This window comes from Triticum aestivum, chromosome 2B (genome assembly GCF_018294505.1).
Source record: "Triticum aestivum cultivar Chinese Spring chromosome 2B, IWGSC CS RefSeq v2.1, whole genome shotgun sequence".
Classification (NCBI taxonomy): Eukaryota; Viridiplantae; Streptophyta; class Magnoliopsida; order Poales; family Poaceae; genus Triticum; species Triticum aestivum.
Window position 1 is genome coordinate 775,108,310 of NC_057798.1, and position 72,089 is coordinate 775,180,398.

General features: G+C 43.6%; 1 long non-coding RNA gene and 1 pseudogene across 1 annotated transcript; one reads left to right on the top strand and one right to left on the bottom strand.

The window, feature by feature from the left end:
• Positions 1-22,044: 22,044 nt before the first annotated feature.
• Positions 22,045-26,800, bottom strand: LOC123039623 (WAT1-related protein At5g64700-like; annotated as a pseudogene).
• Positions 26,801-38,134: 11,334 nt separating this feature from the next.
• Positions 38,135-39,011, top strand: LOC123042662 (uncharacterized). The gene is made up of 3 exons (XR_006418861.1): positions 38,135-38,190; positions 38,442-38,600; positions 38,738-39,011. It is a non-coding gene; the product is annotated as an uncharacterized lncRNA (long non-coding RNA).
• The last annotated feature ends 33,078 nt before the right edge of the window (positions 39,012-72,089 follow it).

Consider the following 72,089-nt stretch of genomic DNA (forward strand, 5'->3'; position numbering starts at 1 on the left):
GTTGATGACAAGGATTATGAATTCTCTATCGATCCAAAGTTAATTACATTGGTTGAATACGATCCTTTCCATGGTTATGAAACTGAAACTGTTGTGGCACATCTTACTAAGTTGAACGACATAGCCACTCTTTTTTCTCCTGATGAGAATATTCGCTACTATTATATTCTCAAATTATTTACGTTATCATTAAAGGGTGATGCTAAGACTTGGTATAATACTATTGCTCCTGGTTGTGTACGTAGTCCCCAGGATATGATTTATTACTTCTCTGAAAAAAATCCCGCTCATAAGAAACAAGCTGCCTTACAGGAACTGTTTTCTGAATTTTGCGTGCAATAAAAAAATGACCCAAAAATAGAAGTCTCAGAACGCTCTGAAATTTTAATACATTTTTTCTAAATATTTCTGAACTTTTGATGCAAACATCAGAGGGGGTGCACCAGGTGGGCACAAGCCACCTGGGCGCGCCAGTAGCCCCAGGTGTGCCCTGGTGGGTTGTGGTCCCCCTCACTTATCTATTTAGCCCATGTCACCACCTACCTCCAGAAAAAATAACCATTGCTCTCTCTCTCTCTCTCTCTCTCTCTCTCTCTCTCTCTCTCTCGTGTTCTTGCTCTCAAACCCGTGGATTTCGATCTCTTTGCTCGAAGCTCCATTTTCGAAACTGTCTCGGGGGATTGTTGCTTGGTATGTGACTCCTCCATTGGTCCAATTAGTTTTTGCTTTAGTGGTTTATATTTTGAATAATTTGTTCCTCTTGGTGCTACTGTAGATGAGCTTGCATGTTGAATTGTTAGAGTTCTAAGTAGTTTGAATGCTTGATATGTCCTCTATGCATCCCTATGAGTAGTTAGTATTAATCTTGTGAAGTTTCATTGACAAATTTTTGTGACCCAAATTTTTTCAGAAAATTGTACGCAAATATGATGGATCTCTTTGGAAGGAGTTCTTTGACGAGGAGGTCCTTGGAGGCATCTTCTAGTAGTAGCTCCGTTCGTCGGTCTTATGTTGAACCAAGTGAAAATTTCATATGAGATGCCGCCACCAAATCATGTTTATGGCCATGCAATGATTTTATGGTGCGTGTAGGTATTAAAGAATAATTCGAGCAATATGTTCACAATGCCGAGCTCGGTCCCTACATTGAAGATAAGTGCAACCAACACCTCAACCTCACTGTATCATTTACTAAAGAATTTAAATTCCATCCTCGTGAGTCTAGAGTGTGATTTAAACTATATGACTATCCTCTCACTCCACCCTTAGAGACATTTTCTAACTACTGCAAAATTCTATTTTGTGGTTCGTTGGACGAACCACCAAGATCTGAGTTTGAGATATTCTTGACTAGTCTTTTCTATGGTGAGACTAGACGAGTGAGGCAAGGTAGAATAAAGAGCATTCATTTTCCCTCAATACAATACTTTGCACTATTTAATGTAAAATGCATTGTAGGAAAACAAGATTGTACTACACTTTGTGCTCCAGACTTGAGCCTCGTACGCACTGCTCTCACCGGTGACAAAAGTTATAACATTGGAGCGATTGTTGCACGCAGGTTGCAACACAACACTAGTAGTGAATATTTTTATGGTGGAATTGATGCCACACGCTTAGAAAAAGAGCTGGGTGTTTCACCTTGGCCTTATGACCCCATCCTACCCACGCAGTACTTGGACTTTGATGCTATGAAACGTCATAAGATCCTTAGTGGTGAAGCCCATAATTTTACATATAACATGTTGTTTAATAAAAGGTCCATTGTGGAAACCTTTTTGCCTGCGCCTGCTCTCTTTGATGTTCACATCAAGGGAAGATATTATGTTCTTGAGAGCGTGGCCCGAGCACATAACACAAAGGTTGTGGCTGCGCAGCGGGCTGAGGCGTCTGCACCTAGAGCCACTATGAGCTATCCCTCCGACCACTATGCAGGCTACTGACGGTGATTACCAAGTTAGGTAAAAAGCCTAAGCTTGGGGGAGTACGTATTTCCACCAACATTAGATTCATGTTCACACATTTCATTCCAATTATTGATGTCCACACTTTTTCATTGTATTATACATGCTAGAATTATGTTCTCGCTTTCTTCGTGTGTGTTTGAAAAACTTTGACAAAATTCAAAAATATTTCCTTCTCCTTTTCTGTTTTTCTTTCTAGCATAGTTAGTTGTAGTGTTAAAAACAAAACCCAAAAAGATTTCTTGATTCTTCTTTTGCTTGTTGGGAGCTTTCCCGTGTAAATAGTTTTTCTTGTTTTTTTGTTTTTTCCTTTTAATTTCCTTTCCTCTAGAAAAAACTAAAAACTCTAAAAATATTTCAGTGTGTTTCTATGAATTTCTTTTTTGTTTATTGAGTCATACTGAGGAGAAGACCATGATGAAAGTGTTGACTGGCTCTCATATGCATTATTGTTGATCTAACAAAGAGCCATATTACCTTGTCTTCTCCTCTGAATAAAATGTTTGCAGATTCCAGCTTAGTCCACGACCCTCTTGCACTACTATTATTTTCATATCGTTCAGTCACGCAAGTGAAAGGCAATAATGATGATATTTGATGAACTAGCTGTGGCAGAGAGAAACGAGTATGAACTCAACTTGTTCTGTTTTTGTAAATATGTTTAACCTAGTATCCATAATTCAGCCTATTATGATCAAACATGTTTGCAATGACAATTAGAGATTATAGTTTCTTATGCCATGCTTAAGTAGCTAGGAGTGGATAATGATTAATCTTGGATGTCAACATTGTGTTAAAATGATTTTGATGTAGTATGATGATATGGTATCCTCCACTGAATGTTCGAGTGGCTTGACTGGGCACATGTTCATGCATGTAGTTGAATCAAAACTAACATAGCCTCTATTATATTTATGTTCATGGTGTTCATATCCTACTCATGCTAGTATCCAATCTCTCCCTAATAATAAAGCACAGATTGACTTTGTCGGATTCACCATCACAATATGCTTCTGCCTGTGGTTTTACGCTTCCAGTTTTTTGAATTTAAAACATATTTGAGGTGGTACTAAATTTTCGTCCATTTCGTATTCGTCCGTCGTACGTCAGAATCTATCGATCGATAGCTACGCTATTAGGCCTTATGGGCTGGCAGCCACGTCCTGGTTTGCCAAGGAAAAAAATAGCCAGCTTATAGCAAAATAAAATTCCAATAAAAGCCAAAGTCGAACCCTGCTGGCTCGACCATAACTACGTGCCACAAACCATCTCATCTATCCAATATTCATGTACACTGATATTTTCTATTGTCTACCAACCAGTCGAGCAATGATTCCTCACATTATTAGTCCCACATCGCTCCTTCAAAACAATTTTCATCAATTTTTATACAGTAGAGAGTTGCCCAGAATAGATATATGAGCAAGGCGCCTAAAAAGGACCGGAAATTAAAGGAAAGATGAATTTACAAGGAGTGAATTGTGCATGCTCCAAATTAAGGCAGCTTGATTTCAGGAGGTATTAAATGACGCTAAATTTCAGGAGTAAAAAAGGAATTGAGGCTCTCTTGGCTATTTAAATTAAAGGAAGGGTTGAATTCAGAAGGGATGTGTACGCTACAAATTAAAGGAAACGACATGACACATGGATTTGGAATAAAAAGAAATTGACCCTGCACTACAGCCAGCTATACAAAAGGACTCGCTTCAGCATTGTCGCCATCAAAACAGGGCAAACACCTGAAAATTGATGATGTATTGGACTAGCTATCATCAATTTTGCAAGGAAATTGATGGTGGCGAAATCTATGCGCTTGCCACTATGTTTCTTGGGTTCCTGCATCCAGAAACTGTTGGTCATGTGCTAAACACTGATAATGTTGATTGACATAAGGCAGGAAAGGGATAAGATGACAGATGAATGGATGGTGACGGTGTTCGAGATGCTTAGTTTATCAAAGTCCCTACATGGCATTCTTCTTGTGGGGTCTACATGGCATTGTTCTTTTGATGACAAATCTCTCCTTCTCTACAGAACATTTCTCCTTCTCAATAAGAAGTAATCTCATATTTCTCTTTCTTTGCAGAAAGTAACCTCCCTGTGGTAAGATTTTTTTGCTTTTCCTTGACGAAAAAAATAAAACTATTTGGTAATATCAATTTCTTAGTAAGGTAAACCGTCCGCAACATGCCAAATATGTGGATTTATTTCATGTGAACACTGGATGATTTTATTCCCTTTTTGCTAACTTGACATACGACATCTTCACAAAATCATTTCTGGTAGCTTCAATTGAATAGCAGTGCTGCTATGCACACGATGGTTTCAGAAGATTTGTGCACGATAGTGCATATCCGTTCGTTCATCTGTATCATCAAAGGGTAGCGGACGGCCAGCACTCCCACCGTGAAGCTGTTGTGCATGCCTTTGTCGTCTGCCAAGCAGTTTCGATCGAATAGTTCTCCTAGATTTTTCAGCAATTTCATCTCATCCGGTAGTTTGATAGTTTTTTTAGACTAAAAACAATCTTATGATATTTATTTCTATTCCAAAAAAGTTAATTTGTGTAGCAGACTGAAAACAATTGGATGTTGATGTAATGGTGGTCTGAGATTATTGAGAGTGAGCACATGCACATGCGTATGGGTGCTTTCTACTAGTACTAACTCCGTAATTAAAACAAGATCTCATCTTCATAAAACTAGCAAAGGTGTCGATGGTAGGAAGAAGAGATGACGTGACTTTTTGAAGTTCACCATCCAATCCAAGGATCATAAAAGATAAGCCTTACTACTCAAAAACCTATTAATAATTTTTAGGGGAATTAAATCATTTATCACACACAAAAATAATTGACTAGTTAGCATCTGACCTAATAAAATTGAGCTGGATATTATTTTCAAAATGGGGTGGTGATGAAATAGAGAGGTGCACATTCATGAGGTCTTAAGCAATGCTTGCTAGTGATGTGTGATATTGTTTTTCTCCCGTTGCAACACACGGGCATGTTTTGCTAGTGTTACTTATGCATAATGCATGTTCAAGACCGTTTTCGCTCTCTAGCTGGCCGCTTCTCAACCAAATTGCTAGCCTTTGCCTGTACTAAGCAGAATTACTGCTTGTGCATCAAAATCCTAAAACCCAAGTTATTCCAGATGAGTCCACCATACCTACCTATATGCGGTATTACCCTGCCGTCCTAAGTAAATTTGCATGTGTCACCTCTAAAAACTTCAAATAAATATCTTTTTTCTATGACTGGATTGTTCATAGAGCGACAAGTGTAGTCAGTATCTTCCATGGTAAGCAGGTTATTCTTATGATGAGTGTTTATTCACTCGTCCTTGCATGAGAGGGGCAGTAATAGGGATTCATTGTCCCGAATTCAAATTGCAAATAATGAAGCAAAACTCCCCAGGGACTGTTGTTGGTATGGACGGTACCCGTGGATTCGGATCAACCATGGAGTGTGTTGGTTGGTGGAGGGGGAGTAAACCTTTACTTTTATCGCTTGGAAACCGCCACTAATGTGTTTAGCATGGAAGATACCGATAACGAATGGTCACGAAATAAATAAGAAGGGTGCATTTCTAAAATTTTCATTTACCTCTGTTTTAAAAACTTGAGTTATGGCACCACTACAAATCACCGCTTCCCTCTATGAAGGAACTATCTATTTACTTTTATGTTGTGTCATCACCTTCTCAAATAAGCACCAGAATCTGAGAGCACTATTGTCATCCTCATGCATTGTGTGTAGCTAATGTTGGGTGCATCATGACTGGATCTTTTCTACCATGAATTAGGCTAACAAGATACCACTATTGTCATATTATATCATAGTTGTTTTGACAAAGTGTTGCTGTTTGAGATATTTTATTATTGCTTGCTAGTTGATTATGTCATAGATATGAGTTAATATAATTTTTAAGAATTATTGTCAACATGGTTAGTCATGATCTTAGCTGAAAACCTGGGTGCTACTTAAGCTTATTTATGTAAACAAGAAAAAAATAGTTCGTAAAAAATTTATTTTTCACTTTTCAGTTTATCAACTGATTTGCTTGAGGACAAGCAAAGTTTCAAGCTTGAGGGAGTTGATACGTCTCCGTCGTATCTACTTTTCATAACACCTTTCCTCTTCTTTTGTACTCTAATTTTCATGATTTGGATGAAACTAACTCGGACTAACGATGTTTTCAGCGGAACTACCATGGTGTTGTTTTTGTGCAGAAATGAAAGTTCTCGGATTGGAATGAAACTTTGTGAGGATTTTTTTATACAATGAAAGAGAATTTTTGGAGTCAAGAACCACCGGACTGGGGCACCTGGGTGAGCACAACCCACCAGGGCGCGTGATGAGGCTTGAACTACGTCGGTATTTCCCCAAAGAGGAAGGGATGTAGCACAACTACAGTAGGTATTTCCCTCAGTGATGAGACCAAAGTTATCGAACCAGTAGGAGAACCACGCAACACCACGTAAAAAGCTCCTGCACACAAAGAACAGATACATGCAACCCAACATAAGAGAGGGGTTGTCAATCCCTCACGGGTAAAAAGATGGGTAAAATTGTAGTAGATTGGATAAACAGATCTCGCGGGAACACGAGATAAAATAAATAATAATAAATTGCAGCAAGATATTTTTGTATTTTTTTGAATTAATAGATCTGAAAATAAAAGCAAATAAAAATATATCGCGAAGGCAAATATAATAGAGAAGAGATCCGGGGGCCGTATATTTCACTAGTGGCTTCTCTCGAGAAAAATAGCATACGGTGGGTCGACAAATTATTGTTGGGCAATTGATAGAACTTCAAATAATCATGACGATATCCAGGCAAATGATCATTTTATAGGCATCACGTCCAAGATTAGTAGACTGTCTCCTGCTTGCATCTACTACTATTACTCCACACATCGACCACTATCCAGCATGCATCTAGTGTATTAAGTTCATGGAGAAACAGAGTAATGCAATAAGAACGATGAAATGATGTAGGCAAAATCTATTTATGTAGAAATAGACCCCATCTTTTTTATCCTTAAAGCAACGATACAGATATGTCGGTTCCCCTTCCTGCACTTGGATCAAGCACCATAAGACCGAACCCATCACAAAGCACCTCTTCCCATGGCAAGAAAAATCAATCTAGTTGGCCTAACTAAACCAAATATCCGAAGAAGAACTACGAGGCTTTAAGTAATCATGCATATAAGAGATAAAAAGACTCAAATAACTTTCGTGGATAAAAACATAGATCTGATCATAAACTCAAAGTTTATGGGATCCCAACAAACACACCGCAAAAGAGTTACATCAAATAGATCTCCAAGAGACCATTGTATTGAGAATCAAAAGAGAGAGAGGAAGCCATCTAGCTAATAACTACGGACCCATAGGTCTACGATGAACTACTCACGCATCATCGGAGAGGCACCAATGAGGATGATGAACCCCTCTGTGATGGTGTCTTGATTGGATCTGGTGTTTCTGGAACTAGCGGCAGCTGGAATTGATTTTCATCGTCTCCCCTAGTGTTTCTGGAATATTTGGGTATTTATAGAGCAAAGAGGCGGTGCAGGAGGCCATCGAGGTGGGGAAAACCCACCTGGGCATGCTTCTTTGGCCCACTAGATGTCTTCCGGTCCAATGAAAAATTATAGATACGTTGGAGATGTATCAGCATATCCAAGCTTAATTACTGCTCGTCCTTGAGTAGGTAAATGATAAAAACAGAATTTTTGATGTGGAATGATGCCTAACATGCAATCACATATTCTTTTCTTTTTAGCATGGACATATGGACTTTTATATGATTCAAAGCAATAGTATAGTGTTGACATGAAGATTTTAATACTCAAGCATATCAACAAGCAACCATGTCTTTCAAAATATCAACACTAAATCAAGTTATCCCTAGCCCATTATGCTCAATCATTGATCCATTCATGAAACACACTCGCATATTAGCTATACCAAATGTTCAAGTACGATCATAGTGCCCCCTTAGTTGATGCTTTATAAGAGAAGATCGAGACTCAAATAAAAATAAAAATTGCATAAAGTAAATTGAAAGGCCCTTCGCGGAGGGAAGTAGGGATTTGTAGAGGTGCCAGAGCTCAAATCAAAAAAGATAGAGATAAAAACATTTTGGGTGGCATGCTTTTCCTCAACGAAAATGATCGAATAGTTCCCAATACTTTCCATGCTAGATATATCATAAGCGGTTCCCAAACAGAAAATAAAGTTTATTGCTTTTTCCACCATACTTCCACTTTGCATGGCTAACCGTATCCACGGGTGCCTTCCATACTAACACTTTCCAAGGAAATTATTATTTGACAACATAAAGTAAATATATTTTTCATTTCGGGAATGGGCATCCCTAATACCTTTGTCGTACTCTCGTGTAATAACAAGTGAATAAACACTCATCTTGAGAATAACACATCTAGCATGGAAATATATCAGCCACTGGTACCCCCTACCATTTCATGAGCAGTACAAGCACACAAAAGAGAAATTTATTTTGAAAATGAGAGATGGCACATACAATTTGCTTAGAACGACAAAAGAATACCGCATATAGGTAGGTATAGTGGACTCATATGGCAAAACTGGTTTAAGGATTTTGGATGCACAAGTAGTGATCATATTTAGTGCAAATGAAGGCTAGAAAAAGATTGAGAAGCATCCAACCAAGAAACGAAAAAATCTCATAAGAGAGCATTAAGCATAACAAACACCAAATAATGCACCACAAGTAGGATGCCATTTCACTGCATCACTATTGACTTTCATGCTTGCATAGGGAATCACAAACCTTAACACCAATATTCTTACTAAAGCATAACTACTCATCAACATGACTCACATATTATATCACCATATCACAAAACTATTACAAGGAATCAAGTTTATTTTGTCCAATGATTTAGTGAAAGTTTTTTTATTATATCCCTCTTGAATATCTATCACTTTGGGACTAATTTTGTATGTTGCTTTTGATATCTCAAACAAATCTAAGTGAAGAACATGAGCATAAAAATTTTCTTCTCTCAAAATAATTTAAGTGAAGCAAGAGAGTATTTCTTAAAAATTTCAAATAAATTAAGTGAAACACAAGATCATTTCTTCAAAAATACTAAAGCACACCATGCTCAAAAAGATATAAATGAAGCACTAGAGCAATTCCATAGCTCATACAAATTTAAGTGAAGCATAGAGAGTAATTCTAACAAGTCATAGCATAATTTTTGCTCTCTCAAATAGGTGTGTCCATCAAGGATTCATGACACAAAATAAAAAACAAAACAAGCAAATACTCAAAACATACAAGACGCTGATGTCTACTACACAACCTTCTTCTTGTAGACATTGTTGGGCCTCCAAGTGCAGAGGTTTGTAGGACAGTAGCAAATTTCCCTCAAGTGAATGACCTAAGGTTTATCAATCCGTGGGAGGTGTAGGATGAATATGGTCTCTCTCAAACAACCCTGCAACCAAATAACAAAGAGTCTCTTGTGTCCCCAACACACCCAATACAATGGTAAATTGTATAGGTGCACTAGTTCGGCAAAGAGATGGTGATACAAGTGCAATATGGATGGTAGATATAGGTTTGTGTAATCTGACAATATAAAAACAGCAAGGTAGCAAGTGGTGAAAGTGAGCATAAATGGTATTGCAATGCTAGGAAACAAGGACTAAGGTTCATACTTTCACTAGTGCAAGTTCTCTCAACAATAATAACATAACTGTATCATATAACTATCTTCAACATGCAACAAAGAGTCACTCCAAAGTCACTAATAGCGGAGAACAAAGGAAGAGATTATTGTAGGGTACGAAACCACCTCAAAGTTATCCTTTCTGATCGATCTATTCAAGAGTCCTTAGTAAAATAACACGAAGCTATTCTTTCCATTCGATCTATCATAGAGTTCGTACTAGAATAACACCTTAATACACAAATCAACCAAAAACCTAATGTCACCTAGATACTCCAATGTCACCTCAAGTATCCATGGGCATGATTATACGATATGTATGATACAATCTCAGATTCATCTATTCAACCAACAAAAAGAACTTCAAAGAGTGCCCCAAAGTTTCTACCGAAGAGTGAAGACGAAAACGTGTGACAACCCCTATGCATAAGTTCACAAGGTCATTGAACCCGCAAGTTGATCACCAAAACGTACATCAAGTAGATCAATTGAATATCCCATTGTCACCACAGATAAGCACATGCAAGACATACATCAAGTGTTCTCAAATCCTTAAAGACTCAATCCGGTAAGATAACTTCAAAGGGAAAAATCAGTCCATTAAAAGAGAGTAGAGGGGGAGAAACATCATAAGATCCAGCTATAATAGCAAAGCTCGCGATACATCAAGATCATGCCAAATCAAGAACACGAGAGAGAGAGAGAGAGAGAGATCAAACACATAGCTACTGGTACATACCCTCAGCCCCGAGGGTGAACTACTCCCTCGTCGTCATGGAGAGCGCCGAGATGATGAAGATGGCCACCGGTGAGGGATCCCCCCTCCGGCAGGGTGCCGAAACAGGGTCCCGATTGGTTTTTGGTGGCTACAGAGGCTTGCGGTGGCGGAACTCCTGATCTATGGTGCTCCTGGATGTTTTGGGGGTATATGGGTATATATAGGAGGAAGAAGTAGGTCGGTGCAGGTGCAAGGGGCCCACAAGGGTGGGGGGTGCGCCTAGGGGGGCGGGTGCGCCTCCCTTCCTCGTGGCCTCCTTTCTTCTTTCTTGATGTCCACTGCAAGTCATCTGGATCACGTTTGTTCCAAAAATCACTCTCCCAAAGGTTTCATTCCGTTTGGATTCCGTTTGATATTCCTTTTCTGCGAAACACTGAAATAGGCAAAGAAACAACAATTTGCACTGGGCCTTCGGTTAATAGGTTAGTCCCAAAAATAATATAGAAGTGTATAATAAATCCCATTAAACATCCAAAACAAATAATATAATAGCATGGAACAATCAAAAATTATAGATACGTTGGAGACGTATCAAGCATCCCCAAGCTTAATTCCTGCTCGTCCTCGAGTAGGTAAATGATAAAAATAGAATTTTTGATGTGGAATGCTACCTAACATATTTATCAATGTAATCTTCTTTATTGTGGCAAGAATATTCAGATCCATAAGATTCAAAACAAAAGTTTAATATTGACATAAATATAGTTATACTTCAAGCATGCTAACCAAGCAGTCTATGTCTTATCAAAATAACATAGCCAAAGAAAGCTTATCCCTACAAAATCATATAGTTTGGCCATGATTCATTTTCGTCACACAAAATGCTCCCATCATGCACAACCCCGGTTTCAGCCAAGCAATTGGTTCATACTTTTTAACGCGCTTCAGCCTTTTCAACCCTCACACAATACATGAGCGTAAGCCATGGACATAGCACTATGGGTGGAGTAGAGTATGATGATAGGAATTATGTGAGAAAACAAAAAAGGAGAAAGTCTCACATTGACGTGGCTAATCAACGGGCTATGGAGATGCCCATCAATTGATGTCAATATGAGGAGTAGGGATTGCCATGTAATGGATGCATTAGAGCTATAAATGTATGAAAGCTCAAAAAAAGAAACTAAGTGGGTGTGCATCCAACTTGCCTGCTCATGAAGACCTAGGGCATTTTGAGGGAGCCCATCATTGGCGTATACAAGCCAAGTTCTATAATGAAAAATTCCCACTAGTATAAGAAAGTGACAAAATAAGAAACTCTCTATCATGAAGATCATGGTGCTATTTTGAAGCACAAGTGTGGAAAAAGGATAGTAACATTGTCCCTTCTCTCTTTTTCTCTCATTTTTTATTTGGTCTTCTTTGGCCTCTTTTTTTCTCTTTTTTTATTTGGGTTTCTTTGGCCTCTTTTTTTCTCTCTTTTTTTATTTCGTCCGGAGTCTCATCCCGACTTGTGGGGGAATCATAGTCTCCATCATCCTTTCCTCACATTTGACAATGCTCTAATAATGGAAATCATCACACTTCTATTTATTTACAACTCAAGAATTACAACTCAATACTTAGGACAAAACATGACTCTATATGAATGCCTCCGGCAGTGTACCAGGACATGCAATGAATCAAGAGTGACATGTATGAAATAATTATAAAGGTGGCTTTGCCACAAATACGATGTCAACTACATGATCATGCAAAGCAACATGACAATGATGGAGCGTCTCATGATAAACGGAATGATGGAAAGTTGCATGACAATATTATCTTGGAATGGCTATGGAAATGCAGTAATAGGTAGGTATGGTGGATGTTTTGAGGAAGATATAAGGAGGTTTATGTGTGATAGAGCGTATCGTATCACGGGGTTTGGATGCACCGGCGAAGTTTGCACCAACTCTCAAGGTGAGAAAGGGCAATGCACGGTACCGTAGAGGCTAGCAAATTGCGGAAGGGTAAGAGTGCGTATAATCCATGGACTCACATTAGTCATAAAGAACTCATATACTTATTGCAAAATTTTATTAGCCCTCGAAGCAAAGTACTACTATGAATGCTCCTAGGGGAAGGGTTGGTAGGAGTTAACCATCGCGCGATCCCGACCTCCACTCATAAGGAAGGCAATCAAAGAACACCCCATGCTTCAAATTTGTCACACGACTTCACCATACGTGCATGCTACGTGACTTGTCAACTTTAACAAAAGTATTTATCAATTTCATAATTACCTAACTAGCATGACTCTAACATTACCACCTTTATATCTCAAAACAATTATCAAGTATCAAATTTATCATAGTATTCAATTCACTTTATATGAAAGCTTTTATTATATCCCTCTTGGATGCCTATCATATTAGGATTGAATTCATAACCATAGCAAATTACTATGTTGTTCTAAAGACTCTCAAAATAATATAAGTGAAGCATGAGAGTTCATATAATTCTTCAAAATAAAACCACCGCCGTGCTCTAAAAGATATAAGTGAAGCACTAGAGCAAACGACAAACTACTCCGAAAGATATAAGTGAAGATCAATGAGTAGTTGAATAATTATGCAACTATGTGAATACTCTCTAACATTTAATAATTTCAGATCTTGGTATGTTATTCAAACAGCAAGCAAAGAAAATAAAACAAAATGACGCTCCAAGCAAAACACATATCATGTGGTGAATAAAAATATAGCTCCAAGTAAAGTTACCGATGAACGAAGACGAAAGAGGGGATGCCATCTGGGGCATCCCCAAGCTTAGGCTCTTGGTTTTCCTTGAATATTACCTTGGGGTGCCTTGGGAATCCCAATCTTAGGCTCTTTCCACTCCTTATTCCATAGTCCATCGAATCTTTACCCAAAACTTGAAAACTTAACAACACAAAACTCAACAGAAAACTCGTAAGCTCCCTTAGTATAAGAAAAATAAATCACCACTTAGGTACTGTTGTGAACTCATGCTAAATTCATATTGGTGTAATATCTACTGTATTCCAACTTCTCTATGGTTCGTACCCTCCGACACTACTCATAGATTCATCAAAATAAGCAAACAACACATAGAAAACAGAATCTGTGGAAAGCAGAACAGTCTGCAGTAATCTGTATCATTAGAATACTTATGTAACTCCAAAAATTCTGAAATAACTTTGTGGACCTGAGGAATTTTTCTATTAATCATATGCAAAAATAATCAACCTAAAAGCACTCTCCAGTAAAACATGGCAGCTAATCTCGTGAGCGCAAAAGTTTCTGTTTTTTACAGCAAGATCACATAGACTTCATCCAAGTCTTCCCAAAGGTTCTACTTGGCGCAAACACTAATTAAAACATAAAACCACATCTAAAAAGAGGCTAGATGAATTATTTATTACTAAACAGTAGCAAAAAGCCAAGAACAAAAATAAAATTGGGTTGCCTCCCAACAAGCGCTAAAGTTTAACGCCCCTAGCTAGGCATGATGATTTCAATGATGCTCACATAAAAGATAAGAATTGAAACATAAATAGAGCATCATGAAGAATATGACTAGCACATTCAAGTCTAACCCATTTCCTATGCATAGGGATTTTGTGATCAAACAATTTATGGGAAGAAAATAATCAAGTAGCATAGGAAGGCTAAACAAGCATAACTTCAAGACTTTAAGCACATAGAGAGGAAACTTGATATTATTGCAATTCCTACAAGCATATATTCCTCCCTCATAATAATTTTCAGTAGCATCATGAATGAATTCAACAATATAACCATCACATAAGGCATTCTTTTCATTATCTACAAGCATAGAAAATTTACTACTCTCCACATAAGCAAATTTCTTCTCATGAATAGTAGTGGGAGCAAACTCAAGAAAATAATTATCATGTGAGGCATAATCCAATTGAAAACTAAAATCATGATGACAAGTTTCATAGTTATCATTATTCTTAATAGCATACAAGTCATCAGAATAATCATCATGGATAGCAACTTTGTTATAATCAATTGGAACCTCTTCCGAAATAGTGGATTCATCACTAAATAAAGTCATGACCTCTCCAAATCCACTTTCATAATTATCACAATAATATTCAACATCCTACAAAATAGTGGGATCATTACTTCCTAAAATTGACACTCTTGCAAACCCACTTTCATCAATATAATCATCATAAATAGGAGGCATGCTTTCATCATAATAAATAAATATTCTCATCAAAACTTGGGGGACTAAACATATCATCTTCATCAAACATAGCATCCCCAAGCTTGTGGCTTTGCATATCATTAGCATCCTGGGTATTCAAAGAATTCATACTAACAACATTACAATCATGCTCATCATTCACATATTTTATGCCAAGCATAGTATGTAATTCTTCTTCTAGTACTTGAGCACAATTTTCCTTCCCGTCATTTTCAGGAAACACATTAAAAAGATGAAGCATCTGAGGCAACCTTAATTCCATTTTTGTAGTTTTATTTTATAAACTAAACTAGTGATAAAATAACAAACTAAAAGATTCGGTTGCAAGATCTAAAGATATACCTTCAAGCACTCACCTCCCCGGCAACGGCGCCAGAAAAGTGCTTGATGTCTACTACACAACCTTCTTCTTATAGACGTTGTTGGGCCTCCAAGTGCAGAGGTTTGTAGGACAGTAGCAAATTTCCCTCAAGTGAATGACCTAAGGTTTATCATTCCGTGGGAGGCGTAGGATGAAGATGGTCTCTCTCAAACAACCCTGCAACCAAATAACAATGAGTCTCTTGTGTCCCCAACACACCCAATACAATGGTAAATTGTATAGGTGCACTAGTTCGGCGAACAGATGGTGATACAAGTGCAATATGGATGGTAGATATAGGTTTTGGTAATCTAAAAATATAAAAACAGCAAGGTAGAAAGTGGTGAACGTGAGCGTAAATGGTATTGCAATGCTAGGAAATAAGGCCTAAGGTTAACACTTTCACTAGTGCAAGTTCTCTCAACAATAATAACATAACTGGATCATATAACTATCCCTCAACATGCAACAAAGAGTCACTCCAAAGTCACTAATATCGGAGAACAAAAGAAGAGATTATTGAAGGGTACGAAACCACCTCAAAGTTATCCTTTTTGATCGATCTATTCAAGAGTCTGTATTAAAATAACACGAAGCTATTCTTTCCATTCGATTTGTACTAGAATAACACCTTAAGACACAAATCAACCAAAACCCTAATGTCACCTAGATACTCCAATGTCACCTCAAGTATCCATGGGCATGATTATATGATATGCATCACACAATCTCAGATTCATCTATTCAACCAACACAAAGTACTGCAAAGAGTGCCCCAAAGTTTCTACCAAAGAGTCAAGACGAAAACGTGTTCCAACCCCTATGCATAAGTTCACAAGGTCACTGAACCCGCAAGTTGATCACCAAAACATACATCAAGTAGATCACGTGAATATCCCATTGTCACCATAGATAAGCACATGCAAGACATACATCAAGTGTTCTCAAATCCTTAAAGAGTCAATCTGATAAGATAAGTTCGAAGGGAAAACTCAACCCATTATTAGATAGTAGAGGGGGAGAAACATCATAAGATCCAACTATAATAGCAAAGCTCGCGATACATCAAGATCGTGCCAAATCAAGAACATGAGAGAGAGAGAGAGAGAGAGATCAAACACATAGCTATTGGTACATACCCTCAGCCCGGAGGGTGAACTACTCCCTCCGCGTCATGGAGAGCGCCAAGATGATGAAGATGGCCACCGGTGAGGGATCCCCCCTCCGGCAGGGTACCGAGACAGGGTCCCGATTGGTTTTTGGTGCCTACAGAGTCTTGCGGAGGCGGAACTCCCGATCTATGGTGATCCTGGATGTTTTCGGGGTATATGGGTATATATAGGAGGAAGAAGTAGGTCAATGGAGCTGCGAGGGGCCCACAAGGGTGTGGGCCGTGCCCAGGGGGCAGGCGCGCCTCCCTGCCTCGTGGCCTCCTTGCTTCTTTCTTGACGTCCACTCCAAGTCATCTGGATCACGTTTGTTCCAAAAATCACTCTCCCGAAGGTTTCATTCCGTTTGGATTCTGTTTGATATTCCTTTTCTGCAAAACACTGAAATAGGCAAAGAAACAACAATTTGCACTGGGCCTTCGGTTAATAGGTTAGTCCCTAAAATAATATAAAAGTGTATAATAAAGCCTATTAAACATCCAAAACACATAATATAATAGCATGGAACAATCAAAAATTATAAATACGTTGGAGGCTTATCAGACGGTCCAAGCAAAACTCATGATATGTGACGAAAAAATATAGCTCCAATTAAAATACCGATGGTCTTTAGAAGAAAGAGGGGATGCCACTCGGGCATCCCCAAGCTTAGCTTCTTGCTTCTCTTTAGATAATAGCTTGGGATGCCATGGTAATCCCCAACCTTAGGCTCTTCTTACTCCTTATTCCTACATCCATCATAATCTCACACAAAACTTGAAAAATTTCAATCACACAAAACTCAACAAAACCTTCGTGAGATCCCTTAATATAAGAAAGCAAATCACTCTATAAGTACTATTGCAGACCCATTCATATTTTATTTTTTGCATTATATCTATTGTATTCCAACTTTGCTATGGCTCAAACCCCTCAAAAGAGTCCATAGATCAATCAAAATAAACCCACAACGTAAAGAAAACATAATCTGTAAAAAATAGAATAGTCTGTAGCAATCTGAATATTTTCAATACTTATGTAACTCCAAAAGTTCTGAAAAATTAGGACAATGTGGCAATTTGTATATACATCTTCTGCAAAACGAATTAGTATTTTATCATGCTTCTGTTAAAATTGAGAATTATTTTCGTAAGCGCAAAAGTTTCTGTTTTTCAGCAAGATCAAATCAACTATCAACCAACATGGTCCCAAAGGCTTTGCTTGGCACAAACACTAATTAATACACAGAAAAAACACAATAATAATAGTAGCATAATTTTTCAAACACTTAAGAACAGAAAGAAAAAGACAAAAATAAATTATATGCATTGGGTTGCCTCCCAACAAGCTCTTTCTTTATAGCCATTAAGATAGGCTTGAGATTTCAATGATGCTCACATGAAAGATAATAACTGAAACACAAAGAGAGCATGATGAAACATGTCACAAACACATTTAAGTCTAGTTCTCTTCCTATGCATAGGCATTTTATAAGATAACAGATTATAAAGACAAGAAGAACCTAGCATATGCAAGGAAGGAGAAGGAAATGGTAGCAATCTCAACATGAAGAGAGGTAATTTAGTAACATGAAAATTACATGTAGGATCATAATAATTGAAACACAACGACCATATTTTCCTCTCTCATAATAATTACATGTAGGATCATAATCAAATTCAACAATATAACTATCACATAAAATATTCTCTTCATAATCCACATGCATGCAAAGTTGACACTCTTCCAAAATAGTGGGATTATCATCAAATAAAGGCATGACCTCTCCAAGCCCACTTTTATCAAAAATTTCATAAGACTGAACACTCTCCAAATATGTGGGATTATTTTTACCTAAAGTTGACGCTCTTCCAAACTCACTATTATTGCAAACATTATTATCAATATCATATTCATCATGAGGCTGAAATAAATTTTCAAGATCATAAGAAGCATTATCACCCCAATCATGATCATTGCAATAAGTTGTAAACATATCAAAATTAGCATTCCCAAGCTTGGGTTTTGCATATTATTAGCACAATTGACATTGATAGAATTTATAATAACATTGCAATCATGCTTTTGACTCAAGGAACTATCGTGAATCACTTCATAAATTTCTTCTTTTAGCACGTCATCACAATTTTCAGATTCATAAATCTCAAGCAAAACTTCATAAAGATAATCTAGTGAACTCAATTCACTATTGGTTGGTTCCTCATAATTGGATCTTTTAAAAATATTAGCCAGTGGATGAGGATCCATATGAAGAAATTTTTAGCAAGCGAAGATGCAAGCAAATAGAAGACACATGGCACACGAGCAAAGAAGAGACCTGACAAGAAAACGGCGAACAAAAAACAGGGCGAATAAAACGAAATTTTTTTGTGAAGTGGGGGAGATGAAAACGAGAGGCAAATGGAAAATAATGTAAATTGCAAGGAGATGAGATTTGTGATTAGGAACTTGGTAGATGTTGATGATGTCTCCCTGACAACGGCGCCAGAAATTCCTTTTGATTGTGGCTTGAACTACGTCGGTATTTCCCCAAAGAGGGAGGGATGATGCCGCACAGCTACGGTAGGTATCTCCCTCAGTTATGAGATCAAGGTTATCCAACCAGTAGGAGAACCATGCAACACCACGTAAATAGCTCTTGCACACAAAGAACAAATACTTGCAACCTGATGTAAGAGAGGGGTTGCCAATCCCTCACGGCTAAAAAGATGGGTAAAATTGTAGTACAATGGATAAATAGATCTCACGGGAACATGAGATAAAATAAATAATATTAAATTGCAGCAAGGTATTTTTTGTATTTTTGGATTAATAGATCTGAAAATAAAAGAAAATAAAAATATAACGCGAAGGCAATTATAATAAAGAACAGACCCGGGGGCCTTAGATTTCACTAGTGGCTTCTCTCGAGAAAAATAGCATACGGTGGGTAACAAATTACTATTGGGCAATTGATAGAACTTCAAATAATCATGACGATATCCAGGCAATGATCATTATATAGGCATCACGTCCAAGATTAGTAAACCGACTCCTGCCTGCATCTACTACTATTACTCCAAACATTGACCGCTATCCAGCATGCATCTAGTTTATTAAGTTCATGGAGAAACGGAGTAATGCAATAAGAACGATGACATGATGTAGACAATATCTATTTATGTAGAAATAGACCCCATCTTGTTATCCTTAATAGCAACAATACATACGTGTCGGTTCCCCTTCTGTTACTGGGATCAAGCACCATAAGATCGAACCCATCACAAAGCACCTCTTCCCATGGCAAGAAACATCGATCTAGTTGGACTAACTAAACCAAAGATTCAAAGAAAAAATACGAGGCTATAAGTAATCATGCATATAAATCAAAAGATTCAAATAAGTTTCATGGATAAAAACATAGATCTGATCATAAACTCAAAGTTCATCAGATCCCAACAAACACACCACAAAAAGAGTCACATCAAATAGATCTCCAAGAGACCATTGTATTGAGAATCAAAAGAGAGATAGGAAGCCATCTAGCTACTAACTACAGACCTGTAGGTCTATAATGAACTACTCACGCATCATCGAAGAGGCACCAATGAGGATGATGAACCCCTCTATGATGGTGTCTAGATTGGATCTGTGGTTTCTGGAACTTGCAGCGACTGGAATTGATTTTTGTCGACTCCCCTGGGTTTTCTAGAATATTTGGGTATTTATAGAGCAAAGCAGCGGTGCAGGAGGCCACCGAGGTGGGCACAACCCACCTGGGCACGCCTGGGCCTCCAGGCGCGCCCTGGTGGGTTGTGCTCCCCTCGGAGCCACCCTCTGGTGCTTCTTTGGCCCAAAATGTGTCGTTTGGTCTAGAAAAAATCTCCAATAAGTTTTTCTGCAGTTGGACTCGTTTGGTATTGATTTTCTGCGAAGTAAAAACAAGCGAAAAATAGCAACTGGCACTGGGCACTCTGTCAATAGGTTAGTCCCAAAAAATGATATAAAGTTGCTATAAAATGATTGTCAAACATCCAAGAATGATAATATAATAGCATGGAACAATAAAAAAATTATAGATATGTTGGAGAGGTATCAGCGCGCCCTCCTCCAGGCGCGCCCTGGTGGGTTGTCCCCACCTGGTGGCCCCGCAGACCTCAACCCTGATACTATAAAATCACATTTTCGGAGAAAAAATTAGGGAGAAAGAATTATCATGTTTCACGAGACGGAGCCGCCGCCACCTCCTGTTATTCATCGGGAGGACAGATCTGGGGTCTGTTTGGGTCTCCGGAGAGGGGGATCTTCGATCTTCGTCGTCACCAACCCTTCTCCATCGCCAATTCCATGATGCTCCCCACCAGGACTGAGTAATTCCTTCGTAGGCTCGCTGGTCGCTGAGGAGTTGGATGAGATTCATCATGTAATTGAGTTAGTTTTGTTAGGGCTTGAGCCCTAGTATCCATTATGTTCTGAGATAGATGTTGCTATGACTTTGCCATGCTTAATGCCTATCACTTTGGGACCGGGTGCCATGATTTTAGATCTGAACCGTTTATGATATCACCATTATATCTATGTTCTAGATCTGATCTTGCAAGTTATAGTCACCTACTACGTGTTATGATCCGCAAACCCTGGAGTGACAGAAGTCGGGATACTTTCTGGTGATGACCGTGGTTTGAGGAGTTCATGTATTCACTATGTGTTAATGCTTTGTTCCATTCTCTTTAAAAAGGAGGCCTTAATATCCCTTCCAATAGGACCTCGTTGTCACGGGAGGGTAGGACAAAAGATGTCATGCAAGTTCTTTCCATAAGCACGTATGACTATTTACGGAATACATGCCTACATTATATTTATGAACCGGAGCTAGTGCCACATCGCCCTAGGTTATGACTGTTATATAATGAATAACATCCAACAAATTCACCGATCCAATGCCTATGAATTTCTCTTATATTATTACTACTAAGTTACTATTGCTACTGTTACTATTGCACTTGCTACAAAATCATTGCCATCACTGTTACCGTTACTATTGCTGTTGCTACTACTATCAAAACTATCATACTACTTTGATACTGATCACTTTGTTGCAGATAATTAATCTCCAGGTGTGGTTGAATTGACAACTTAGCTGCTAATACTTACAAATATTCTTTGGCTGCCCTTGTGTCAAATCAATAATTTGGGTTGAATACTCTACCCTCGAAAACTGTTGTGATCCCCTACTTGTGGGTTATCAGTCGGCGTTGGACATGCCCTTAGACACTCTTTTTAGAAGCAAAACAAATGAACTTGAAAGTTTTGACTCTCGACCCCTTATTGGGTTGAGCTTTCCATCTAATGTAATAAATGAAGAAAACACAATAACAAACGCAGCTTGCTGCAACAACATGACAAACAAGAATGCATCACAGAGAGATACAAATTTTACCAATAATGTCATTGTATCACAACATACAAAGTATTAGCTTAACAAAACACTAACACCTTGCTCATCGGTGGGTCCTACTAATACAGTGAGCCAACGTTTCATGATGTAGACACATAAGACCAAAATCACCAATTTGTGTGCATGTATTGTGAAGTTGAAGATATTGTCCTATATGGTATCACAATTGTACAATCCAATAAGAAAGATACCCTGCTAGTGGCTTACCTCACTTGAAAATACTAATGCACCATCACACATCTTAGGATTGGTCAAATCGTTTTGTTTTACTACCTCACATGTTAACCATAAGTGGTATCAACTGTTAATATAAAGCTCACTCGAGACTAGCATCCCAAAAAATCAAGGACCAAATCTTGGAACCTCAAACTTTGAGTCATGGGTAGGTTGCGCCTGAAGCTTTTCATTGCTTGACCCTCATGTCGTCTCTGCACGGAGTTCTCTGGCCTTTCCATATAGGTACATATACAAACCACTGAAAACCAATGTGCTACCTAACAAGCTGCCATATAATAGCAAAAATATATTACTTATGGAACAAAAAAGTATATAAGTGTAAATGTTAAAACAAGAAATGGTCAAGCTATTATATTTGATGTATTTCTAATGAAAATGTTAAACTAAGGGCCAGTTCATTTGGGTGGCTTAAAAAATAAGTTGCCTCTTCCGAGCTTAAAAAATAGTCACCTCCGAAATTTGTTGAGACTTATAATTAGTTATTCCATAATTAGTTTAAAAGACCCAATAAATAAGAGAGATGGCTTATGGTAAAAGTTGGGAAGCAGGTGGCTTATTTTTTAAGCTGCCAAAAGAACTGACCCCAAATCACAACATTCGTTAAGGTACATTTTTTACTCCTTCTATTCCAAACCACTAGATGGCTATAGGGTTGCTACATTTACACAACTCATCAATTATACATAGGGACAGAGCGTGGGAGCATGCTAGGGCCATGCTCCCTTAGCTTTTTTCTCAAACAACCTCCTATTTATTATCTCAAAATAATCTAAATTCTTGTATTTGCCCCCTACAAAATTTTATATCTTCCCATTGCCACCCCCTTTGTATCACATTCCTAGCTTCGTCCTGATTATGCATTCACTAATCATATTGATCACAAGACACGCTTACATGTATGTGCATACATCATGATAAGGACAAATGTATTTAAGCACCATTTTCTTGTAATTTAATAAAATGCACTTTTATATTTGTCACAAGAATGAGCTCACCCTAGGCTATTGTGTCTTCAAGTCAAACTTAATAATTTTGTATAACTTTTTTAGATAATGGTAAGTACATTTAGAACACACACACCCCAGGGTAGGAACATTATGTCCAATTACAATACATGCATAACTACATATAAGAAAAAGCAAAACCTTTGAATATGAGGTTAGTATTAGAACAAAATACACGTACCTCCCAACCGTGATGCTTTCTCCTAGTAATAATGCCCCAAGAACCATGGTGAAGACAATCGATAATGTGTTGAACATTGGTGGAAAAACAGGGCCGCGCTTTTCCACGGCGTATAGATTCAACCAATAATTGGCGGCTGTGCCAAGTGCAGCCTACGTTCCAAATCAAGTATGGACACATTATTTTCTGTTGTTTCTAACTATAAAGTTAAGACAAAATATAGAAACAAATGCTTTTTAATATCCAACATCATGAAGTAGTTGGATCTCAAACCATATAGGAAGTCCTTGTAAGCAAGTTTTACAACTTTGAACCGAGTTAAATTTTAACAACGATATGCCCATTGGGCTCCTGGGATTCAAAGGATTTTCATAGGAAATTTGGAGGATTAGAATCCTTAGTAAGTTTTCCTATGTTGGTTATTTATTCATAGGATTGAATCCTATATCTGAATTATTTCTTTGCACTACTTCCCATATGATTTCTAGCATCCACTCAAACCTCTTTGAAATAATACTTTCTTTTTCTACAATGTAATAAAACCAAAATCCTATAGGACTTAGATGGTCTTGACATTCCAAATCTATGTCTTTCCTATTCCCATGTTCTTACAATCCCGTGAATCAAACATTCCTTGATTCTGGTAGCTAGAGTAAAGGTTGAATACACCACAACACCAACCAATCTTGTCCTTAAAAGTTCTCCTATGACTACAATCAGAACCTATCTTGCTTGTGTTGCTTGATTTTTGCTTGGTAAACTAAGATTAGCTTCTACGTATACTGGAGTTATCAGTTAGATTGAACAAAAGTAATGAAAATTCAGGAAATAGCAAGGGATTTTCTAAAATTGAACGTATTCTGGAAAAGACTTACCGAGTAGACAATTGTTAATAGTTGAATGTTCCATCCTACTTGCCAAGCAAGTTTGTCCCTCCTTAAAAATATTCCTATGACACATGTTTGCAAACCACCTAGAACACAAGTCAACATTGATGACCAATGTTTCCATGGGTACACCTTTAAAACCTTCACCTGCATTATTAGAAATTCTTCATTGTTACCGGTCAAGAACAAGGGTAAACAAACTCAAATCATGTTATGCCTATTATGGGAAATCATAGATACAAGCCTTAGTATGAAAACACCATATCATAAATTGAAATACCTGTATGGGATACCAAAATGCATAACATATGCAATCACCAAACAAAAGCAAGGTTCCCCTCACATGATGTTGTCCTCCAGCTACTCCATTAGAACTCTTAGTGATGCCTTTATAACCGGGGTAAAGAGATGCAGTTCCTTTCCATTGTACAGGCTAATCAGCAAAGCCCCACCAAAACATAACAATGCACCAACCACCTTCGCACTACCCTCGTTGGATTTGAGGCGCAAGCTCTCCATACTGCAAAATATATCTTGAGAGTTGCATTTTTAATATCCAGTAATTAAGGTAAGTAACTAAGTTATTTATACACAGGGATGAAGTTACCAGTAACTATAACTAATTAGTAGACTAGAGCTGGATTTTTTGGCACCTAGCTCTAGTAGATTGGAGGAAAGGAGTTGGAGTATGCTATTGTATGGTGGAGGAAAGGGTTGTTTATTACCCAAGAAATATTGACAGGACAACCGTGAAGAGCGGAGTCAAACTTGAGAAGATCACACCGTAGGAGGCGCTTGTGTCATGTAGCCCATAGTAATACATTGCCATAGGCAACGAGTATCTGTACAATGTAAGGATATCACTATAAATATCAATATAGCTTATTCCTTAATCACATACTCAAACAAAAAGTAACCAAATCACATTTAACATTTGGTCTATATAATTGACTATGAAATTTTAAACATAAGTTTTGGATCAGCCTGTTAATATTTTATTGTGGTTACGGAGAAATAAAAAAGGCATAAGATATTGGAATAATATGGCACACAATTTTTCCATTTGTTTCGAGGAGCATTTGAGAAGACTTTAAGCATATGGGGGTTGTAGACCAGTCGGGTTCAGTTTAATTTTTGGCATGGAGCCAAAGAGTTGACTAAGTTAGTTGGCTAATGTATGCTTGGTCATCTTCAGACCAACGTATAACCAATTCGCTTGATTGATTTTGATGGGAACATATGATAAGATACACTATATGAGCATTGAACAAAATATAGAGTACCGGATAAAAACAAAATAATTATTTTATTTTAGTGCAAATGTATATAGGATATTTCATCGAGCGTATATACCCGACAAAAGCATTGATGGAGAGCCACACAAGAGCCTTTGTATCCAATTCTTTCCACTTCCCTCTGCAAATTTATCATACACAATCTTGAGTTAATGGTTAAAAGTTATAGTAGCTTCCCATGATAATAATTTGTATTGTTAACAAAATTATCGAGAAACAAAATTCTTGACCTTTCGAGGAGTAGGGCAAATGGCAAGATGAAAACGACACCTAGAATGCTTCTATAACAGAGCAATGAGAATACAAACATGCCGCCATCAACTACTACCTTGCCTAATAGTATAGTTCCTGTGTTGATGAGCTCCCCAAGTACCACACAGACAGTTGGTTTCCACCTGCTTCCTGTGCAGCAGTTTCAGTCACAATATTAGATGTAGCGCACATTCCCCGCAAGCAAAAAAAAGCATTTCATCCCAGTTAAAAAAGTAGAACATCGTCAACATTCATACATAAATCTCCATATAGTTGCATCTAGTGGATAAATAGTCTGTTGTGATGCACAGACACAGAAAAGATTTCCATATCCCATGAAGAACGTGTCCGTTACATGGATCTAAGTATCCATTTTTTCATTGAAATAGCATTCACATAATTAGCCATAAACATTTGCAAATATGAGCACATCAGGAACTAGGACAAAGAGGATATCTACAAGATTGAAAAAAATCGAGCCTTTCCCCCTCCCGCGATGCTCCCGCGATCGTCGAGGGGGAAACCCTAGCCGCCGGCCCAGGGCCCTCCTTCCCCTCCTCCTCTCCTCGCCGCCGCCTCGGCGAGCTGACGGGCAAAGCCCGGCCAGCATCGGCGGCGGCGGGGCGTTCTCCTTCCCCTGCTCGGTTCCTGGTGGCGCGGGCCGTCGGAGTCGGGCGGCGGCGTGGCGCGGGCATGGGGCGTGGCAGCGCGGTGGCAGCAGCTGGCGGCGGAGGCGCGGACTACTAGCGGCCGTGCGAAGGGGCTGTGGGCGTTGGGGGCGGCGCGCGGTTCCTCCTCTCGGTCGGGGTGGTTCGGATCTGGCGCGCGGGCTCGCGGCTCTGCTTCCGGCGGCGGCTGGGCAGGGCCCTGGCACGCGTGGAGGCGGGGTCTGGGCCTTCTCTGCCTGGCCCCCCTGGTGGTGGCGCCCCTGCGGTCCTCCGGTCAGGTCCGGCCAGCCCTAGTCTGGTCTTGACGCCAGCAGGGGCGCGGGCTGCGGCGGCAAGGGCCTGCCGGCAGCTCGCAGGGGTTGTTGCGCTTGTCGTCGTCGGCGGCATGGTGGTGGTGGTGGTGCGTGCCGGCCGGATTTTGCCTTTTTTTTCCGGTCGGCGGCGCGGGTTTGGGGCCCCAGCCCGGCGTGGCTGCGGTCCCGGCGATGGGCGGCGGCGAGGAGGTGGCTTCGCCGTGCCGGCTCCATGGCAGCTCGGCGGATTGACTGCAGCGACGGCTGGCTTTCCGGCGTCGGCTTGTCTGTCGGCGGCCCGTTTCGACCTTCGACCCTCGTCGTCTGGTTGCTACCTTCGTCGAAGGTTCGCCCATCCCTCGACTATGATCCATCGCTCGTCTCGCGCTCGGCAGTAGGACTGAGTTCGTCTCACGCCCGGCAGCAGGACTGACCTTGTCTCACGCCCGGCAGCAGGACCGACCTCGTCTCGCGCCCGGCAGCAGGATCATGCTCGTCTCGCGCCCGGCACTAGGACCGTGCTCATCTCGCACCCGGCAGCAGGACGTGTCGATGGAGGCCAATTTTGGCCGGCCTCTGGGTGCAGCCCAGGGGTGCGAAAGGCGGTTTCTTTCCGCTCGTATCTTCGGTTGGGGTAGCGGCGGGTCACGGGTGAGGTGGTGTCGAGGTCTTGGATGCTGGGGCGGCGGCCCTGGTGGTGGTGGTTGCGCGGTGCTCTTGGACAAAGCCTGTGCCTTGGTGCTGCCCGGTCACCATGGTTGTGTGGGCGGCGTGGTTGCTGGGGTGTGGCGTTCGGTGGCGGTGATTGTGGGCCGAGGTGAAAACCTGCTCTATCTTCGGACGGACCGGCGGCGGCGAAGATCGTTCCCTTCTTGAAGGCGTCGTCGCGGCTCTCATTGCCCGTCATGCGGCTCCGGGGGAAACTCTGATCCTTGGATCGGGCGGTGGCGGCGCTCCAGCGTCGTATCCTTCCTGAAGGCGCCATCTTGGAGCGCATGGTTCGTCATATGTAGCTTCATTTCTTCGGGGCGGTAGTGCTAGGAGTAGTGTTGCTGCGCTCAGCGTCTATGTATCCTGTCTTGGGTGTGTGCATGTGTTGCGGTGGCGTGGCGTGTGGTTGTATTGGATGCTTGTGGTTTCGTGCTTTATATATAAAGCGGGGCGAAAGCCTTTTTCGGTAATATGAGCACAGAAAAGCAATGAACTTTCCACTGTATATTTTGTTGAGCTTGCAGAAATTCAAATGAAATTTCCCACTTTATTTAGGTGATCGAGCTGAGCTTGTGAGAATGGATGATATTTCCAAATGTGAGAATTAACTTCTCAAAGGCTGAAATCCAGCTGCTTTCAAGCAAACAAAAAAAAAACTCTGCATCAAACAGAATATGCCTATTACTGATATTGAGCGTGGATTTGGTGAACATGTTGGTTCCACGGAACCCCTTATGAATAGTAAATTGAAAAAAAGGGAAAATAAAAAAGCTGATTTTATTTTCTAACATATCTGGCCGACTGGTATACTCGTGCATGAAGTTTCATGAAGAAATGACATACATGGCATTCTGAGCAAAAATACTAATATATTTGGAAACACTATTTGAATAAAAAGCAAGGTCGGATTGCATTTTTCTTCACTATGGAATACCTCAGAGGTGGCATTCCTTCAAAAAACTTCACACATGAATATGATGGTCAATAAAGTTTGATACCCTAATTTTTCAGCGTTTTATTTTCTAGTATCTTTTTCAGTTTACTATTGAAGTGGGTGCATGTTGAATAAGAGTATCTACAACCGCACATACCTAATACGAGTTGCCAAACGCCCGCGGCGGCGTTCGAGCGCGTCCGCGGATGGCTACCAGGCATACCCCAAATTTCATCACAAACAACCACAATAGACATATTGGATTATCATTTTCATACAAACTCATGCAACGGCATATGATCTACGCCTACTGCTATCAACTACTAAACTACTAGTCCCCATCATCGGAGATGTTGATGGTGTTGGTGCCGGAGCCGCCGGCCTCGTGGTCATTGCTGGCCGGGCGCACGGCCGGGTCTTCCTCCTCAAGCTCGGTGAAGAGCTCAGCGATTCGCCTCACCTCGTGCTCCTACTCGAAGGACTCGAGGAGGGCCGTTGCTCCGCCATCTTCTCCATCTGGGACCCCTCAAACTCCTCCATGTCATAGGCCACGTCGAAGAGGCAGAAACCGGATCCGCCTCCGACGACACCTATGGTTCCTCAAACGCATCATCCTCCGTCGGCTCCGGTTCCTCCTTCTCCATGGCAGTGCCGTCCTCATACGGCTCCGCTGCCTCCTCCTCGAACGCATCCTCCTCCGCCGGCTCTTGTTCCTCCTCCTTCATGGCAGTGTCGTCCTCATCCAGCTCCGCCTCCTCCTCCTTCTCCGTTGGCTCCGGCGAATCCGATGAAGGCCGACAGTGATACGAGCAACACGCCAGGATCTGATCTCCTTCGGCAACTACAAGGTGTGCTCTGGCGTCAATATGGTGTATGTGGTGATCCTCTGGCCGGCCATGTCTAGCGGCTACGACGAGCAAATGAAAGTTGGTGGCGTGGGTGGGAGGGAGATGAAAGGAATGGGACGGGCTAGGGTTGGGTTGCCGCTGTCCGAGTTAAATAGTCAGACTTGCTCCCTCGGGCGGCATTGCTGTAGCGGCGCCACGCGGCATGGAAGGGAAGCAGGCGGCCGTCAGACCAACGGTCTCAGTGTGTCACCAGGTGGGCCCCTGCGGTCAGTCCTACGTGTCGCCCACGTTCGGACGCGTCTGAGCATCCCCATATCTGCCCCAGATATGTGCTAGATACGAGGAGTGCCTGTCAGTCCGGGTATTTGTGCCGGATTTGCTAGACGCGGCTGCGTGGCACTTTCTCGTCCGTCCGGGAAGCCCGCCCGAGTGTTTGGGGCGGGTATGAGGCAGGGACGATTTAAGGGGGGGGGGGGGTCTCCCCCCCTATCGATCACGTTGCCCCTTGATAGCGATTAGGTATAGCAGCTTTTTTTGCATACGCAGACGATTTGTGGTTTGTCTCGCCCCCCTGTGGCTCCCATAATCAAAGGCTCAAAGCCCATGAACGACTTGTATTATGCAATTAGTAGTAATCTGTGGGAGAGAATGCCCAAATATGAATAAATAAAAAGCCCGAAATGGAAGAGAAGGACCCAGGCTCAAGACACACGTACTCACGGTAGTTCCATCTCTTCTAATCGCTTCGTTTTCGATCTGCTAGTTCTTGCGATCCGGAACACATGCTCGCTGCAGCCGGCCGCCTTGTAGATCGGCTACCGTCGAGAAGGGAATGCGACAGGGAAGCGCTGCCGCACTGATTCACAGGTGCATTGGCCGGCCGCTCGGATGAGGAAAAAAGGTTAGTTTATTTCAGGATTTGATTAGTTTGTGTCTTAGAGATGTAGAGCGATAGGCATTGAAAACTAACTAGAATTTTCTAGATTGTCTAATTGTGTTTGTGTAGACTTGAAGAGAAAGATAGCTCAATCAATTCATAGAATTTCCAAGCCAATTGGTTCATGGCTTGATGCTCTCAGCTATGTGAACATGACGTCTTCTACCACCTCTCTCATCAACTTCAACTTCAAATCTCTCAAACAAATTGTCTAACATGAATGATCCTTGGTTGATGCACATGAAAATTGGATTAGAATCAATATAGGTACTACTGTGTACCTAATTTTGCTATATTAAATTAAAAAAACTGATCTGCCTTGTCAAAGATGGACAATTTGGTAGTCTTCTTCTAGTATTTACATCAATGAAAACATGATTTCAGTGTAAGCCTTTTTCACGGTTTTATGCCTGGATCGATGCTCATTAGTCTGTAAAAATTCAAGTGTGGAACTCGCCCCCCACCCCCCCATATCAAATTCCTGGCTCCGTCCATGAGGGGCTGGTTGTAGATGCTCTAACAACTTTTAAATGAAGTGTAATAACTGTTACATACACAGTACACTTTATACACATCCAAAGGGACTCTTACCGTGGTCATGGATGGTGGTGTCCTGGCCGTCGACAGCAGTAGCGCACGACACGGTCGTGCCGCGGCCAACGCTGTTTGATGAAATCCAGCTCAAGCCCGTGTCAGCTCCAGTCGTCGGCGGCGGGCGAAGGGCCGGGGAACGCAGCTGGCCGGGCGAGCGTGAGGCAGCGAGGGCGAGGGAAGAGACGGGCAAGGTGGGGGTGAGCTTGGATGCTGCCATGGCAACGGTACGGTGCGTGTGCGTGAGGGGAAGATGGCTCGAAACGATGGATCTGGCGGGGTATATATACGTACATATCAAGTGACACAGTAAATACACTAGCCAGTAGATACATGGGTCGAATTAACAGTCGTGGGTCGAACGTGACAGGTTGAATTAGTGGAGTAGTTCATGCATTTTGGGTACGTTTTCGTCCAGAAACTGAACCCCGAGCGCGGGCAAGTGGTAGGTTACAGTGCCCCGTACTTGATTGACACCAAGTTGTTGATCATAGCAGGCGCGCTCATTGTCTGCAGGCACTTGTTACTGTCAAATAGTCCATCACAGTACGTACCTAGCACACGTTGGCGATGGCGGAGGGCGGGGGAGAAGATTCGGCGACCGATCGCAGGGGCGGCTAGTGCATAGCCGCCACCCGCGAATGGTGGCAATTACAGTGACAGATAGTCTGAGCCAGCACGTCGACCAGCCTAGTAATGGTTAACTTGGATCATTCGAGAACAAATTATGAATTTGGCGTTAACCGTTAACGTGGTTTTTCCAACAAGTACAAACGTAGATGTCCACCACACGCACATGTATTCTCCCATGGGGAGTGCTTCGATACAACCCCCTAAAACGTATAATGGATAGTACGGTCATTTCACATTAGGTATAGGAATACCCACCCGACAACGTACGTCTGCGCGCTACGTCGTGCGCCCGCCGCGTATGCCGCACCCGTCGTTGTACGTACGCCCGCCCGCATACCAGCACCCGTCGCCGTACGTCGCCGCCGTACGCCCGCACGTCTCCACGTTGGCGTCGACAGTTATTGGAGAAAAAAAAAAGACACGGTAGCCGCCGACACCCGCCGTCGAAACCCTGAACCCTAACGCACCCACGCCGCATCCACGTCGGCCCGACTGCACGAAGTCGCCGTCCCCCGGGTCGCCTCCCAAACAGGCCGCCGTGCGTGCCCCGGCGCCGTTTCCGCTGCCGCCGCGCGTGCCCCGACGCCGTTGCCGCTGCCGCCGCGTTCCATTCCCGTCACCCAGATGGCCGTCCACCCGTGATCTACGTCGCCGCCTCCCTTCGCGCACTATGCCTGCTACGACCAGCCATCGTCCTCACGCCGTCGACACCTGCCTCCGCCGGCCAGCAACGTCATGCCGTCATCACGTTCGTCATCGGAGAAAATGGATCCGGCTGAAATCCTCGCCGCCGTGCAAGAGGTTGGTTTGAGACATCGTTGTGCTTGATGAAATAATTGTTTTAGGGATGATGTTACACGGTGTTTGATTGACCTTAGAATTTTTTTTAACATATATAGTTAGAGGAGGAGGGCGATTATGATGGTGATGATTATGGCGAGGACAACGAAACCTCGTCATTGAATATGGATGAACCTGCTGAGGAGAACTACATGAGTTTGGATGAATCTTATAGTGGCAATGTAAGTGTGATCAATGTTGATAAAATAAATAAATATGATAAACCGCACGGACAATTACATGTTTTTTTGCATCATGCAACGACATGGCGATGATGATGATGATATGGATATAGATGATTCATTTGCTGAAAGTGCACTCCGGATATGTTTTTAAAAAAATCAGAGAAGAAATGACATAATAACCATATGAGCGCTTACATGTATTTTTTTGCAATATGCGCAGATGGACGAGGACGGGGACTTTTTGAGGAATATTGTGGACGATGAAAGTGACAGGTCCTGAGGGAACTAAGCGCTTGAGAAAGTATCTATGTGCGAGATCTGGGAAATGACAGGCAAAACTTTGTACAATGGAAGGCAGGACCCGCACGCTGAGAGGGGAGACTCGTTGCTTCTGCGATGCGCATATAACTTTGAAACTTGATAAAGAGCGTGACATTTGGTATGTCAGCAGTTTCAGTGATGATCACAGTCATGTTCTAGCTAGACCGGATGAAGTCACGTTTCTTCGGTCTCATAATCAGATAAAAGAATATCAGAAAGCTAAGATCTTAACCATGGCAGGTGCTGGAATCAGGAAACATATGATTTATGATAATCTCGTCAGTAGGTACGGGTCATATGCAAAGGCTGGTTTTGGGAGGAAGAAGCTTTATAACATGTGTTATAGAGAAAAAGTGAAGTTGCTTGCACAAGGTGATGCAGACACTGCCATTGGGATCATGATGACCAGAAAAGAGAGAGATCCAGATTTCTTCTTTGAGCACACCGTCAATGATGAAGGAAGGCTGAAAAACATATTCTGGTGTTATTCTCAATCTCGCCGAGACTATGTTGACTACGGTGATGTGACAGTCTTCGACGGCACATACATGATGAATAGGTATGGCATGCCATTTATACCTTTTGTCGGTCTGAACAACCACCGCTGCACCACGGTATTCGGTTGTGCTCTTGTGTCTGACGAGACGGAAGATACATATGTCTGGCTGCTTCAGACCTTTTTGAGGGCTCACTGTCAAAAGAGGCTCAGGTCAGTAATTACTGATGGAGATGCAACTTTGATTAAGGCCATCAGAAAGGTACTTTGGGAGGTTTGGCATTGTCTTTGCTCGTGGCATATTGAGAAGAACATGCAGAAACACCTTCATCACAAGTCTCTAAAGGAGTTCAGGTCTCTACTTTATTATGTCACTTCAAAAAAAGTATTTGAGGAGAGATGGGCAGCGTTTACCGCCAAATGGCAGTTGGAGAAAACAAAGACATGGTTACGTAGGATAAACAAGAAGAAAAGGCTTTGGGCTGCATCATATCTGTCTGGTGTGTTTTTCTTAGGTATGCGAAGTAACCAGCGAAGTGAGAGTCTGAATTCATGCCTTCACTTGCATCTAGACTCCGGTATGACTATTGTTGATATGACTGTGCACTATGAGAAATGCATAGTTCGTCTCCGTGAGAACGAGGCGCATGACGATTACACAAACTCACAGACAATCCCAGTACCAGTATTGGACGAGTGTAAAGATATTGAGAAATCAGCTGCCCGTGAGTTCATTGCGACAAACTTTTATATCTTACAGGAAGATATGAAGAAGGCACGGGAGCTTGAGGTCCTTGAGAGATTGAGAGGAGCAGACACTCACAGATTCATACTGACATGGAAGGAAAATAGGGATATCAGATCCACTGTGGAAAACACCCCAGGTAACTCTGAAGAAACCGTGAAGTGCAGTTGCAGAAGCATGTATCGCAAAGGACTTCCTTGCAAACATATTCTTCACGTTCTGATTCAGCTACGCCTACGTGAGATACCTAAGTGTTTAGTACTGCGGAGGTTGAGCCAAGCTGCAAGGGGTGGACTTCCCGTGAAGCGCACTAGCGATCTATTTGCGTGGGGATGGGCAGGTGTAGGGTATAGAGCTAGGTACAGCGAGTTGACTATCTTATCTGCTAAAGCAACTCATAAAACATGCCATAAACCATTTTTATTCGACAAGTTGAAGGCGGCTCTGAGGGACATAATAGATAATGATTACACTGAGGAGGATGAGCCTGGTGCGGAGGTAAAGTTTGTGAACAACGATGCATTTGAGACTAATCAAGATCATGGTCGTGTTCGTGATCCCGCAAAAGTTAACACCAAAGGCGCACCAAAACAGAATGTTAAACGCCACGGTAAGGATGGTCCTGATGTCACTAAAAATGGGCGACCTAAAACTTTTGATAAGAAAAGCAAACGTCAATGTGGACAGTGTGGTCTTACGGGTAATTATAAGTCCATGTGCCCTCAAAATCCTAAGTATTATTTTTTGTATGTTATTGTAAATCTTATTGTTCAAACCAAATTTATTTGTTTATTGTGAATTAACACATATCTTACTGTTTTGATATGTAGGAACTTTGCTTGAATTCTGGAGTATGGAAGATTGCTTCACCCTTTGAATGAAGACATTTTTTTGATGGATTGCTATGGAAGATTGCTTCACCCTTTGATTGAAGACAGTTTTTTGATGGATTGCTTCTATCTATGTGATCTTCTATAACTGTTAAATTATGTTATATGAGACTTATTTTACTTTGTTGATGTCAGACTATTTGCTATGATACCGACATAAGTATTTGTTTGATGACAGACTATGTAATGCAAGAAGTATTTTTACTATGTTAATTTTGATGCCCTCATTATGCATTGTAGTGCCATCGCTGTTTACTGTTTATTTTCTGCATTGTACGGTCGTCGTCGCTTACAACCCCACCGTTTGTTTTAAAAGCCCGACAAGTGCGCCGGCGGCACTGTCCCACAGGGTAGCGTTGGACGGCGGCAGCAGAGCGAGTTAATCAGAGGAGTTCGACTGCCTATGTGCCGCCGGGTATATAAGCCGGTCGTCGCGCGCTCCGTCGTGCCAGGTGGGACTAAACATTTCCCGTCGCCCCGCGTGGTACTTGGGCCGTCATCGCTCCGCGGGCTGTGCAGTGTTATAGGGCCGGCCTACGCGGTCACACGCGTCGCTGCAGGCACGGCGGCTGCGATAGGAAAGGTTTAGTCCCACCTCGCCCGACGGAGCGCGCGACGACCTGCTTATATACCCGGCGGCGCATATGCAGTCGAACGCCTCTGATTAAATCGCTACGTTACCTGTCGTTTGACGGTGCGCTGTTGGATAGTGCCGCCGGTGCATTTGTCGGGCTATTTTTTTAACAAGAAAAACTAAGAACGTCAGTGTTATAAGCGACGGCGACAGTGTTTTAAAAAGAAAAACTAAGAACGTCAGTGTTACAAGCGACAGCGACAGTGCAGAAAAACAACAGTAAACAACGACGGCCCTACAGTGCATAATGAATACATAGGCATTTTTTTAACATTTACCAGTACAGGAAAACATGGACTGTTATATCCAAACAATTTGATGACCGCGGAACTATGAATATGAATAATTCAAATTTAAAGACAACGGCATGAAGAAAAAATAATAATCCAAATGTCATTCTCGACTTAAATATTCAAAATAGTAGTGTCTTCTTCGTCACAAGATATCAAAGTCGAAATAAATGTAAACATTATTTGAGCCTACAAAATTTTCTAGTACATAAATTTTGCCATATTTATTTCTTCTTTGCAAGTCGGGTAACTTTGTCCTTCACATCGTTGAGCGTATTTCTCTCCGAAAAAATAAGTTGCACAATCATTAAGTCCCTCGATTTATCAATTGACCCATGTTAGAACTTCATATTAGTATAATCCAAATAGTATTACATAATGAATTCAATTCAATATAAGCATTTCAAATAAAACCAGACCTGGGAAAAATGGCTTGTCCATTTTTCACCGTTCCAATATTGAAAGCATCAAAGAACAAATATTCCACATGAATTGCTGGTACATACAAACAAGGGTTCATCAGTTCGCATTTCAAGTAAGATATTAAAATAATATAAAAGTATTTACTCACTCGTCTTCTTGTTGTGGCATCTTATACGTTTTGATAGGCCAGGTAGACACATCCGGATAATTCACAGCACCGCTCGCATTCGCATCACGTATGTCATATCCAAGTTGTTTTCTCTGTTCATATATATAATATCACGGAAAGAATTTAACAAAGTTCAGTTACTAAATGATAGTTTCAATATGCTCATGAAAATTTATGCCATACCAGCTCCTCAACTTTGTCTCTAATTTTTCACTATCAAGTTCGGGTCCATCAAAGAATCAAGAACCTGGAACTCTTCCTTCGGGCGATGCATGACGACCGAAACCCAGTGGGTATTTCCCTTATTAAGAGGAATATAAATTTGCATCACAACGAAAATATGATGTAATCAACACATACTCTCTTATTATTTATATCCCATATATGCATACATTAAGGCAGTTGAACTTACCCTATCTTTTTTAAAATACTCATCGGTGCATCTATTCACGGGTTCATTCTTCTTCGCCACAACTTCGTTGTCATTTTTTCCTGGCTCGGTGTCCGGTCTAAATTCAAGTAACCAATTGACCAGCCAGGTCGGCATTATATGACGATCGTCACCAACAACTCCCAACAGATACGACGAATAAGCATTGATAACCTGAAAATAATTTGAATGATGTATAACAATTCCTATTTGCATTGAAAACACAACAATAACTTACATCACCGGTTAGCCATTGATGGTCAAGAATCTTACAAGCCCTCTCTGCACTGAGACCTTCGCGCATGCCATTATTGAATATTTTCTTCTTTCTATGTTTTGCTGACTGCTCATAAGCACGAACAAACTTAACACTAGTTTTAATCACATCGTATTCATCTTGAAAGACTTCTTTCTCGAATAGTTCTGCAATACATGACGGTAATATATTAATAAGTCAATGATAAGTAGTAAGTTCAGCTCGAAAACAATATGATAAAACTCACTTGCTTTTGTTAAACGTTTTGCATGCTTTGTCGGTATAACTGGCACATAAGGAGACTTTGTAAGGTTTGATACCTTCCGCTTCCGTTTCCCTACAACCTCCTCCTGTACCTCATCTTCTCCAATAGAATCTACAGATCCACGTGATGCGATTTCATCTGTTCCTAAAGATGTAACGGATTTCTCATCAGATACCTCAGGAACTTCGATAGGATCTTCTTTATCACCCTTGAAACTATCCCAATATTCAGGTGTGCAATAATAAGGTCCCTTCTCTTCAGAATCATTAATATCATCTTCATCATCCTCTTGCACATTCTTTTTTCTTGGTGTTTTGAAATTGTGCATGTCAGCATTATATACAAATTCTTTACGAGGTTTTCCATCATAGTTTCTAGTTTCACTATTTTCACCATACTCATTCTCTTCTTCTTTTTCAATATCACCGGCTTTGTAGAATACAGCGCTTTTGTTCAATTTCTCTATGACCCTATGTGATTACAAATTAGTTGTAATTAATTATGTGACACATCAAAAAACAAAGTGAACGGCAAAATAAGAAAACTTGTACCTGTGCGCATAGCTCCGGCATATGAAGCATGTCCTTACGAATGTGCTTCAGCTCAGTCAAAATCCGATCCATAATAGGGTTCTGGGTAGCTGAAGCCTCAGATGTGCTCACACTTGTTCTCCTTCCACTGATGTTAGACTTTCTCGTACTGGATTTCTTGTTCTTTTCAGCTTGTTCCATTCTAATTTTGTTTAATCGGTACTCTTCAGTAATGGTGTCATCGATCTACAACATAAAGAATCATACAATTATATTTAATTAATAATTAATTGAAGACTTTAAATGAAAAAACATATTAAAGACAGTAAAATCAAACCTAAAGCGAGCTCTCCCAAGCCCCCAACGATTCCGGCCGTCAGATCTTAAGTCTTAGTCGTTTCTGGCCATTGATGATTGCCTGTCCCGATTTTTCTCGCTAAGTGGGCCTACTGTCCGAGAGGCAGCTACTCTGGTGGAAATTTCAGAGCACTGTGGTTAATCGGGCCTAACTATTGCAAAAAGCCCACTAAGAAAAATAGACGCTCCTCGGTGAAGCCGATGCGTCTACTCGGGAGAAAAGCGACGCGATCGATGCAGGTTCCTCTCGATAAAGCTTAGGTACGTCACCGCCGCCGCTACGGCCTCCTCCGTCGCACTGCTCCGTCGTTCTTCTATTCCCTTTGGGTCTCTGGTTCTCTAGGATCCTTGGTTTCTTCTCATCCCGCCCCTCTCGCCCTTTCTTATCTCGCTCCGCCCAATTGCTGTTGTGTGTGCGAGGCCGCCGCTGCCGCCGTCATTCCCGCCCCGTCGACCGCCGCATGGATCAAGTTCTCACTACCATCGCTGTTCTGTCTAACACTGTTTCTTAGGGAGGAAGAAGATGGAGGATGTGAAGGCTACTAGAAAGCACGGGAGCCCACCACTTCCGTTGTTCCGCAACTCGCCCTCCGGCAGCGACGCCTTTGATCTTTCTCCGAGCCAAGCTCCTCATGTGTGACTGCTCCGGTGACCGAGCTTCATGGGAACAGGTATATGCTAAGCGGATGACTCTTTTTTCTCCCCACTTCTCCCCAACCCTTCTCCCAAAACTCACTTTCAGTAGTGGTTAAGTTTTGATCTGTAGTCAATATATATCAAAGATCATTTGCTTCTTATAATTGTGCAGGTTTGTGAATGAAAATAAAAGAAAAGGAATAAGCTGCAGTAAAATTATGGTGAAGAACGTTTTTTCATAGCTCTGAACATGTTGGCACTTAGATTTTGATTTTTGATGATTTGTAGTTCAGGCATCCCTTTTGTATTCGATAACTCACATACTACTTGATGTTGCATGGTCTACAGTCAAATCACCACTCGAAGAAGAAGAGGTGAATCATGAATTCCATCTTAAAGAAGTCCAAGTGAGGTGCTTATTTGATTTTATGTTTTTTTGGGGTAAACATGAATTCCATCTTATGATTTGCACTAATAAAAGATGCACCACCATAGATTTTATCCATCTACAGAACTAATAAAGTAAAGATAGCCTATTGTTGGACAGAAATGTTAACACATGGATTCCTATAGCATGATAGAGAGCAGGTGTGGCTCCTAAAGCCATGTTTTTTTAACAAAATCCCAAAGCCATGTCGTTGTTGCAGGGTTTTTTTTCAGTTCTTAGAACAGCAAGGTCACTGTACACAACTGTCTTTAATTTTACTCCCTCTGTAAACTAATATAAGAGTGTTTAGATCACTAAAGTAGTAATCCAAATGCTCTTATATTAGTTTACGGAGGGAGTACATCAATGGGAAGAAAAATCTGAACTTACATCTCCTGCCAAGACTGATATGGTGTTCTTGCCCAGTTTATAGGTCTTGGTCAGTAGTTTCATACTTTCTCTAAGATTGCAAAGGAGCAACTCCGAACCTTGCTTCATACTATTGTCAATGCAAGCAGCGGGTTGTAGTTTATCTAGAACAGTGAGTTCCTTAACAAAAACTTGTGTCATCTGCCCAGCTGTTGTGGCACACTGCGCAGCCCGTGGCGTACTCATCATCGTTTAATTAGGGAACTAACGATTCATGTGTGTTGCTACTTGCTACCCACAAGATATATCTACTTTTGAAAAATGTGATATTGCAGTTCTGTAATCTAGCATCTTCCTTTGGATTTGCAGAGTGAATTGCAAAAAACCACCACATTTTAAGTTCTGTTTCGGAATTGCCACCACATTTCTTGGCCGCCCGAAAATCTACCGTTTTACTTGCTAAAATTCTCAATAAACACTAATGACCAGTTTGAAGTGATTAATCTGATTTCTGACATGTCGGGCCAGTAGGTCAGGTCCACGTGGCACACATGTTAACACTGTTTTCTGTTGACTGTGAAAACAATGCCCTGCAACCACGCCCCACCTTCTCTCGCGCAATGCTGGCGGCCGCCCCACCACCTCTTTTTCCAGCGCCACCCCACCTCCCTGCTCTCCTACCGAGCACTCCACCTCCCTCCATCTGTTCACCCTCCCAGCGCCGGCGAGATCCCCCGCCGCGCGTCCCGCCCTACACGGCTACACCGCCCCACGCTGGATTCGGTGGCTCCCGTGACGCGGCCGCTCGCCCTGCCCTGTCCCGATGAGCTCTGTCCCAGTCGGATGTTCACTAGCCCACGCCACTTCCTACTCCTATGCCCTCGTCCGGAGCAGCTCAATGCGTGGGGCGGCATGGGACGGGCTGCTAGATCAGCGCTCGCAAGCTCCCGGACGAGGACAACCAATTGTCGTCGTGCAGAAGCTGTCGGCGGCGACTCTGCCTGCCGTCGGGCGGCAGCCTCCCGTGCGACTGCTCGGGACGACCTACACGGAGGCGGCGGTCGTGCAGCTTCAGAATGGCGCCCTCCTCGGTGCGGCGGTCGTTGGCCGGCCATGCAGCGGCACGAGCTTGAGGGCGGCGGTAGCGATGCACCAAAGGTGTTTGATGGAAAGCCTCCAAAGAGAAGGAGAAGGTTTGGGAGAGATAAGGGTGCTGATGGGTGGGTCCTCCGTCTTACTTCACAGGTCAACAAATGATGTTGACAAAATTTTGTGCCATGTCAGCACTTACAGCGGGCCCGACTTGTCAGAAATCAGACTAATCACGTAAAATCGTTCATTAGTGTTTATTGAGAATTTTAGCAAGGAAAACGGTAGATTTTTGGAGCGGCCAAGAAATGTGGTGGCAATTCCGGAACATAACTTCAAATGTGGTGGTTTTTTGCAATCCACTCGGATTTGCATGATGTAGTAGTACCCTTTATTCTCTTATCTCGAAATATATTCAACCGTTTATTCACAACATTGTTTATTTTTTGCATGTGTTTATTTTCTTTTATATAATGATTCAAGTTTTTCAACATTGTTAAGTTGCATGACATCTGTACATCAGGCTTGAGATCAAAACTAAGCTGATTTTGTCTGTCCAATCCGCCTCTTGGTTACCATGAGACTTGAAATGTTGTTGAATTCCATCTATTTTGGATTTTAGATTTTAGATTTTCCTGGAATGCCTGATGACTTATTCTTCTAGGATGAATATAAATTAAACCTACATATTTCATGCCTATATATATATGTATGTGCCGTGCGTGGAAATTACTATCATTCAATCAAAAAATTAGACGGGCGCGGCAACGCACGCCACCAATGATCTAGTATTTAACGTATTACCATTCCAACACCACGACCATATTGAAAGTCGTACTTGTCTCTTTTCTCCGCTGCCGCTTCTGTCCAATTCCTCATCAAGGGGCTCAACAGCGCTAAAGGATCATACTGCGGACTGGTTCTTGGTTGCACCTTCTCCCAATATAGATACTGCAAAACAAAAAAACTACCATTTAACATCTGTTACACTAATATTACATAATACAAATATTCAACTTAAAAAATAAATCGTACATGCAGAAGTGCTAGGTTGCAACGTGGCCATTACCTAACACGGCCGGGCTGCAAGACCATACCAAGCTCCGACAAACAAAACAGCAAAGTGAATGAGTTCCAGCTCAACTTTTTTATCTGCCTGACATCTTGCACTAGTGCATAATAATTCTTCGGAATGTACTCATTAGACACTAGTGCAATTATAGTCCCTAACAGGACGAGAAACGCCATCCGAACAAATTCATCGTCCGCGTTTTTATTTCTCTAAATCTTCTCAATAAGATCATCAATCAATATTTTACCATTCTTCTTGTTAACAAAACTAGCTGGATTTTTTTTATTGCTTTGCCTTGGTACATACTCAAAAACCTAAAAACATCCACTCCTTCATTCTTCAAACCAAATATAGCAAACACATCATCAGGCCTCAGTGAAATCAACCCTTTTTTCCGGCTGCCTCTTGGACCATGAATTTTTTACTACTAGGATTGTGACATTAAATCATAAGCGCAAGCAAATTATCACGCATCTTGATCGAAGGTATTCGTAACATGCCTTCCATCTCTGTTTCGTAAAATGTAAATCGCTGACTTGGTGTTAACTTAGTAATAAGACTAACCCACTTTTCTACCGAACATGCAATCACATCATCGATGTCCATACTGCATATAATAATATCTATGTGATGTTGCATGCAGCTAATGTGATATATTATGATGAAAATATTAAAAGAAATACCTACCCGACGGCGACTAGTGCGGGCGACGGCGACCACAGCGGATGACGGCGGGCGCTGACGGCGACTAGTGCGGGATGACGACGGGCGTTGGCGGCGGGGCGATGCTGTCGGGCGGGGAACGACAGTGTGGGCGGCGGCGGCCAATGCGGATCAGATCGGGCGCGTCGTCGGCACGTACGAGGCAAAAGTGCATGCGCAACGTGATTGGGCAACATGCGCAATTATGGGGAATATTTCCTCAGCTAGCGATGGCTCGTGCATATATTTGTGGCGTCGGGCCCGCGACGATTATTAAGTGGGCGACGTCCCAATGATTTTAATAAGCATATGTCTACAGTATCAGTGTGGGCGACGGCTAGTTTAGTCCCACCTCGGCCGCCGAACGATGCCCCGACCAGCTTAAATAGCCGCGTCAGTTAACCCATACATGGTCATATTTAATATTGTAATATGGCTCTACATAACTACCCGGCAGTACAACTGTCCGGGTTGTACTGCCCGGGCAGTTAGGTAAAGTCACATCGCACTATTAAATATATATTTATTTATTTATATAATTTTATCATTTTGTGTATTTTTTTAACTTTACACGAAAAACAAACATGTTTCTAACATTTTTTTACTCCGTCAAACGTCACGAAACTTTTTTCACACGTTGGCATCACCATCCATAGCACCCACGCCAATTTACATATTTTTACGACGCTCTATGGATTTTCTATGATTTTCCGGGCCAAAAACCCCCAAAACACTGCCCAAACGTGACGCAATGTGCGTTCGTAGCCGGATTTCGTTCACCTCTGGCGTGCGGTACCCGGACGGGTCCCCACACGCGTTGGCAAAAGTTGGGTGCATTCCGGCAAACCGCCCAGGCACTTGCTGTGGAAGTCGGTGGTTTCGGTATGGGTGAAGGGGACCCTCGGTCGTACGTCTCTTCATCGCATCCACCAAACTTGCTCATTTTTTTCCATGGGCCACAGTGACCATGCAGGACACGCACACCAAAAAATTTCGCGTTTCGACGCTCTACGGATTTTCTATGATTTTCCGGGCCAAAAACCCCCAAAACACTCCCCGGACGTGATGCAACGTGTGTTCGTAGTCAAATTTCGTTCATCTCTGGCGTGCGGTACCCGGGCGGGTCCCCACATGCGCTGGCAAAAGTTGGGTGCATTCCGGCAAACCGCCCAGGCACTTTCTGTGGTTGCCGGTGGTTTCGGTATGGGTGGAGGGGACCCTCGGTCATACGTCTCTCCGTCGCATCCGCCAAACTCGCTCATTCTTTTTCCACGGGCCACAGTGACCATGCAGGGCACGCACGCCACAATTTGTCGCATTTCGACGCTCTACGGATTTTTTATGTTTTTCCGGGCCGAAAACCCCCAAAACACTCCCCGGACGTGACGCAACGTGCGTTCGTAGTCGAATTTCGTTCATCTCTGGCGTGCGGTACCCGGGCGGGTCCCCACATGCACTGGCAAAAGTTGGGTGCATTCCGGCAAACCGCCCAGGCACTTTCTATGGTAGCCGGTGGTTTCAGTATGGGTGGAGGGGACTCTCGGTCATACATCTCTCCGTCGCATCCGCCAAACTCGTTCATTTTTTTTTCCACGGGCCACCGTGACCATGCAGGGCACGCACGCCAAAATTTGTCGCATTTCGACGCTCTGCAGATTTTTTATGATTTTTTCTGGGCCGAAAACCCCAAAAACACTCCCCGGACATGACGCAACGTGCGTTTGTAGTCGGATTTTATTCATCTCTAGCGTGCGGTACCCGGGTGGGTCCTCACATGCGCTGGCAAAAGTTGGGTGCATTCCGGCAAACCGCCCAGGCACTTGCGGTGGAAGGCGGTGGTTTCGATATGGGTGGAGGGGACCCTCGGTCGTACGTCTCTCTATTGCATCCGCCAAACTCGCTCTTTTTTTCCACGGACCACAGTGACCATGCAGGACACGCACGCCAAAATTTGTCGCGTTTCGACGCTCTACAGATTTTCTATGATTTTCCGGGCCGAAAACCCCAAAAACACTCCCCGGACGTGACGCAACGTGCGTTTTTACAAGGATTTCGTTCATCTCTGGCGTGCGGTACCTGGACGGGTCCCCTCACGTGCTGGCAAAAGTTGGGTGCATTCCGGCAAACCGCCCAGGCACTTGCTGTGGAAGACGGTGGTTTCGATATGGGTGGAGGGGACCCTCGGTCGTACGTCACTCCATCGCATCCGCCAAACTCGCTCATTTTATTTCCATGGGCCACAGTGACCATGCAGGACACGCACGCCAAAATTTGTCGCGTTTCGATCCTCTACGGGTTTTCTATTATTTTCCGGGCCGAAACCCCCCAAAACACTCCCCGGACGTGATGCAACGTGCGTTCGTAGTCGGATTTTGTTCATCTCTGGTGTGTGGTACCCGGCCGTGTCCCCACACGCGCTGGCAAAAGTTGGGTGCATTCCGGCAAACCGCCCAGGCACTTGCTGTGGAAGGCGGTGGTTTCGGTATGGGTGGAGGGGACCCTCGGTCGTACATCTCTCCGTCGCATCCGCCAAACTCACTCATTTTTTTTCCACGGGCCACAGTGACCATGCAGGGCACGCATGCCAGAATTTGTCGTGTTTCGACGCTCTATGGATTTTCTATGATTTTCCGGGCCGAAAACCCCAGAAACACTCCCTGGAGGTGACGCAACATGCGTTCGTAGTCGGAATTCATTCATCTCTAGCGTGCGGTACCCAGGTGGGTCCCCACACGCGCTGGCAAAAGTTGGGTGCATTCCGACAAACCGCCCAGGCACTTGCAGTGGAAGCCGGTGGTTTTGGTATGGGTGGAGGGGACCCTCGGTCGTACGTCTCTCCGTCGCATCCGCCAAACTCACTCAATTTTTTTCCACGGGCCACAGTGATCATGCAGGGCACGCACGCCAAAATTTGTCGCACTTCGACGCTCTACGGATTTTCTATGATTTTCGTGGCCGAAAACCCCAAAAATACTCCCCGGACATGACACAACGTGCGTTTGTAGTCGAATTTCATTCATCTCTGGCGTGCGGCACCAGGGCGGGTCCTCACACGCACTGGCAAAAGTTGGGTGCATTCCGGCAAACCACCCAGGCACTTGATGTGGAAGGCGGTGGTTTTCAGTATGGGTGGAGGGGACCCTCGGTCGTACGTCTCTCCGTTGCCTCCGCCAAACTCGCTCATTTTTTTACCATGGGCCACAGAGACCATGCAGGGCACGCATGCCAATATTTGTCGTGTTTCGACGCTCTACGGATTTTCTATGATTTTTCGGGCCGAAAACCCCAAAACACTCCCCGGACGTGACGCAACGTGCGTTCGGAGTCGGATTTCGTTCATCTCTGGCGTGCGGTACCCGGGTGGATCCCCACACGCGCTGGCAAAAGTTGGGTGCATTCCGGCAAACCGCCCAGGCACTTGCTGTGGAAGCCGGTGGTTTCGGTATGGGTGGAGGGGACCCTCGGTCGTACGTCTCTCCGTCGCATCCGCCAAACTCACTCATTTTATTTCAATGGGCCACAGTGACCATGCAAGACACACACGCCAAAATTTGTCGGGTTTCGGTGCTCTACGGTTTTTCTATGATTTTCCGGGCCGAAACCCCCAAAAACACACCCCGGACGTGATGCAACGTGCGTTCGTTGTCGGATTTCGTTCATCTTTGGCGTGCGGTACCCGGGCGGGTCCCCACACGCGCTGGCAAAAGTTGGGTGCATGCCGGCAAAAAGCCCAGGCACTTGCTGTGGAAGGCGGTGGTTTCGGTATGGGTGGAGGGGACCCTCGTCGTACATCTCTCCGTTGCATCTGCCAAACTCGCTCATTTTTTTCCACGGGCCACAGTGACCATGCAGGGCACGCACACCAGAATTTGTCGCGTTTCGATGCTCTATGGATTTTCTCTGATTTTCCAGGTCGAAAACCCCAAAACACTCCCCGGACGTGACGCAACGTGCGTTCGTAGTCGGATTTCGTTCATCTCTGGCGCGGGCTACCCGGGCGGGTCCCCACACGCGCTGGCCAAAGTTGGGTGCATTCCCGCACAGGCACTAGCTGTGGAAGTCGGTGGTTTCGGTATGGGTGGAGGGGACCCTCGGTCGTACGTCTCTCCGTCGCATTGGCCAAACTCGGTCATTTTTTCTCATGGGCCACAGTGACCATGCAGGACACGCATGCCAAAATTTGTCGCGTTTCGACGCTCTATGGATTTTCTATGATTTTCTGGGCCGAAAACCCCAAAAACACTCCTCGGACATGACGCAACGTGCGTTCGTAGTCGGATTTCATTCTTCTCTGGCGTGCGGTACCCGGGCGGGTCCCCACACGCGTTGGCAAAAGTTGGGTGCATTCCGGCAAACCGCCCAGGCACTTGCTGTGGAAGCCGGTGGTTTCGGTATGGGTGGAGGGGACCCTCGGTCGTACGTCTCTCCGTCGCATCCACCAAACTCGCTCATACTTTTTCCATGGGCCATAGTGACCATGCAGGACACGCACGCCAAAATTTGTCGCATTTCGACGCTCTACGGATTTTCTATGATTTTCCGGGCCGAAAACCCCAAAAACTCTCCCTGGATGTGACGCAACGTGCGTTCGTATTTGTATTTCGTTCATCTCTGGCGTGCGGTACCCGGGCGGGTCCCCACATGCACTGGCAAAAGTTGGGTGCATTCCGGCAAACCGCACAGGCACTTGCTGTCGAAGGCGGTGGTTTCGGTATGGGTGGAGGGGACCCACGGTCGTACGTCTCTCCATCGCATCCGCCAACCTCGCTCATTTTTTTCTATGGGCCACAGTGACCATGCAGGGCACGCACGCCAAAATTTGTCGCGTTTCGACGCTCTATGAATTTTCTATGATTTTCCGGGCCGAAAACCCCAAAAACACTCCCCGGACGTAACCCAACTTGTGTTCGTAGTCGAATTTCGTTCATTTTTGGCGTGCGGTACCGGGGCGGGTCCCCACACGCGCTGGCAAAAGTTGGGTGCATTCCGATAAACCGCTCAGGCACTTGCTGTGGAAGCCGATGGTTTCGGTGTGAAAAGTTGTGTACGGAACACCTTTTTTTCTCTAACCTTCAAACATGCCCAAATTTTTATATTGCATTGTATCTACATGAGAATCATGCGTGCCAGTTTTCTATGCATTTTGGGTCTGTTTGCATTTTCTACGGTTTTTAACGTCGACAGTCCAAAAGCACTGTTATTAATCAAAATTATTTCATACTAAATTTTTTTAAAAAAATACGAATTCCTTTTTCTAATTTCGTTTTTTCCTTTTCCTTTCTTCCTCTCTTCATCTTTTCTTTTATATAATTTTTATTATTCTTTTAATATTACCGGTAAACTATTTAATTTTAATTTCTTTCGGGTCACTTTTATTTTATAAAATTATTCACTTTTTTTATAATATTTCATAATAATTTTCATTCCAACATAACGATAGTTCATTCAGCATTACGATGGTTCATTTTACATTAGAACATAAAAAACTTAGTTAAACAGGACTTAACCAAAATTAATTAAACATGAGGACCTAATCTAAACCTAGTCTACTCGTCGTCGTCGGAGGCGGCGAGGTCGACGATCTCGCCCGCACCGTCGTCACCGTCGCCGTGGTCGCTGCTCTTGCCGCCGCCGTCCCCGTAGTCACCTCCGCCGTCGTCCTCCTCCGGAGCCACCCGCGGCTGCACCGCTTCGATGGCCTTCGCCTCATCCAGTGCGGCCTGCAGCTCGGCGGCCTCTACTGCCGCCGCCATAGCCGCCGCGGTGTCGAGTGCGGCCTGCATCTCGGCGGCCTCTCTCGCCTCCGCGGCCGCCGCTTCTGCCTGCGATGCCCGTAGTGCGATGAGGTAGCCGGGGCAATCGTCGGGGTCGCCGTCCTCGCGCAGTGCCACCTGCTCCGGCGGGATCTCGATGACGGGAGGGAAGGCAGGCCGGGCGAGGGCGGGAACCGGACGACGGGACGGTGCGGCCGCCGGAGGGGGACGGCGGGGCAGGCGCGGGGCGGAAGACGAGCCGCCCGGGCCAGACGACGAGCCGCCGGTCCGCAACTCCCGACGAGCCTGCGCGACGACGGCCCAGTAGTCATTGCCCTTCCAAAACCTAGCGCGGCCGACGATGTTCCACTAGCCGCCCTCGTGCCGGAGGAGCTCATCCGGCGACGCGCCGGGCCCCCTCGTCGGGTACCCATCGGCAGTGATGTGGAACACGTGCGGCAGACGGCAGCCCGGCAGCACCATCATCCCGAGACGGATGAGCTTGTCGGTCTCCAGCGTGCTCAGGCTCGTCGGCCACGAGCCGCCGCTGCCGTCGGACGCCATGGGGGGCCGCCGGGAAGGGAGCTCGTTGGCGGTGGAGCGTGTCTGTGGGTGGGGTGAGCGGGGCAAGCGAGGCGCGTCGAGTGGAGTGGGGGAAGGCAGACGGGTCGGGCAGGCGGCCGCCTCGGGAACCGCCCTTGACCGACGCCTAGACGGCACGCAACCACCCGTCCTACACGTCGTGTCGTGTTTTTTTTTTCTTTTTTTTCATCTAGCCGACGCCACGTCGCCACGAGTACGTCCCTCGACAGGTCGCGTCGTCTTTTTTTTCTTTGATCGTTGTACATACGCGGACGGCCGCGTGTACGGGGAGTCGACGTACAGCCCCGTCGCGTGGGTACAGCCCCGTCGCGCGGGCGGGTACAACCCCGTCGCGCGAGTATGACACATGTCCACTACACGCACAATTATGTATTTAGGAGGGTTGTACCGAAGAAGTGTTCTCCCATATGAACGCACATGTCCACCACACGCACAATTATGAATTCCTGTCACAGTGCTTCAGCAATGGTGGCGCAAGAAAAATGATGCCATGATCGAGCAAGTGTATATTCGCTGGTCTAATGCCTCAGCCCTGGAAGACACCTGGGAGGACCGAGTAGCGTTGCAAGCCCGTTTTCCAGCAGCAGAGGCTTGGGGGCAAGCCTCGTCGCAAGGAGGAGGGGATGTCAGCGCCCCTACTGCTACTGACCCGGACCCAATCACCGACAGGCAGGACCCCGGTGGCAGCGACTCCATCACTGCCTCTCGACCCACCAGGCTCAGGCGGCCCAACCCATCCAACAGCGGGCCGCAGTGGACTCGGTGAGCCCATCGGCCACCCGGCTACATAAGGCGCCTACCGCGAAGATTAAGGCATCCAGTGGATCAACGAACCGGCGGCGGCATAGTTCCTCTAGTCCCCGATCCCCTTCTTCCGTTCTTGTACCTCGGCCTGTAATCTAAGACACAAATTCGACAGTGAGTGCAATAGATCGTGAGCTACACCAGTGTGATCCTAACAGTGATGGACTAGGCGAGTCGTCGACAGCACGCGTGGACTACAAGTGCCGGGAGACGGAGAGCGCGGCTGCTATAATCAACGGTTTCGTGTCAATTAAGCACGGGGCACTGTTAGCCTACGCTCAGGGCTCGGTTTCTGGACGAAAAACGTGCCCATGCATGAACACGCGGTTCACAAAATGACCTCTTCTACCTGATTTTATTGACCATGCTCAGCAGGCTTTTATTGAGGGTAGAAGGATTAGTGATAATATTATTATTGCTCAGGAAATCACTCATTCTTTTGCTCTTAAATCCTGGAATCAACTTGCTTTCATGCTTAAAATTGATCTTGCAAAAGCTTTTGATCGTTTAGAATGGAGCTTCATAGTTTCAGCTCTTGCTCGTAAAGGTCTGCATGGTCATTTTATAAATTTAATCTATGAGTGCATTTCCACACCCACTTTCTTTGTGGTCATTAATGGTCAACCTTCTCATAAATTTAAAAGTGCTAGGGGTATTCGCCAAGGTTGTCCTATGTCCCCTTATTTGTTTGTTTTGGCCATAAATGAATTGTCTCTTGCCCTTAATGATGCTCTGGCTGCTAATCATATTCAGGGTATTTCTCTTGGACCAGATTGCCCTCCTATTCATTCTCTCTTGTTTGCAGATGATTTGTTAGTTTGTGGGCAAGCTTCGGTTCGAGAGGCAAATGCTATGGCCCAAATTATCCATCACTTCTGTACTATTTCCGGACAAACTCCTAATTGGGCAAAATCTGCCATTATCTTCAGCTCTCATGTTAGTCAGGCTGTAGCTCATGATATTAAGCAATTTTTTCCTGTTTCTAACATGGATGCTCATTTTTCCCATCTGGGCCACCCTCTTATTCTTCCTGCTAAGAATAGATCTGCTGTCTATAATTTTATTTTAGATAAATTTCTGAATAAGCTACCGGCTTACAAGGCTAACATGCTTTCTCATGCAGCTAGACTTGAGTTGATCAAATCTGTTTTCTCTGCTATTCCTGTTTACTATATGGCTAACATTTTGTTCTCTAAATTTTTTTTAGCCAAACTCACTACCATTATTAGGAACTTTTGGTGGACAGGTATTAGGGAAAATAATTCCATCAGGGGTTTGTGTTTTCGCGCTTGGAAAGATATTTGCCATTCAAAGCAGAAAGGTGGGCTTGGTATTAGGAATTTGCAAGCGGTTAATGAAGGGTTGATTCTTGTAGCGGCTTGGCGTCTGGCTAGCGATCCTTCCTCTCATCTTCATTTGATCCTTAAATCTAAATACTTCTATGATACTTCCATCTGGCTGGCTAGCTCGTCCACTCCAAAATCTGCTTTTTGTCTGCCATCCTTAAAATGCTTCCAAAACTCAAAGCTCATTCTTTCTATCAACTCACTCAAGGTAATGTTTCTATTTGGAGCACTCCCTGGTGCTCTCTTTGGACTACTGTTTATGATCAGCTTATTTTTCAGCCTCTAGGTTATGTTTACCCTTCTCTTGTTAAAGATCTTTGGGTTCCTGGAACCAAAATTTGGGATAATAATCTGATTTCTTCTCTTTTCGAACAGCATCTTGCTACTGATATTGTTCAAGAGGACTGTCTGGATATACTTTGCTGGGATCTAACTCCTAATGGCAATTGTACTTCCAAATCCACTTACAAATTGTGCTTGCAGGACATTCATGCTAATCCTAGATCTGCTCCTTCTCAAGTTTCTTTGCAGACTAAAAATCTTCTCAAGCTGATTTGGAAGCAAAAGCCGATAATTCCCGGAGTCAAGACTTTTGCTTGGAGACTTCTCCGGGAGGCCCTTCCCACAGGTTTGAGAGTGGCCGCTTTTCTGTTCAGATCTCTCAATTTTGTTGCAGATGTGGACAGACAGAGGATGAGATGCATTTGTTTTTTCTTTGCAACTTTGCTAGAGCTGCTTGGTTCTCTTCTCCTTGGTGCATTAGAACGGATGCTCTAATTCAAGCCAATCCTACTATTCACAGTGTTTTACATGCTTTAATTAACATGAACCATTCCCATGCATCCGTTCCTAACATTCTCAATTTTTTGTGGTGCCTCTGGAAAGCTCGGAATGACCATCTTTTCAATAGGAAGAGAGCTCTTCCCTATCAAGTTCATATTGCTGCTAAAGCTCTTAATATTGAATTGAATGATAATATGCATGTTCCTCTCCAAAATAACATTGTTTGTGTTGTGCCTACTGTCAACCAGTTACCTGTGCAGGGAAAAACAGTTAAGTCTGATCTCCTGGTAACAGGACTAAGAGTTTACTCTGATGCAGCTTTCAGGTGCAAAAAAATCCCTGGTTAAACTCAAGGAATGGTGGCTACTGGCATCGGAGTCTACCTTTGTTTGCCACAAGACCCGACGGAAATCAATGTTCAGATTCAAGCGTCTTCTGCGGATATAGATTCCTTTTTGAAAGCGGAAGCTTTGGCTCTTCTCTTGGCGGCTCAAGTGGCTAAATGCCTTAACATTTCTCAGCCTACTTTTCTCACCGACTGTCTCTCCTTGGCATCGTTTGCTGCTTCTTCTAAGGCTTCTGATGTTGCCATCCCTTGGGCTATCAGGAAAATTCTAGCTGAATTTTTCTTCTTCTTCTCTGATCTTCATGCTCAGGTGTTTCACATTTCTAGGGAGATCAATGGGATTGCCCATAATATGGCTCAACAGGTTCTTAGGCCTAATCTAGGACCTGACATATGTTGTTTTGCTTCAGCTCATCGAAATGGATCTTGCTTTGTAGTTTCTCTTCTTTCCAATTTTCAGTTTCAGGGGTTTGTAATCCATGATGTACACTGTTATTGAGCTGAATAGTATAGTTTGGCGCTTTGTGCGCCTTCTGCTGTTCAAAAAAAAAACCTGAACTACTTCACTTTAATTCATCCTCTCACGTTCGACCCACGACTGTTAATTCGACCCATATATGCACTGACTAGTGTAGTCACTGTGCCACGGTCTTGAGCTGGGCTTTATCAAAGGGCGTTGGGCGCGGCTCCACCGTGGCGTGCGCTGCTGCTGTCCACGGCCAGGACACCACCAATCCACCATCCATGTCCACAGTATATTCCCTTTGGGTGTGTATAAAGTGTACTGTGCACTGTGTACGTAGCCGTTATTGCAGTTAATTCAAAAGTTGTTATTCTACGCACATCCACTTCAATAGTAAATTCCAAAAAAAATTACTAAAGAAATATTCTGAAACTTTTAGGTGTCAAACTTGACCGGTCATTCTCTTCACATGTGAAGTTTTCTGAATGGATGCCACCTGACGTATTCCATATAGAGAAGAAAACGTAATCCGACCTTGCTATTCGTCAGATAGTGTTTTCGAACATAGTGGTATTTTTTAAACGTAATCCGACCTTGCTATTCCATATAGTAAATTCCAAAAAAAATACCACGTATGTCATTTCTTCGTTAAACTTCATACACGAGCATACCAGTCAACAGGGGCGCAGTTTCCTTGGGGCCAAACCGGGGCATGGCCCGCCTAGGATTTCTGTTGTTTTTCTATACTTATGATGCACTTCCTGGCCCAGTCAACCACATCGAGTATATACAGGATACTGATAGATCCTCTGAATCGGTGTAGGCTAGTGATTCCGACGAACCTACCTTCTCCTGGTGCTGACGAGCTCGAGCCGGAGGCCATCATGGTGTTGTGGCGCATGGTGATGGCGGAGAGTGGGCGACGTGGTGGCGGCGGCGATGTGTGGGCAGTGACGGCGGCGGAGCTTCCCGTCACTGTCAGCGCAAGACCTAGATCGGGTCGGGTGTTTTGGTGGGGAGCCTGGCAACACGGTGAATCTCGTACTGCGTGCCACTGGCCCCCACCTCTTTATGTAGCGCTGCGTGACAAGGGCCCGTCAACCATACTGTGGCTGGGCGCCCCCGATTAGGGCGTGGATCAGGGGTCCGATGGGCCATTGGGCCCACACGGGAGAGATCAACCTAACATTCTCCCCCTTGATCTTAACTTTTACTTTTAACCTTATACTTTCTAGTTTATTTGTTTCATCACATATTGGTACATAGAGCATGTTTCATCGTCACAATTTAATTACCGATAGAATCATATAGCTACAACATATGTTTTGTTTAGAAACAAATTCTGTTCCTTTTGGGCCTCTCATGATCAAGGAATCATAGGCTTTCCCTTAAACCCATGCCGACTAAGTGTTCCATGAACACACCGGATAGTAAGCCTTTTGTTAGCGGATCCGCAAGCTATTCTTTTCTCCTTATATGCTCGAGACTTATAGTTTGATCTTGGATTTTATCTTTCACAACATAATATCTTATTTTTATTGTTTTCACAGCATTACTCAACTTGTTGTTATGAGCGTAAAATACTGCGGGTTGGTTGTCACAGTACATCTTTAGTGGTTTGTGAATACAATTTACCACTTTCAAGTCGGGTAATACAAATTTCTTTAGCCATATCGCCTGCCCCGTGGCCTCGAAGCATTGCTATAAATTCTACATACATCATGATTGATGCAGATATCGACTGCTTGGAGCTTTTCCACGAAATAGCTCCCCCAGCGAGGGTGAATACGTATCCTGGCGTGGATTTTCTATCATCTCTGTCCCCCGCAAAATCTGCGTCTGAATATCCTTTTATCTCTAGGGAATCACTTCTCATGTATATTAGCATGTAGTCCTTCATGCCTTCCGCATAACGCAATGCTTTCTTTACCATCTTCCAGTGCTCTATGCCTGGATTCTCTTGATATCTACCAAGTACCCCGATGATAAAAGCTAAGTCAGGGCGAGTGCACACTTGTGCATACTGTAAACTGCCAACAGCCGAAGCATATTGTACTGCTTTCATTTGATCGATCTCGTACTGGTTCTTGGGACATTGGAATTTCCCAAAACTGTCGCCCTTGACTATAGGAGCAGGTGTGGCTTTACTCGCATGCATAATATACTTTTTAAGAACATTTTCTAAATATGCTTTTTGCGATAGTTCTAAGACTCCATTGTTCCTATCTTGGTGAATTTCTATGCCCAAAACATATGATGCTTCACCAAGATCGGTTATGTCATAATTGAAGATAAGAACTTCTTTCTTTCTTGTAGTAGACTAACATCACTGCTAGCAAGCAGGATATCATCCACATACAAGATTAGGAAAATATATTTTCCATTTTTAAACTTTGCATAAATGCAGTTATCCTCAATATTTTCTTTAAATCCAAAACTTTTAATCGTTTGATTAAACTTTAAATACCACTGTCTAGAGGCTTGCTTTAATCCATAAATGGATTTCTTCATGCAGCATCCCATATTTTCCTTGCCTTCCATGATAAAACCCTTGGATTGTTTCATGTAGACATTTTCCTTTAAATCTTCGTTGAGAAATGTCGTCTTTACATCCATTTGATGTAACTCTAAATCAAAATGAGCAACTAATGCCATTATGATTCTGAAGGAATCCTTACATGAGACTGGAGAAAATGTCTCATTATAATATATCCCTTCTCTTTGTGTAAATCCTTTTGCAACGAGTCATGTTTTATACTTCTCTACATTCCCTTTAGAGTCATACTTAATTTTGTAGACCCATTTGCAGCCTACTGTTTTGGCTCCTTTAGGAATTTCCTCTAAGTCCCAAACATCTTTGGAACTCATCGATTTCATCTCGTCTTCCATTGCCTTCATCCACTTCAATGAATGAGAGCTTCTCATGGCTTCTTCATATGAGGTGGGATCCTTTTCTGTATGAACTATTTCCGTGTTATAAACTTTATAATCAGTAGAAATAGCAGACTTTTTGTGTCTTGTAGACCTTCTAAGGGCCTCAGTTTTTGGCACATTCTGTGCCTCAACTTCTGGCACTTCTTCTAAAATTTGTTGTTGCACCTCCCTTTCATGCTCAACAACGGGTTCAGTCGGCTCCTGACGGACAAGTTCCGGGTCTACCGCCATAGTTTTCATGGGTGGAGTTGCAACAGGTAGTGCAAAAAATGCACCCTCTTGTCCTCAATATCAGTTTTCCTAGCTACAAAGCTCCCCCTCATAATTTCATCCTCTAAGAAGACTGTATGTCTTGTTTCTACAAACTTTCTATATCTGTCTGGGTAGTAGAAACGAAAACCCTTTGATCTGTCTGGATAGCCAATGAAGTGGAAACTCACTGTTTTGGGATCTAACTTTGCAATATTTGGATTAAACATTTTGGCCTCAACAAGGCACCCCCACACCCTGAAGTGTTGCAGGGAGGGCACTCTTCATGTCCATAGCTCGTCCGGTGTTTTGGGCACCGACTTGCTTGGTACTCTGTTGAGAATGTGAGTGGAGGTTTTAAGCGCCTCCATCCATAATCCCAATGGCAAGGTGGAGTAACTCATCATGCACCATATCCATAAGTGTACGGTTGCGCCTTTCAGCTACTCCATTTTGCTGAGGCTCGCCCGGCATCGAATACTGGGCTACTATGCCAGTCTCCTGCAAGAACTTTGCAAAGCTCCATGGACTTGGCCATATGGAGTGTGTCGACCGTAGTACTCTCCCCCATGGTCGGACCTGACTATCTTTATTCTTTTCTCATGCTGATTTTCAACTTCAGCTTTGAATATTTTAAATTTATCCAATGCTTCAGATCTTTCGTTGATTGGATAAATATATCCATAGCGAGAGTAATCATCTGTGAATGTTATGAACGAGTCATATCCATCCACACTTTTCACTGGAAATGGTCCACAAATGTCAGTGTGAATGATTTCTAGTGTACCTGTGCTATATGGATTGCACCTTTTTTTTATTTGTTTTATATACATTCCTTTAATGCAATCTATGCGTTGTTCTAAGTCTGAGAATTCTAACGAAGGAAGAATTTCACTTTTGACTAATCTTTCTATTCTCCCCATGGAAATATGGCCCAAACGACAGTGCCATAATTTCGATGAGTCGAATGTTCTCTTTCTTTTCTTTTGTTCTTTATTCGCCGCGAGAACATGTTCTTTCACATTGCATACAGAATAAACTTTTTCACGAAGTGATAAAAAATAAAGCTCATCGTGTAGTAAAGCATCACCCACATAAGCATTATTGAACCATATGGCACACTTTCCATGTCTAAAATAACATTCATAATTATCTTTGTCCAAACAAGAAACACTAATTAATTTTTATGACATGATGGAACAAATAAAACTTCTCGAAGTAGAAGATTGAATCCATCAGCTAACTCCAAGGAGATGTCACCGACAACTCAACTTCTGTTTCAACTCCGTTTGCCACTTCAATGCGTCTTTCGCTTCTTTGTGTAGTCTGCGTCGAATGGAATCCGTGTAAAGAATTTGCAACATGAACTGTTGCTCCTGAGTCAATCCACCAAGTGGATTTTGCAAACTGTGTATACAAGTATTCATTTACAAAGGAAACTATATTGTTACCGCTTTTTGCCATGACTGACTTCAGCCAAGCAGCGCAGTCTTTCTTATAATGCCCTTTCTGCTTACAGTGGAGACATGTGTCTTTGTCCACTAAGAAAGGTTGTTGCTGACGCTGATGCTGATAGGGAGCTTTTTCATGTGACTTTGAAGGAGAACCTTTGTTGTTTTGATTGTAATTCTTTTTCTTGTTCTCCTTCACATAGTTGAGCGAACCACCATGTGAGGCTTTGAGTTTGTCCTCTTCTTGGACACACATTACTATTGTCTTTTCAATGTCCCATGATCCAGGTGACATATTGTAGTTTACAACTAAGGTTTCAAACTCCTTTGGCAGTGAAGCCATGACTGGGTGGTCCAGGAGGTTTGGTTTGATCTCCAGATCCTCATCCATGGGCTTGAGATTTGTTGTCATATTAGTCATCCTGAGGATGTGCTCTCTTATTCTATGACTACCACATGTGTAGTGTTCTGTCACCAGTTGCTTTAACACTTGGGTGGCATATATCTTTGAAGAGCCAGTGAACTAGCTCTTTATCTTTGTAAGCAACTCCCCTACGAAAGTGCACTCTGGAATGGAGCCCACAATGGTGCTCTCAATCGTATTCTTTATAGATGTCATGCACATTTTGTTTGCATTGACCCACTGTTGGTTTGCTATGGAGTATGACATCTCCAAAGGAGCATAATATTTTTTCTTCTTCTCCCACGCATCATCTTTGTCAGTGGCCTGTCTGACTGGCTCTGCAGGTCTGACCGATTGTGGTTCATCCACAGCCCAGTCCAGGTCAGCACAGACAAATGCCAGGTCTATTTTCTTCCTCCACTCAGAGTAGTTGTCACCTCTGAGTGTCGGAACATCTTTTAGGCAACTCATCAAGTGGAAGCCTCCTAAAATCACAATTTAAGTGAGATCAGTATAACAATCATATGCATTAATCTAACGTTGGTCAAATTAAACATACAATTGTCTATGCAATTAAATCTATATTACCGTTGCGCAAAATATTAGAAATAAATGCACCATTAAATAAAACATGATCATGTTATTAATAACGTTGGTCATAAAAATAACACAATCACATTCATTTAATAATCACTTTAACATGCTCTTTAAAACTTAATTCTATGTAATCTTTTATTTTCTTTGTAAAAGAGCACTATTAATTATTTACGCAGCATAAAAACATGAATAAAAATTCATGAACTTTTTACTTTTTACAGAAACTTTTCTTTGACTAAATGAAAATTCATGAACTTTGTTATTTTCTCTGTAAAATTCATGAACATTTCCTTTTCTAAAAATTTACTATTTTCATTTTCAGAAACTTTTTCCTGTTTCTTGTTCTATTTTCAGAACAAATTTTCATTGGATTATTTTGAACAGAGAATTGTACTGTAATTTGCCCAAAAAACAGGACAAAAACAAAAGACAAAATAAAAAAAAAGCAACTCGCCCGGCGCGCCGCTGTGACCTCGGTCCAGCGCCCCGCGCGCGCCCGCGGCGGCTTGCCACGGCCAAGTGTGGGAGAGGGCGACACGGCCTAGTACGCGCTGCTGCCTATTGGCCCGAATAGCCCATTGTGGTGCTAGGATTTCGGTCTGGCCATTGGATTTCATCCGACGGCACAACGCGCGGATCGGCCGAACAAAAACAGCTCCTCTAGCGCCGCTTGAGAGAACCCTAGTGTCATTCCACCCACGCGCCTTTCTCGCCCGGTCGCTCGACTCCGTCCTGGTTGCCGGGCCACCATGCGCGCCGCGCCTGGCCGCCGGCGACGGCGGCGGAAGTCCTCTCCCTTCCCCTTTCTCTGTTGTAGAGATGACTAGAGCCAGCTCCTTCTCTCATATGTCGGGGGAAAAGGGCAGTGCCGTGGTCGGCCGCTCCGGCCGCCGGCGACGACAGCGACGGCCACCGTGGGGCGTTGTGCTCTCCTTTTCCCTTCTTCTTTCTTTTGCCCATCCACCACCGCCTCCTCTCTGTATCACCGAGGACGACGACGACGTGAAGCAGCGGTGCCCCCTCTGCCCCCCTTGCTGGTGTGCGCGAGCTCCTGATGGAGAGCGCGCCACCGTTAAGCGGTGCGGTGGTGGTGCCCTTTTGCCCCCTTGGGGAGGCTTTGTTCTTCTTCCCTGCACCTCGGCTTGCCGATGCGTGTGGGGATCGAGAGGAACGGCGCGGCCGGAATGGCGGCGCACTTTGCCGGGGAGGCCCGAGGCCCTCTGCCTGTAAACTTTCCTTTGCCCTCTGATTAGGGTTCTTGGGAGGGGATTTCTTTTTCTTTTTCTGTTTATACTTTCCACCAAAAATCATAGCTTAGCATGGCCTGATACAATTAATAGATCCTCTCGATCGATGTAGGCTAGTGATTCCGGCCGGTGAATCTACCTTCTCCTGGTGCTGACGAGCTCGAGCCGGAGACCATCGTGGTGCTGTGGCACACGGTGATGGCGGAGAGTGGGCAAGGTAGTGTCGGCGGCGATGTGTGGGCAGTGGCGGCGGCGGAGCTTCCCGTCACTGTAAGCGCAAGACCTAGATCGGGTCGGGTGTTTCAGTGGGGAGCCTAGCAACGCGGTGAACCTCGTACTGCGTGCCACCGGCCCCCACCTCTTTATGTAGCGCTGCGTGACAGGGGTCCGTCAACCATATTGCGGTTGGGCACCCCTGATGAAGGCACGGATCAGGGGTCCGGTGGGCCGTTTGGCCCGCATGGGAGAGATCAACCTAACAGATACAAGGTACGGTGACAATCGATCCAAGCCTCCAGTCTCACACGACTGCACACAGTAGAATGAGCCACACGCAGCCGGCCATGACTACCGCCGCCGCCGGCATCCCGCGCAGGCCGTCCGCGCGTCGCACAGCCACCCCCTCTTGCTCACACACACACACGCAGATCGCACATCATCATCACGAACGCACGCATACACGGAAGACGGTATTTCATTGGTTGTACTGGGCATAATTAAGGCGTTTTATTAGTTATTCATATGTGGATATAGAAGAAGATATTTTTCGTTGGTGAATGAGCGGATATTCGTACCTAATGCTTTATATTCTTTTGTTGAATGCATTTGAGTGTATGTTGTTCGTTGAAACAAGGTAAAATGAACAAATTGAATACCGACTTCCGTGTATGCGTGCGTTCGTGATGATGATGTGCAATCTGTGCGTGTGTGTGTGAGCAAGAGGGGCTGGCTGTGCGACGCGCCGACGGCCTGCGCGGGATGCCGGCGGCGGCGGTAGTCATGGGCGGCTGCGTGTGGCTAATTCTGTTGTGTGCACTCGTGTGAGATTGGAGGCTTGGATCGATTGTCACCGTACCTTGTATCTGTAAGGTTGATCTCTCCCATGTGGGCCTAACGGCCCACTAGACCCCTGATCCGGGCCTTGATCGGGGGCGCCCAACCGCAATATGGTTGACGGACCCCTGTCACGCAGCGCTACATAAAGAGGCGGGGGCCGGTGGCACGCAGTACGAGGTTCACCCGATCTAGGTCTTGCGCTGACAGTGACGGGAAGCTCCGCCGCCGCCACTGCCCACACATCACCGCCGCCACCACCTTGCCCACTCTCCGCCATCACCATGCGCCACAGCACCACGATGGCCTCCGGCTCGAGCTTGTCAGCACCAGGAGAAGATTGGTTCGCCGGAATCACTAGCCTACACAAATCCAGAGGATCTATCAATGGTATCAGGCCATGCTAGGCTATGATTTTCAGTGGAAAGTATAAACAGAAAAAGAAAAAGAAAAGCCCTATGAAGAACCCTAATCAGAGGGCAAAGGAAAGTTTATAGGCAGAGGGCCTCGGGCCTCCCCGGCAAAGTGCACCGCCATTCCGGCCGCGCCGTTCCTCTCGATCCCCACACGCATCGGCAAGACGAGGTGCGGGGAAGAAGAACACAGCCTCCCCAAGGGGATAAACGGGCACCACCACCGCACCGCTTGATGGTGGCGCGCTCTCCATCGGGAGCTTGCGCACACCGGCAAGGGGGGCAGAGGGGGCACCGCTGCTTCACGTCGTCGTCGTCCACGGTGACACAGAGAGGAGGCGGTGGTGGATGGGCGAAAGAAAGAAGAAGGGAAAAGGAGAGCACAGCGCCGTGCGGTGGCCCTCGCCGCCGTCACCGACGGTCGAAGCGACCGACCAGGGCGCTGCCCTTTTCCCTCGACAGATCAGAGAAGGGGCTGGCTCTAGTCATCTCTAAGAAAGAGAAAGGGGAAGGGAGAGGACTTCCGCCGCCGTCGCCGTCGGCCAGGCGCGGCGCCGCACGGTGGCCCGGCGACCGGGACGGAGTCGAGCGACCGGACGAGAAAGGCGCGTGGGCGGAATGACGCTAGGGTTCTCTCAAGCGGCGCTGGAGGAGCGGTTTTTGTTCGGCCGATCCGCACGCTGTGCCGTCGGTTGAAATCCAATGGCCAGGCAGAAACCCTAGCACCACAGTGGGCTATTCGGGCCGATAGGCAGCAGCGGTACTAGGCTGCGTCGCCCTCTCCCGCACTTCGCCGTGGCAAGCCACTGCGGGCGCGCGCGGGGCGCTGGACCGAGGTCACATCGGCGCGTTGGGCCAGTTGCATTTTTTATTTTGTCTTTTGTTTTTGTCCTTTTTTGGGCAAATTACATTACAATTTTCTGTTCAAAATAATCCAACGGAAATTTGTTCTGAAAATAGAACAGAAACAGGAAAAAGTTTCTGAAAAGAGGAAATGTTCATTAATTTTACAGAGAAAATAATAAAGTTCGTGAATTTTCATTTAGTCAAAGAAAAGTTTCTGTAAAAAGTAAAAAGTTCGTGAATTTTTATTCATGTTTTTCCGCTGCGTAAATAATTAATAGTGCTCTTTTACAAAGAAAATAAAAGATTACATAGAATTAAAATTTTAAGAGCATGTTAAAGTGATTATTAAAATGAATGTGATTATGTTATTTTTATGACCAACGTTATTAATAACATGATCATGTTTTATTTAAAGGTGCATTTATTTCTAATATTTTGTGCAACGGTAATATAGATTTAATTGCATAGACAATTGTATGTTTAATTTGACCAACGTTAGATTAATGCATATGATTGTTATACTGATCTCACTCAAATTGTGATTTCAGGAGGCTTCCACTCGATGAGTTGCCTAAAAGATATCCGACACTCAAAGGTGACAACTACTCTGAGTGGAGGAAGAAAGTAGACCTGGCATTTGTCTGTGCTGACCTGGACTGGGTTGTGGATGAACCACAACCGGTCAGACCTGCAGAGCTAGTCAGACCGGCCACTGACAAAGATGATGCGTGGGAGAAGAAGAAAAAAGATTATGCTCCTTTGGAGATGTCATACTCCATAGCAAACCAAAAGTGGGTCAATGCAAACAAAAAGTGCATGGCATTTATAAAGAACTAGATGATACCCCACGTGTTGCTGCGGGATTTTTAAGCACGCAATGGTAGAAGTTAAATTCAATAAAATTGTGATACAAGTATTTAATAGCAGTAATAACCAAAAAATAGATAGTAAATAAGTTTATTTTTGCAAGGAAGAAAGAAAATTCAGTACAAATGGAAATAAACCAAAGGAGGAAAATTCATGACAAAAGAAATTGAAACATGTCTTAGTTAGATTGCTTAACATTTCTTGGTTAGAGGAGGCAAGAATTTCACATATTTTTCTTGAGTATACCAATTAGATTCGTAGCTAAGTTTGTATGATATGCATGTATCTCTTAGCTAGGGTCCATTGGCTACGTAGCTTAGGGTAATTAGCAAGGAACTAATCATGCATGCGTGCGCATGCTAGTACAGCGACGACATACACAGACGCGTAATAGTAGTGGCATGCAAGCAAGCGCAGCGCTCTCGCTGGTGAGGCTGCCGGAGATCGTCGTGATGGAGATCCTGGCGAGCGTTGCGACCTCTTGCGCCGCCGCGCGCAAGTGCTGACACGCCCTTGCCACCGAGCCGTCCTTCCTTCTCTGCCGCTGGCTAGGGACCGGGCGCCTGCCAATGCTCCTCCCTTTCGGCTTCCTCGTCCGGGGGCAGCACCACGGTTGGGAAGGTCCGCCTGGCTCGAGCTTCGTCGACGCGCCGCTGTAGGTGCTCTGCCCCGGCCGTTCCTTGATCGGCTCCTTCGTCCAGGCCTCGCCAGCCTCTTCGACGACCACGTCATGCATGCCACTCGCGTCGGCGTCCTCCTCGAGTGCTTCGGCTGCGGTGATGAGTTGGACCCTGGCGTCTACGGCCGCCCCGTCTGCAAAGTGCTCTCCGGCGCCTGCCACATACTCAAGGAGAAAAGAACATAGGTGTATCGGTGTTTTTCCTTTCCGCTAGGCCTGGTTCTTCCAATTCTTGGACAGGAGTGTGCGCGTGCATGTACCGGACGCAGGCAGAACCTCGGCAGGAACACAACGGGGACTACGGAACACACACACAAAAAACAAAGCTTGGGTCAGCGGCACACCAGATAAACGTCGCGGTGCTTGGCTGCAATTGGGAAGAACAAATCCGACCACCACGAGCTTGAGGCCGTCTACATCGGCAAGGATTAAGCGCCAGTCGTCAGTTAGGTGTGAAGGTCCCCGGGAGCTTCCCAAGATGATGGAGCAAACAGCTGGACGCAAATGGGGCAGCGGGCGCTCGGCTCGATCAGGTTGATCCACGGTTATATCAAGGAGAGATTGGAAGAGGAGAAGACATGCTTCCAATGGAAGGGGAAATGACTCCAATAAACACACGTAATGGTCGGTATTAAAATGGTTGCATTGATAGGCGCTTAGTGGCCAACGTGGATGCATGGGAAAGATCGTTCCTATTCTGCCGATGGAGAGAAAAATCGGTTCACACCTGAGAGAAAGAGAGAACTCAGATGGAATGCATGAGTGGGTGAAAAATTGCTGACATGGCACAAAGCTGGATGAGGATCTGGAGATCAAACAAAAGCTCCTGTTCCACCTGGTCATGGCTTCACTGCCGATGGAGTTTGAAACCTTTGTTGTAAACTACAATATGTCACCTGGATCATGGGACATTGAAAAGATAATAGCAATGTGTGTCCAAGAAGAGGACAGACTCAAAGCCTCACATGGTGGTTCGCTCAACTATGTGAAGGAGAACAAGAAAAAGAATTACAATCAAAACAACAAAGGTTCTCCTTCAAAGCCCCATGGAAAAGCTCCCTATCAGCATCAGCGTCAGCAACAACCTTTCTTAGTGGACAAAGACACATGTCTCCATTGTAAGCAGAAATGGCATTACAAGAAAGACTGGGCTGCTTGGCTGAAGTCAGTCATGGCAAAAAGAGGTAACGATATAGTTTCATTTGTAAATGATTCCTTGTATACATAGTTTTCAAAATTCACTTGGTGGATTGACTCAGGAGCAACAGTACATGTTGCAAATTCTTTACAGGGATTCCATTCGATGCGGACTATGCAAAGAAGCGAAAGACGCATTGAAGTGGCAAACAGAGTTGAAGTAGAAGTTGAAGTTGTCGGTGACATCTCCTTGGAGTTAGCTGATGGATTCAATCTTCTATTTAGAGATGTTTTATTTGTTCCATCATGTCATAAATAATTAATTAGTGTTTCTGGTTTGGACAAAGATAATTATGAATGTTATTTTGGACATGGCAAGTGTGCCATATGGTTCAATAATACTTACGTGGGTGATGCTTTACTACACGATGAGCTTTATTTTTTATCACTTCGTGAAAAAGTTTATTCTGTATACAATGTCAAAGAACATGTTTCCGCATCGAATAAAGAACAAAAGAAAAGAAAGAGAACATTCAACTATTCGAAATTATGGCACTGTCGTCTGTGCCATATTTTCAAGGGGAGAATAGAAAGATTAGTCAAAAGTGAAATTCTTCCTCCGTTAGAATTCTCAGACTTAGAACAATGCATAGATTGCATTAAAGGAAAAAAAATATAAAACAAATAAAAAAAAAGGTGCAATCCATAGCACAGGTACACTGGAAATCATTCACACTGACATTTGTGGACCATATCCGGTGAAAAGTGTGGATGGATATGACTCGTTCATAACATTCACATATGATTACTCTCGCTATGGATATATTTATCCAATCAAAGAAAGATCTGAAGCATTGGATAAATTTAAAATATTCAAAGCTGAAGTTGAAAATCAGCATGAGAAAAGAATAAAGATAGTCAGGTCCGACCGTGGAGGAGAGTACTACGGTCGGCACACTCCATATGGCCAAGTCCCTGGAGCTTTTGCAAAGTTCTTGCAGGAGACTGGCATAGTAGCCCAGTATTCAATGCCAGGCGAGCCTCAGCAAAATGGAGTAGCTGAAAGGCGCAACCGTACACTTATGGATATGGTGCATGATGAGTTACTCCACCTTGCCATTGGGATTATGGATGGAGGCGCTTAAAACCTCCACTCACATTCTCAACAGAGTGCCAAGCAAGTCGGTGCCCAAAACACTGGACGAGCTATGGACAGGAAGAGTGCCCTCCCTGCAACACTTCAGGGTGTGGGGGTGCCTTGCTGAGGCCAAAATGTTTAATCCAAACATTGCAAAGTTAGATCCCAAAACAGTGAGTTGCCACTTCATTGGCTATCCAGACAGATCAAAGGGTTTTCGTTTCTACTGCCCAGTATTCTTAGAGGATGAAATTATGAGGGGGAGCTTTGTAGCTCGGAAAACTGATCTTGAGGACAAGAGGGTGCATGCACCTAATCCGATGATTCAGGAGCCATTTTTTGCACTACCTGTTGCAACTCCACCCATGAAAACTATGGCGGTAGACCCAGAACCTGTCCGTCAGGAGCCGACTGAACCCGTTGTTGAGCATGAAAGGGAGGTGCAACATCAAATTTTAGAAGAAGTGCCACAAATTGAGGCAGAGAATGTGCCAAAAAATGAGGCCCTTAGAAGGTCTACAAGACACAAAAAGTCAGCTATTTCTACTGATTATAAAGTTTATAACACGGAAATAGTACATACAGAAAAAGTTCCCACCTCATATGAAGAAGCCATGAGAAGCTCTCATTCATTGAAGTGGATGAAGGCAATGGAAGACGAGATGAAATCGATGAGTTCCAAAGATGTTTGGGACTTAGAGGAAATTCCTAAAGGAGCCAAAACAGTAGGCTGCAAATGGGTCTACAAAATTAAGTATGACTCTAAAGGGAATGTAGAGAAGTATAAAGCATGACTCGTTGCAAAAGGATTTACACAAAGAGAAGGGATATATTACAATGAGACATTTTCTCCAGTCTCATGTAAGGATTCCTTCAGAATCATAATGGCATTAGTTGCTCATTTTGATTTAGAGTTACATCAAATGGATGTAAAGACGTCATTTCTCAACGAAGATTTAAAGGAAAATGTCTACATGAAACAACCCAAGGGTTTTATCATGGAAGGCAAGGAAAATATAGGATGCCGCATGAAGAAATCCATTAAAGCAAGCCTCTAGACAGTGGTATTTAAAGTTTAATCAAACGATTAAAAGTTTTGGATTTAAAGAAAATATTGAGGATAATTGCATTTATGCAAACTTTAAAAACGGGAAATATATTTTCCTAATCTTGTATGTGGATGATATCTTGCTTGCTAGCAGTGATGTTAGTCTACTACAAGAAAGAAAGAAGTTCTTATTTTCAAATTATGACATAACAGATCTTGGTGAAGCATCATATGTTTTGGGCATAGAAATTCACCGAGATAGGAACAATGGAGTCTTAGGACTATCGCAAAAAGCATATTTAGAAAAGGTTCTTAAAAAGTATAATATGCATGCGAGTAAAGCCACACCTGCTCCTATAGTCAAGGGCGGCAGTTTTGGGAAGTTCCAATGTCCCACGAACCAGTACTAGATCGATCAATTGAAAGCAGTACTATATGCTTCGGCTGTTGGCAGCTTACAGTATGCACAAGTGTGCACTCGCCCTGACTTAGCTTTTATCATCGGGGTACTCGGTAGATATCAAGAGAATCCAGGCATAGAGCACTGGAAGATGGTAAAGAAAGCATTGCGTTATGCGCAAGGCATGAAGGACTACATGCTAATATACATGAGAAGTGATTCCCTAGAGATAAAAGGGTATTCAGACGCAGATTTTGCGAGGGACAGAGATAATAGAAAATCCACGTCAGGATACATATTCACCCTCACTGGGGGAGCTATTTTGTTCAAAAGCTCCAAGCAGTCAATAGCTGCATCAATCATGATGTATGTAGAATTTATAGCAATGCTTCGAGGCCACGGGGCAGGCGATATGGCTAAAGAAATTTGTATTACCCGACTTGAAAGTGGTAAATTGTATTCACAAACCACTAAAGATGTACTGTGACAACCAACTCGCAGTATTTTACGCTCACAACAACAAGTCGAGTAATGTTGTGAAAACAATAGAAATAAGGTATTATGTTGCGAAAGATAAAATCCAGGATCAAACTATAAGTCTCGAGCATATAAGGACAAAAGATATGCTTGCTCCGCTAACAAAAGGCTTACCACCCAGTGTGTTCATGAAACACTTAGTCGGCATGGGTTTAAGGGAAAGCCTATGATTCCTGGATCATGAGAGGCCCAAAAGGAACATAATTTGTTTCTAAACAAAACGTATGTTGTAGCTGTATGATTCTATCGGCAATTAAGTTGTGACGATGAAACATGCTCTATGTACCAATATGTGATGAAACAAATAAACTAGAAAGTATAAGGTTAAAAGTAAAAGTTAAGATCAGGGGAGAATGTTAGGTTGATCTCTCCCGTGTGGGCCCACCGGCCCACCGGACCCCTAATCCACGCCCTGATCGGGGGCGCCCAACCACAATATGGTTGACGAGACCTTGTCACGCAGCGCTACATAAAGAGGTGGAGGCCAGTGGCACGCAGTACGAGATTCACCGCGTTGCCAGGTTCCCCACCGAAACACCCGACCCGATCTAGGTCTTCCGCTGACAGTGACGGGAAGCTCCGCCGCCGCCACTGCTCACACATCGCCGCCGCCACCACCTCGCCCACTCTCCGCCATCACCATGCGCCACAGCACAACGATGGCCTCCGGCTCAAACTCGTCAGCACCAGGAGAAGGTAGGTTCGTCGGAATCACTAGCCTGCACCGATCCAGAGGATCTATCAGTATCCTGAATATACTCGATGTGGTTGACTAGGCCAGGAAGTGCATCATAAGTATAGAAAAACAACAGAAATCCTAGGCGGGCCATGCCCCGGTTTGGCCCCAAGGAAACTGCGTCCCTGTTGACTGGTATACTCGTGTATGAAGTTTAACGAAGAAATGACATAGGTGGTATTTTGGGCAAAAATACAACTATGTTCGAAAACACTATCTGACGAATAGCAAGGTCGGATTGCGTTTTCTTCTCTATATGGAATACGTCAGGTGGCATCCATTCAGAAAACTTCACATGTGAAGAGAATGACTGGTCAAGTTTGATACCTAAAAGTTTCAGAATATTTCTTTAGTAATTTTTTTCGAATTTACTATTGAAGTGGGTATGCGTAGAATAACAACTTTTGAATTAACTGCAATAACGGCTACGTACACATTGCACAGTACACTTTATACACACCCAAAGGGAATATACTGTGGACATGGATGGTGGATTGGTGCGGTGTCCTGGCGGTGGACAACAGCAGCGCACGCCACGGTGGAGCCGCGCCCAACGCCCTTTGATAAAGCCCAGCTCAAGACGGTGGCACAGTGACTACACTAGTCAGTGCATATATGGGTCGAATTAACAGTCGTGGGTCGAACGTGAGAGGATGAATTAAAGTGAAGTAGTTCAGGTTTTTTTTTTTGAACAGCAGAAGGCGCACAAAGCGCCAAACTATACTATTCAGCTCAATAACAGTGTACATCATGGATTACAAACCCCTGAAACTGAAAATTGGAAAGAAGAGAAACTACAAGGCAAGATCCATTTCGATGAGCTGAAGCAAAACAACATATGTCAGGTCCTAGATTAGGCCTAAGAACCTGTTGAGCCATATTATGGGCAATCCCATTGATCTCTCTAGAAAGTAGGCTGAAAAATGTTAAGGCGTTTAGCCACTTGAGCCGCCAAGAGAAGAGCCAAAGCTTCCGCTTTCAAAGTGAAGTAGTTCAGGTTTAAGACCATTTTGTGAACCGCGTGTTCATGCATGGGCACGTTTTTCGTCCAGAAACCGAGCCCTGAGCGTAGGGTAACAGTGCCCCGTGCTTAATTGACACGAAACCGTTGATTATAGCAGCCGCGCTCTCCGTCTCCCGGCACTTGTAGTCCACGCGTGCTGTCGACGACTCGCCTAGTCCATCACAGTACCTAGCACATGTTGGCGACGGCGGAGGCCGGGGGAGAAGATTCGGCGACCGATCGCAGGGGCGGCTAGTGCATACTGCATAGTCGCCACCGGCGAATGTCAGTTACAGTGACTGCTAGTCTCAGCCAGCACGTCGACCAGCCCCAACAATTGTTAACTTGGCCCATTATAAAACAAATAATTGGGAACTTTAAAATGATGTGCCCTTTCAGTCTATCGGAGATGCTTATAGGGATAGGGTGTGCGTGCGTGCATTTATATTGAGCGTATGCACATATGTTTGAGTGCCTACGTCTGTCGTGTTTTTTTAACACAGTACAAACACAGATGTCCACGTACACGCACATACTGACATAAATTATTCTTTATGAACGCACACGCGCACACCCTACACCTATGAGATAGAGCCGGCCAACATCTTGAGATTGGCAAAGTCAGCACAGGTGCCTTCGTAATCGACGAAACCGTCTGCCCGAACATCGCCAGAAATACAGGAATTAAAAAATGCAAGCACCAATGCAAAGTCTAGAACTTGAACCCTTGTGAGCTGGTTCTACCGCAAGAAACCTAACCATCTGAGCTACTTTTAGTTTGCACCGTCAACGTGTTCCTAGCTGCTTGCGGGACGACCATTTGGCTTTCCTCTCTCTCTCAAAGAACCAAAACTCTGTCATATGGGTGAAACACGGCATTAAATTGTAACTGACACTAGTGCAGAATGGTCTAACAGAAATGGTTAAAATTCCCTTTTGTTGGCACACTTTCGAACCGTCACCTTGCGAAGGTGTGCGATAGAGGGCAGTTTATAGTAGTAGATTGCTGCATTTATTAGCTTGTAGATTGTTTTTTTCTTGAGAAGTGCTATGTCATGGTAACAGAATTTGTTAGCACCATTATCTCTTTTCTCATTTAATATTAGGCCATGTCACGAATATGCCTAGTTGGCGTTGCATGATGATACATGGTATTATCTATGTTACTCTCACTATGATTAGTGAGTGGACTTAGGCCTGTTTAGATGTCCTTTGGCTCAACACTCCACGAAATCGGCGTTGGAGTCAGGCGAACGCCCCAGCTCCGTTTTGTGAAGTCGTGTTAAACGACAGTGTAGTTTTAGCTTTTGGTAGAAATTGCATGCCCATCCATCCAACATCCCATGATTTTCTTTTGACTTTTAAATTTGAATCTATTATATCTTTTGAACCAAAAGTCCAATTTATATTTTGTTATATATTCGTGTTTCTTGTGACAAGTGCTTTGAAATAAGACCACTCTTAAATTCGTTTTGACAAATTTTAAAAACTTTACCAAGTTGCAACTACTAAAACTTGATAGAAACAAATGAAACTGGGTGAAAGTAAAAAACTTAATATTACGACTATCAAGTTTTAATATTTGAAAACCTACTAACAAATTAAAAGTTGTTGAAATGTATTCAAGAATAGTCTTGTTCGAAAGTTCTCACACAACGAACACATATTCGAAAAACCAAAACAAGCTGCATCACGAGATGCTAAACCTGGCTATGGGAGCCACATGCGCGAAGGATGGGAAGAAGAGTGGTGTTTCATGCGATTTCTGTCTTGCATTCGTCGCATGTGCAATCAATCATTTTCTATCGTAGTAGTAGTAGGTTGTTTCTTTTGGAACTCATTTGGGTGCTGCGCCGCCACATCCTTTTGTACTTCGTCGTAGCTATTCCTGAATTGTAAAACTTAAGGGCCCCAATTTAAGACCAGGCAATAGCCTACTACCCAAAAAGGCAAAAAAGAAATTTAAATATGTATGGATGGTTCAAACAAATTGTGTGCGTCTTAACAAATTCCAAACAAACTAAATCAAAGTTAATTTTGCATGTCAAACAAACGACTGTCAAATGGTTCTCAAACTTTGTTTGGAATTTTTTTTCTTTGAAAAGGGGGTTTGCCCCGGCCTCTACATCTGAACGATGCATACGACCCTCTTATTGATAATCAAAGGGTCCAACAAAAGTCTTCAGGTCTCAAAAAAAAGGAAAAGAGGGCTCACAAAGAGCAAGAATACAAAAACAGGATACCACAATCGGCAGGCAAAAAATAAGATAAGAATCTAACACCTATCCTATTACATGACCGTCATCCAAACCGGTTGAAGATAGCCCGTGCTTCCGTCTCCCATGGATAGATCCAGTAACTAAGCACTCCCTGGCCTCAATCGGAGTGAGTAGCGATCACATACGGATCAGTATAGTAACCCGGAAAATAACCTGCAAGAAATAAATATTTGTTGTTCTGTTAAAAACCAAGTCATTTCTGCAGTTCCAAACTGCCCACAATAAAGGACATACTCCTACACAGACATGTCTCGTTGTTTCTGCATCAATCCCATCTAGCCATGTCACAAATAACGTGTTGATGGAATTCGGATGAGTAATATTAAATGCTATGTGGATCGACCGCCACAAAAAATTTGCCAATGAGCAGTCGAGAAAGAGGTGTTTGATGGATTCATCACTATCACAGAAGCTACATCTTGTAGATCCTGTCCAGTTGCGCTTTGCCAAATTGTCCTTAGTTAGAATGACTTGTTTATGAACAAACCACATAAACACTTTAATTTTTAAAGGCACTTTGACTTTCCAAATATGTTTCGAATGAGGAATAGTGCTAGCATTGATAACATCCAAGTACATGGATTTAACCGAAAACTCTCCATTCTTAGTTAGTTTCCAGCGCAACTGATCGGGCTGTTGAGAAAGGTGGACATCCATCGATCTTCTCACAAGATGGAGCCAAACTTTTCAACGGTTTTCCGCTAACGTCCTCCTGAATTAAATAGTAAGAGGATTGGACTGTAATACTGT